Genomic DNA, 72089 nt, shown 5'->3' on the forward strand with positions numbered 1-72089 from the left:
AAGTGCAGATAGTGCAGAAATCCACTTCTGGAACCCACTTAGTGAGTGTTTGGGCTGAGATTTCAAGCTTTCACGTGCATATGCCTAAAGTTGGAGTTAAACGTCACCCTGGGTGCCAAAATGGGCGTTTAACGCCAAAAAATGTGCCAGTTCTGGCATTTTACGCCAGAAAGTTTTTTGGCTGTCTTTTAATGCCAGTTTGGGCCATCAAATCTCGAGCAAAGTATAAACTATTATATATTTCTAGAAAGCCCAAGATGTCTAATTTCCAACCCAATTAAGAGCGCATCAATTGGGCTTCTGTAACTCCAAAAAATCCACTTCAAGTGTAGGAGGGTTAGAATCCAACAGCATCTGCAGTCCTTTTTCAGCCTCTGAATCAGATTTTTGCTCAGGTCCCTCAATTTCAGCCAGAAAATACCTGAAATCACAGAAAAACACACAAACTCATAGTAAAGTCTAGAAATGTGATTTTTGCATAAAAACTAATAAAAATATAATAAAAAGTAACTAAATCATGCTAAAAACTATGTAAAAACAATGCCAAAAAGGGTATAAATTATCCGCTCATCACAACACCAAACTTAAATTGTTGCTTGTCCCCAAGCAAATAAAAACAAAATAGGATAAAAAGAAGAGAAAATACAACAAATTCCAAAAATATCAATGAAAATTAGTTTCAATTAGATGAGCGGGACTAGTAACTTTTTGCTTCTGAACAGTTTTGGCATCTCACTTTATCCTTTGAAGTTCAGAATGATTGGCATCCATAGAAACTTAGAATTCAGAAGTGTTATTGATTCTCCTAGTTCAGTATGTTGATTCTTGAACACAGCTACTTTATGAGTCTTGGCCGTGACCCTAAGCATTTTGTTTTTCAATATTACCACCGGATACATAAATGCCACAGACACATAACTGGGTGAACCTTTTTAGATTGTGATTCAGCTTTGCTAGAGTCCCCAGTTAGAGGTGCCCAGAGCTCTTAAGCACACTCTTTTTGCTTTGGACCACAACTTTAACCACTCAGTCTCAAGCTTTTCACTTGACACATTCACGCCACAAGCACATGGTTACGGACAGCTTGATTTAGCCACTTAGGCTAGGATTTTATTCCTTTGGGCCCTCCTATCCATTAATGCTCAAAGCCTTGGATCATTTTTACCCTTGTCTTTTGGTTTAAAGGGTTATTGGCTTTTTCTGCTTGCTTTTTCTTTTTCTTTCTTTTTTTATTATTATTATTTTTTTGCCCCTTTTCTTTTTTTTTCTTCGCAAGCTTTGTGTTTTTCACTGCTTTTTCTTGCTTCAAGAATCAATTTTATGATTTTTCAGATTATCAATAACATTTCTCCTTTTTCATTATTCTTTCAAGAGCCAACAATTTTAACATTCATAAACAACAATATAAAAAATATGCACTGTTCAAGCATTCATTCAGAAAACAAAAAGTATTGCCACCACATCAAAATAATTAAACTATTTTCAAGATAGAATTCGAAATTCATGTACTTCTTGTTCTTTTGCAATTAAAAACATTTTTCATTTAAGAAAGGTAAGAGATTCATTCATAGCTTTAAGACATAGACTCTAAACTTTATTGATCATGGAATAAAAATAAGACATAAAATAAACATAAAAGCAGACAAATAAAAAGAAAGGAAATTAAAGACATAAAAATAAATGACTCTAATACTAATGCTTATGTAACTCTTTAAAATAGGTTTCTAATAATAAAAGTTATCACAGAGTTAGGACTCAATAACCTTGATTTTGAGGGGTAGGTGCTCCTTCAATCTGTGGGACGTCCAACTCTTCAAGGGACAGCTTCTGACGCTTCAGCTCTTGTATTTCACGCCCTTGTTTCTCTTGTTCTATGAGCATTTTGCAGAGCATGCTGTTTTGATTCTGCTGCTCTTCTTTGAGTTGATTCATAGCTTCTTGCAGCTTGGTGACAGATGCTTCTAAGCGGGCCCAATAGTCAAATTGAGGAATTTCTGGGAGGAGCTCATGCACCCCCCCTCTTGATGAGGTTATCTTGAATTTGAGGTCCATCCATCACTTTTTTGGTGATTGGGCATTCAATTGTGATATATTCATCCACACCCATCTGTACCCCCGCATCTTTGCATAACAGACTAATCAAGCTTGGGTAGGCCAATTTGGCCTCAGTGGATTCCTTATTTGCAAACATGTAAATTTCAACAGGGATCAGCTGATGAATCTCTACCTCCTTCCCTAGCATAATATAGTGAATCATCACTGCTCTCTTGACAGTGACTTCAGATCGGTTGCTGGTTGGGAGTATAGAATACCCAATAAAATCTAGCCAACCTCTAGCAACTGGTTTGAGATCACCTCTCTTTAGTTGGTTTAGGACACCCTTTGAATTAGTAATCCACTTGGTTCCAGGGAGGCATATGTCCTCTAGAACTTGATCTAGCCTTTTATCCTTGACCATTCTCCTATTAAAGGACTCTGGATCATCTTGTAGTTGAGGAAGTTTGAGAACTTCTCTCACTTTGTCAAAATAAAAGTAAATAATCTTCCCTCTGACCATAGTCCGAAAGGTGTAGAAAGCAGTTCCCTCTAATCTTTGCTTTTCTGTCATCCATAGATTTGCATAGAATTCCTGGACCATGTTTCTTCCAACATGTATCTCAGGATTAGCTAGGACTTCCCAGCCCCTGTTTTGAATCTACTCTTGAATCTCTGGGTATTCATCTTCTTTCAGATTGAACCTAACTTCCGGGATCACTGATCTTCTGCACACAATTTTGAAATAATGGTCTGCATGTTCTTTGGTGCAAAAATTCTCATGCATCCAACGTGGTTTTGGATTGCCATTTTTCTTCTCTCTTGAAGCGGTTTGTCTTCCTTTGGGTGCCATGAGATTGGTTTGTTTTAACTCAGGGGTTACGGAAATCACACCAAACTTAGAGATTTGCTTGTCCTCAAGCAAAGTGAAAAGAAAGAAGATGAATAGATGGAGAGAAGGATTCGAATGATGGAGTAAAGGGGATGGCTGAATGTATAAATAAAGGGGAGGGAGGGAATGGGTTCGAAATTTTAGAAAAAGATATGATATGAAAGATATGATTGATAAAAGATAAACATGATATGAAAAAAAGAAGATTGTTTTAAAAATTTAAGAGATATGAAAAAGATATGAGGAAGTTAGATCTGAATTTTTGTTTATGCATCTAAGAAATAAAAGATAATATGAATGAGTAAAAAAGATTTGAAAAGAAATTGGAAAGAGGAATGAGTTTAGAAAAAGAATTGAGGAAATTTTGAAAAAGAATTATAAAAGAATTTTTAAGATTATGAATTTTTGTTAATGGAAATTAAAATATGAATGTTTGTAATGTTTGATTGCAGAAAATTTTGAATCAAAACATGAAAATTCGAAAAAAATTGAATTGGAAACGAAATTACCTCTCCCCTAGCTTTTCTGACGTTAAACGCCCAGAATGATACCCATTCTGGCGTTTAACGCCCATCTGGTGGCCATTTTGGGCGTTTAACGCCCAGCCAGACCTGGCTGGGCGTTAAATGCCAGAAATCCTTCTTTACTGGACGTTTTTCTGAACGTCCAGAATGCTGCCCATTCTGGTGTTTAACGCCCAGAATGATACCTTTTCTGGGCGTTAAACACCAAAAATCCTTCTTTACTGGGCGTTTTTTTGAACGCCCAGAATGATACCTTTTTTCTGGGCGTTAAACGCCAGAAATCCTTCTTTACTGGGTGTTTTTCTGAACGCCCAGAATGGTGCCATTTCTGGCGTTAAATGCCCAGAATACTGCCCATTCTGGCATTTAACACCCAGAATGATACCTTTACTGGCGTTTTAACGCCAGTGAGCTCTTTTTCTCTGTGATTCCTCTGCTTTATGTTCTGAACCTTCATTTCCTTGACTTGTTCACTGAAAAGCATTAACAAACATGAATAACAAAATTAAATGGACTTATATAATTGTTATAAATATCTAATTATTGATAATGCCTGGGTTGCCTCCCAGCAAGCGCTTTTTAACTATCTTTAGCTGGACTTTTACTGAGCTGTTAATTTAGTCTCAGTTTTGAGCACTCTTGCTTAACATTGCCTTCAAGATAATGTTTGACTCTCTGTCCATTAACAATGAATTTTTTGTCACAGTCAATATCCTGAAGCTCCACATATCCATATGGTGACACACTTGTAATCACATATGGCCCCTTCCACCGGAATTTCAATTACCCAGGGAACAATTGATGACATGTTGCCATGTCATGTTTTTCTATGCTTTTTCATACAAGAAATTGATGATTTGTGCTTGAATAATGAATGCTTTTGTACTGAAATGGTATATTTCTTTGATCTTTTGATTTTTTAAATTTTGTAGGAAATAAGAAGAAAAAGAAGCAAAAAGCACAAAATAAGCTAAAAAGGAGAAAAAAAGAGCTTTGGGGCACACTTTGAAGTTGGAGCACACTCTGGAGCCTTAGGCCACGCTTTTAAAAGCGTGAACCATGACCAAATTTAAGGAGATTGGCAATTAGCACACAAAGCTCCGCTCTTGCCAAGAGCAGAGCATTATCGTGATGCAAAAATGAGCTTGGAAGCAGAATTTTCGCTAAGTTAAAATTTGGGCGCTCACAGCATGACCATGCTTCCTTCAAAGGGCTATAACTTGAGCTACGAATGTCCGATTGATGTGCTTCTAGTTGCATTGGAAAGCTGACATTCAGAGCTTTCCAAAGATATATGGAAATCTATATTTGGAATGAAATTGAGGCACGAGTGAAATACATCTTTAAGGACCAAAAATAAGCAAAAAAAATCAGCCAATGCTTCCACCAAGGTTCGAAGCTGGAGCCTTATTCCAAAGCAAAATAGTGCTCTCAAGGAGAGCACAGTGCTCTCTTGGAGAGCATTGTCGTGCTCTCTCCCAAAGAAAAATCAAGGAAACTAAGCCAATATGGCTTCACTAGAATTTGAACCAGGGAGCTTGAGGAGCGCTACTCTTAGTTATTCTCCAAAATTTGAGCTGAAATGCCTCCACCAAGGCTTGAACCTGGAACCTCAATCTTGAAGCATCAATGCTACACTCTTGGGGAGAGCTAAACGCTATATTGACATAGCCAGGGAGCATTGTTGCGCGCACCAAAAGGGCCAAGGAAACAAGCACCAATGCTGCGCTCTTGGTGAGAGCCGAGCATTGCCCTGGGAGTGTCACCCATGGGCCAAAATTCAACCAAAATTCCATTTAAATTCAATTCCTCACCAAATTGAATCAAGGCCAACCAAACCCATCTCTCTTCAAATCCAAAGCAAGCAAAGCCCACATCATCACTCAAAGGCACAAGAACAAGCTAGAATTAGGATTTTCGTTTAATTTGTTTTTCATTTCAATTTCATTTTATTTTGTAAAAAGCCTATATAAAGGCATCATTCTCATTTTCAGGGGGGCAGCTCCATTAGAGAGCATTGGAGGCTGGCTTCACTAAGGAGCATTAGGAGTAGGAGTAGAGAGCTCTCTCTTTAATTTTTATTTTTGTTTTGAATCTTGGATTGAGATTGGAAGGAATTCTATTTTCATTCTCTATCTGCAACTCCTCTTGTTCTTCTTCTGCAAACTTTCAAGTGAATTGTGATTTGAATCAAAGTTCTCTTCATTGCTTTCATCTTTAATTTCCTGCATCTTGTTTGCTGTTGGATCAAGGAAGGAATTGAGATCTAGATTTGTTTTCTAGTCTCTTTGATTCCCTGATATCTTCAACTTTATTTTGCAATTGAGCTGAGCTCTTGGCTGCTTTTCTGTTTATACTGTTCCATTGAAATTGTTGATTCCTCTTCTGGATTTTTATGAATGATCTAAGTTCTTGCTGTTTTGATTCTTCAACACATCTATATTTCTATTTTGATATTGAATTGATCTATTTCTGAATTTCAAAATCTGAGAGCTCTTTAGTTTTATGCACTTTACATCTTTTAGTTCTGTTTTAATTTCCAGCACTCCAACTCCGTTATTCTTCCTGCTATTTAATTTTCTGCAATTGATTTGAGTTCTAAATTACTGCTTCTTTAATTTCCAGCACCCACTCCCCTTTACTTTTTATGCAATTTACTTTTCTTGCAATTTAAGTTTCATCTATTTTACTTTCTTGTTCTTTAAGTTACTTGCAATTTTACTTTCTGCAGCTTTTAAATTCCTTGTCATTTACTTTCTGTTGGATACCTTTCATCCAATTTCACTTCAATATTAGCTTGACTAAACTAATCACCCACTAAAGTTGCTTGATCCATCAATCCCTATGGGATCGACCTCACTCTAAGTGAGTTTTACTACTTGATGTGACTCGGTATACTTGCCGGTGAGTTTTAGGTGTTTGAAATTTGTTTTCCAAAATATCCATCAAGTTTTTGGTGTCGTTGCCGGGGATTGATTTAGATCAACAATGATTAAGTGGGTGAGAGGTCTAGATCAAGCATTTTCTTTATTTTTGCTTTCTGTTTTAAGTTGAAAACAAGGTGTTTGAGTTATTGCCTCACTAAGAAATCCTTCTCTGTGAGATGAATTTCAAATTTAATTGATGTTGCATTTTACAAAATACAAATGGAGTTCAACTCATCTTATAGTCAAACAAAATTTTATGGGATATCACCCACCATCATCAATCTCTAATGGTGGCTGGGAATATCACCAAGAGAATACACATTCTGAGCACTCCAATTCATGGAGGTTTGCTTCAGAGACACAAGATGAGCAAGAGAATCATATGGGATACTTCCCACCACCATAAAATAATTCAAGTCATTATTCTAATAGTGGCTGGGAGTATCACCAAGGAATGAAAGAGCATCCACCCTTACGTCCCAGTTTCTCATTTGAAAGTTCTTCATCACTTGATTATGCCTCAACACAAAGTTTCCTCCAAAATCTATACAACTCATCCCATCAATCACACAACTCATTCCATACCCCTCAACACAACTTCACCACAACACATCTATGTCACCAAAATTACTCTCAACCTTCATCTCTTGAACCAGCAGATGAGGATTACCTTCAATGGTCCAAAGAACCCTTAGAAAGCCGATGCCAAGCCATTGAAATACACAAAAAACTCGTGGAAAGATACACGTAATCCCAATCCTGGAAAGAAATCATCTTCAAGAAGATGAATAGGCCCTTAGAGCAAACAAGGAGGAACTTAGAACATCAAACAGTGAGGATGAAGACCAATTTGTGAGTGAGGAAGTGGAAAAACAAGAACAAAAGGCCCCTGTGTCAAGTGAAATTGCAATGAAGGATGAGAGACATGAGCCAAGGATTTTACATTCACAAAAGCTACTTGAGGTGACAATAAAACATAAAGATTCCCTTCCAAAGGAATTAATGAAAAATCATGAAGAAGAATTGGAGGAAGATACTCAAGAGAATTCACACTCAAGTGAAGTAAAGAAGTGCACAGAGGAAGAGCTCGTTGAACCACCATTGCAAGGAACTCTTGATGAAGACAAAACTCCAATAATCACACAGCAACCAAGTCTTGAATTCAAAGAAGTGAAGGCAATTAACAAAAGCACCGAGAAGAGGATTGTGACCAAGCTACAAAGGACAATATTCATGAAGAAGAGAAGGTCAACTACAAGCAATCCTCCCCCTGATCCAGCAAGCAAGCTCAATCAAGCCATTAACAAAAGAAAGCTTGCTGAGGAGAGGCCAAGACAGGGGACACTAGCTGAATCTTCACCCCCCTTGAGGTCATTCCTCTTAACAAACTGGAAGAAGAGGAAGAAAGTGAACAACATGTCAACCGTAGGTATAATTTCTCTTCTCTGCTTTGTTTTCTTTTCTTGCTTTGTTTAAATTCAATAAATTGGCATATGGTTACATTCTAAGTTTGGTGTTGCCCTGCAACAATTTGTTTTCAATCCCTTTGGATGATTGCATCAATTCTATATGAAAGTGTCACACTAAAATTCTAAGTTTGGTGTGCCACTTAATTCTCTATGCAATTCATCAAGCAACACTACTTGTATGCATAATCATAATGCTTCTACAGTTTTATTTTTCTCTTTTGATTTGACACTTTTTCATTCTACTTGCTTTAGTCATTTTTCTATCTTTAATTGCTTTCATTTAATTTGCTGTTTAACTGTTCTTGTTAATACTTTACCAAGACATCCTTATTAATGACAGATTCTTCACTTGGTTATTGTATTTAACATATAACAGTTTTTCTTTTTTCGTTTAGTTTTAATTCAAATAAATTGACATATGATTGCATTCTAAGTTTGGTGTTGCTATGCAACAAAAATTTGCTTCCAATCTTTACTAGATACTTGCATTAATTCCAAGTGAAAGTGTCACACTAAGTTTGGTGTGCCACTTATCTTTTATGCAATGTATTGTGCTCACCTTCTTAAGTTTGCAATCACAATGTCTCTGTCTCTTGTGCCTTGATTATTATCTTTAATTTTGCTTGCTTAGAACACATGTACTACTAACATTTCATTGTGTAAGACATTCATGATCCATCTTAGCCCCATAGCCATTGTTCTAATTATTGCTTGAGGATGAGCAAGCATTCTAAGTTTGGCAAGGAAAAGAGGAAGAATAGAGGAAAAAGGACAACAATAATGAAGATGAATTACAAGGTTGTAGAGTTCCTTTTCTTCTCATTTGTTTCCAGCACTTAAATTGCATGATTGTCTTTATCTTCTCTGTATGCATGTGTGATATGAATAAGCATAGCTTGAATTTTGATTTGTGACATCTTGCTGTGGCATTATGACTACCAACTTGAGTTTTGTGAGTTCAAAAGCAATAAAGCATCATGACCATAAACAAACAAGGAATTAAAGAAGATTTTAGCATGTGCATACAAGTATTGGAAAGCTAGTATGATTAATTGTTGCTCAATTGCATTGGATTTTATTTAATTGAAGTTTTCATTTAGTACATTTTGTGAAATTTTTTGAAAATCATGAAAACCTTGAAGAAGCAAATACAAATAAGGCAAGAAAGAAAAAGGGAAAGAATGAGAAAGCTGAAGGCTCTGAGTACCAATGACAATTCAATTGTTAAGTACTTGTGGTGTTTATGTATCAAGCAAAAAGCTTGAAAACAAAACACTTAGAAGTCAAGGTTAGGCTCAAAGTGCAAAAAGCACTCCCTCAAAGCTCAAGGATATGAGCATCAATGATTAGAGAGTCAAGAAAAGAAATAAATGAGCTTAATGAAGTCCTCTAATTAAATGCTTGTGGTACTTATGTATCAAGTGGTAATACTTGAAAACAAAGCATTTAGAAGTCGTAGCTTTGTTATCAACTCATGGGGCAAAGCACCCAAAGGAGAAGCTAATAAGAAAATCAAAAGCTTGTTTCAAGGAAGAATTATAAGAAAAAGATTTCATAAAATGAGCTAGATAGAAGCATCAACCATTTACATTTCTTTTGTGATTGTAGCATGCATAGAAAACTAGCTTACCATGAACATTGAGTTGCTATTCTTCTTACCTTGGATTGTCAATCTTTACTGCATGATTCTTTTCTTGCTTGGGGACAAGCAAGGTTTAAGTTTGGTGTTGTGATGACATATCACCATGTCATGTTTTTCTATGCTTTTTCATACAAGAAATTGATGATTTGTGCTTGAATAATGAATGCTTTTGTACTTAAATGGTATATTTCCTTGATCTTTTGATTTTATAAATTTTGTAGGAAATAAGAAGAAAAAGAAGCAAAAAGTACAAAATAAGCTAAAAAGGAGAAAAAAAGAACTTTGGGGCACACTTTGAAGTTGGAGCACACTTTGGAGCCTTAAGCCACGCTTTTAAAAGCGTGACCCATGACCAAATTTAAGGAGATTGGCAATCAGCACACAAAGCTCCGCTCTTGCCAAGAGAAGAGCATTATCGTGATGCAAAAATGAGCTTGGAAGCAGAATTTTCGCTAAGTTAAAACTTGGGCGCTCACAGCATGACCATGCTTCCTTCAAAGGGCTATAACTTGAGCTACGAATGTCCGATTGATGTGATTTCAGTTGCGTTAGAAAGCTGACATTTAGAGCTTTCCAACGATATATGGAAATCCATATTTGGCATGAAATTGAGGTACGAGTGAAATGCATCTTTAAGGGCCAAAAACAAGCAAAAAAATCAGCCAATGCTTCCACCAAGGTTCGAAGTTGGAGCCTTACTCCAAAGCAAAATAGCGCTCTCAAGGAGAGCACAGCGCTCTCTTGGAGAGCACTGCCGTGCTCTTTCCCAAAGAAAAAGCAAGGAAACTAAGCCAATATGGCTTCACTAGGATTTGAACCAGGGAGCTTGAGGAGCGCTACTCTTTAGTTATTCTCCAAAATTTGAGCTGAAATGCCTCCACCAAGGCTTGAACCTGGAACCTCAATCTTGAAGCATCAATGCTACGCTCTTGGGGAGAGCTAAACGCTATATTGACATAGCCAGGGAGCATTGTTGCGCGCACCAAAAGGGCTAAGAAAACAAGCACCAATGTTGCGCTCTTGGTGAGAGCCGAGCATTGCCCTGTGAGTGTCACCCATGGGCCAAAATTCAACCAAAATTCCATTTAAATTCAATTCCTCACCAAATTGAATCAAGGCCAACCAAACCCATCTCTCTTCAAATCCAAAGCAAGCAAAGCCCACATCATCACTCAAAGGCACAAGAACAAGCTAGAATTAGGATTTTTGTTTAATTTGTTTTTCATTTCAATTTCATTTTATTTTTGTAAAAAGCCTATATAAAGGCATCATTCTCATTTTCAGGGGGGCAGCTCCATTAGAGAACATTGGAGGCTGGCTTCACTAAGGAGCATTAGGAGTAGGAGTAGAGAGCTCTCTCTTTAATTTTTATTTCTGTTTTGAATCTTGGATTGAGATTTGAAGGAATTATGTTTTCATTCTCTATCTGCAACTCCTCTTGTTCTTCTTCTGCAAACTTTCAAGTGAATTGTGATTTGAATCAAAGTTCTCTTCATTGCTTTCATCTTTAATTTCCTGCATCTTGTTTGCTGTTGGATCAAGGAAGGAATTGAGATCTAGATTTGTTTTCTAGTCTCTTTGATTCCCTGATATCTTCAACTTTATTTTGCAATTGAACTGAGCTCTTGGCTGCTTTTCTGTTTATACTGTTCCATTGAAATTGTTGATTCCTCTTCTGGATTTTTATGAATGATCTAAGTTCTTGCTGTTTTGATTCTTCAACACATCTATATTTCTGTTTTGAATTGAATTGATCTATTTCTGAATTTCAAAATCTGAGAGCTCTTTAGTTTTATGCACTTTACATCTTTTAGTTCTGTTTTAATTTCCATCACTCCAACTCCGTTATTCTTCCTGCTATTTAATTTTCTGCAATTGATCTGAGTTCTAAATTACTGCTTCTTTAATTTCCAACACCCCCTCCCCTTTACTTTTTATGCAATTTACTTTTCTTGCAATTTAAGTTTCATTTATTTTACTTTCTTATTCTTTAAGTTACTTGCAATTTTACTTTCTGCAGCTTTTAAATTCCTTGTCATTTACTTTCTGTTGGATGCCTTTCATCCAATTTCACTTCAATGTTAGCTTGACTAAACTAATCATCCACTAAAGTTGCTTGATCCATCAATCCCTGTGGGATCGACCTTACTCTAAGTGAGTTTTACTACTTGATGCAACCCGGTATACTTGCCGGTGAGTTTTAGGTGTTTGGAATTTGTTTTCCAAAATATCCATCAACAATCTGAGCCTAGAGTTAAACAGCAGTATCTTCTGCCCTGGCTCAAAGACTCTAGATGACAACTTTTTATCATGCCATCTTTTTGCTTTCTCTTTATAAATTTTTGCATTTTCGAAAGCATTGAGTCTGAATTCCTCCAGCTCATTCAACTGGAGTAATCTTTTCTCTCCAGCTACCTTAGCATCAAGGTTGAGGAATCTGGTTGGCCAGTAGGCTTTGTGTTCCAATTTCACTGGTAGATGACAAGCTTTTCCATACATAAGCTGGAATGGAGAGGTCCCTATAGGGGGTCTTGAATGCTGTTCTGTATGCCCACAGAGCATCATCCAGACTTCTTGCCCAATCCCTTCTACGGGTACTTACTGTCCGTTCCAGGATTTGTTTTAGTTCTCTATTTGAGACTTCAGCCTGCCCATTTGTCTGTGGATGATATGGAGTCGCCACATTGTGGTTAATTCCATATCGGATCAGAGCAGAGTCAAGCTGTTTATTGCAGAAATGAGTGCCTCCATCACTGATCAGTATCCTAGGGACACCGAACCCGCTGAAGATATGCTTCTGGAGGAACTTCATCACTGTCTTAGTATCATTAGTGGGTGTTGCAATTGCTTCTACCCATTTAGATATATAGTCTACTGCCATCAGAATATAAGTGTTTGAGTATGATGGTGGGAAAGGCCCCATGAAGTCAATACCCCATACATTAAACAACTCAACCTCTAAGATCCCTTGCTGAGGCATGGCATAACCGTGAGGCAGATTACCAGCTCTCTAGAAACTGTCATAGTTACGTACAAACTCTTGGGAGTCTCTATAGAGAGTAGGCCAGTAGAAGCCACATTGGAGAACTTTTGTGGCTGTTCGCTCACCTCTGAAATATCCTCCATATTGTGATCCATGGCAATGCCAAAGGATCTTCTGTGCCTCTTTTCTAGGTGCACATCTACAGATTACTCTGTCTGCACACCTCTTAAAGAGATATGATTCATCCCACAAGTAGTACTTTGCATCAGAAATCAATTTTTTTGTTTGCACCTTACTGTACTCCTTGGATATGAATCTCACAGCTTTATAGTTTGCAATGTCTGCAAACCATGGTATTTCCTGAATGGCAAAGAGTTGCTCATCCGAAAAGGTTTCAGAGATCTCAGTAGGAGAGAGGGACACTCCTGCTATTGGTTCTATCCGGGACAAGTGATCAGCTACTTGGTTCTCTGTCCATTTTCTGTCTCTTATTTCTATATCAAACTCTTGCAGAAGTAGCACCCATCTTATGAGTCTGGGTTTTGAATCCTGCTTTGTAAGGAGATATTTTAGAGCAGCATGGTCAGTGTACACAATCACTTTTGATCCTACTAAATAAGATCTAAACTTGTCAATGGCATAAACCACTGCAAACAACTCCTTTTCTGTGGTTGTGTAGTTTTTCTGTGCGTCATTTAGAACACGGCTAGCATAATAAATGACATGCAGAAGCTTGTCATGCCTCTGTCCCAATACTACACTAATTGTATGGCACTAGCATCACACATTAGTTCAAATGATAATGACTAGTCTGGTGCAGAAATAACTGGTGCTGTGACCAGCTTAGCTTTTAGAGTCTCAAACGCCTGCAGACACTCTGTGTCAAAGATAAATGGCGTGTCAGCAGCTAACAGATTGCTCAGAGGTTTTACAATTTTTGAAAAATCCTTTATAAACCTCGTATAGAATCTTGCATGCCCCAGAAAGCTTCTGATTGCCTTAACACTGGCAGGTGGTGGTAATTTTTCAATTACCTCTACCTTAGCTTGATCCACCTCTATTCCCTTATTCGAAATTTTGTACCCAAGGACAATTCCTTCAGTCACCATAAAGTGACATTTCTCCCAGTTTAAAACCAGGTTAGTCTCTTGGCACCTTTTTAGAACAAGTGCTAGATGGTCAAGACAGGAGCTGAATGAGTCTCCAAATACTGAGAAGTCATCTATGAAGACTTTCAGAAAATTTTCTACTAGATAAGAGAAGATGGAGAGCATGCACCTCTGAAAGGTTGCAGGTGCATTGCACAGACCAAATGGCATCCTTCTATAGGCAAATACTCCAGATGGACATGTGAATGCTGTTTTCTCTTGGTCCTGAGGATCTACTGCAATTTGATTGTAACCTGAATAGCCATCCAAAAAGCAGTAGTATTCATGACCTGTTAGTCTCTCTAGCATCTGGTCTATGAATGGTAAAGGAAAATGATCATTCCTGGTGGCTGTATTGAGCCTTCTGTAGTCAATACACATACGCCACCCTGTAACTGTTCTTGTAGGAACCAGTTTATTCTTTTCATTATGAACCACTGTCATGCCTCCCTTCTTGGGGACAACTTGGACAGGGCTCACCCAGGGGCTATCAGAAATAGGATAAATAATCACAGCCTCTAGTAACTTAGTGACCTCTTTCTGCACCACCTCCTTCATGGCTGGATTCAGCCGCCTCTGTGGTTGAACCACTGGCTTAGCATTATCCTCCAATAGGATCTTGTGCATGCATCTGGTTGGACTAATGCCCTTAAGATCACTTATGGACCACTCAAGAGCTGTCTTGTGTGTCCTTAGCACCTGAATTAATGCTTTCTCTTCCTGTGGTTCTAAAGTAGAGCTTATGATCACATGAAAAGTGTCATCTTCTCCTAGAAATGCATATTTTAGGGATGGTGGTAGTGGTTTGAGCTCGGGTTTAGGAGGCTTGTCATCTTCCTGAGGAGTTTTCAGAGTTTCTTCTGTTTTCTCTGGTTCCTCCAGATCAGGCTGAACATCTTTAAAAATGTCCTCTAGCTCTAATTCGAGACTCTCAGTCATATTGACCTCTTCCACCAGGGAGTCAATAATATCAGCGCTCATGCAGTCTTTTGATGTGTCTGGATGCTGCATAGCTTTGACAGCATTCAACTTGAATTCATCCTCATTGACTCTCAGGGTTATCTCCCCTTTTAGGATGTCAATGATGGTTCGTCTAGTTGCTAGGAAAGGTCTCCCTAGAATCAGAGTTGCACTCTTGTGCTCCTCCATTTCTAGCACTATAAAGTCAGTAGAAAAGGCAAATGGCCCAACCTTGACAATCATGTCCTCAATTACGCCTGATGGAATCTTAATGGAGCCATCAGCAAGTTGGAGGCATATCCGGGTTGGTTTAACTTCATCAATCAAACCAAGCTTTTTGATAGTGGATGCAGGTATTAAGTTGATACTTGCCCCAAGATCACATAGAGCTGTCTTGGTACAAGCACCCTCTAATGTGCATGGTATCATAAAGCTTCCGGGATCTTTAAGCTTCTCTGGTAAGCTTTTCAGAATGACTGCACTGCATTCTTCAGTGAGGAAAACTTTTTTAGTTTCTCTCCAATCCTTCTTATGACTTAAGATCTCTTTCATGAACTTAGCATAAGAGGGTATTTGCTCTAGTGCCTCTGCAAACAGAATCTTTATTTCAAGAGTCCTGAGATAGTATGCAAAGCGGGAAAATTGTTTATCTTGTTCCGCTTGGCGGAGTTTCTGAGGATAAGGCATCTTGGCTCTATATTCTTCAACCTTAGTTGCCTTCCTACAGAAGGGGTTGGAGAAGCCTGCTTAAGGGGGTTGTTATCAGCACTTGCAGGTGTCTGATCCCTTATTGGCGTTTGAACGCCAGAATTGGGTGCTTTTTGGGCATTTAACGCCAGATTGCCACCCTTTTCTGGCATTTGAACGCCAGATTTGGCTACCCACCATTGGGTGTTTAATGCCAACTTTTCCCCTTTTTCTGGCGTTTGAACGCCAGAATCATTCCTCTCTGGGCTCTTACTGTCCTCAGAGGGAATTTGGGCAATGGCTTGGTCATCCTCTTTCAGTTGTTCCTTCCTTGACTTTCTGCTGCCTTGAGTTGAGACATTCAATGTCTTTCCACTCCTTAATTGAACAGCTTGGCATTCTTCTGTTATCTGTTTAGATAACTGCTTTCTTGTCTGATTTAATTATTTTTCCATATTCTGATTAGCATCTTTGGTTTCTTGCAGCATCTCTTTAAATTCTGCTAACTATTTTGTTATAGAAAATAATTGCTGATTGAGTTCAACAATTTGTTCTGGAGGACTAAGTTAAGTGGATATTGCCTCAGTCTCTTCTTTCATGGAGGACTCACTACTTAAGTACAGGTGCTGATTTCTAGCAACTGTATCAATGAGTTCTTGAGCCTCTGCAATTGTCTTTCTCATGTGTATAGATCCACCAGCTGAGCGGTCTAGAGATATTTGGGCCTTTTCTGTAAGCCCATAGTAGAAGGTGTCTAACTGCACCCATTCTGAAAATATTTCAGAGGGGCATTTCCTTAGCATCCCTCTGTACCTCTCCCAGGCGTTATATAGAGATTCATTATCCTCTTGTTTAAAGCCTTGGATGTCCAGTCTTAGCTGTGTCATCCTTTTTGGAGAGAAATATTGATTCATGAATTTTTCTGATAACTGTTTCCATGTTCTTATGCTTACTGTGGGTTGGTTATTTAACCACCTCTTAGCTTGATCTTTTACAGCAAATGGAAATAGTAATAATCTGTAGACATCCTGATCTACTTCTTTATCACGTACTGTGTCAGCAATTTGTAAGAACTGTGCTAGAAACTTAGTAGGTTCTTCCTGTGGAAGACCGAAATACTGACAATTTTGCTGCACCATGATAATGAGCTGTGGGTTTAGCTCAAAACTGCTGGCTCTTATGGGTGGTATACAGATACTACTCCTATATGCAGCAGTAGTGGGGTTAGCATATGACCCCAAAGTCCTTCTGGACTGTTCATCTCCACTTAGATCCATGATGGAGAAAGGGAGATGATATGGATTGCAAATAAGCTATATTTTTGTTTTTATTTATTTTAAGGATAAACCGAATAAAAGGAAATAAGATAAAATAAAATAATTTGAAAAATGGAATATAAGTTTTGAAAATTAAAAGAAAGAAAAATAAAATAAAATAAAATAAAATAAAATAAAAAATTCGAATACTAAAAAGGCTAATTAATTAAAAAAATTTGAAAAATTTTGGATATAATTCTCGAAAATTGAAGAAAGAGAAAGTGGTTAGGGAGTTTTGAAAAAGATATGTCTTAAAACTAAAGATACTTGTAAAATTAAATAAATAAAAGAAAAGATTTGAAAAAGATATGATTTTAAAATTTGAAGATTGAGACTTTCTCAACAAGGAAACACCAAACTTAAAATTTTTCAATCAAACTAATAAAATAGGACAAGTAATTCGAAAATTATAAATAAAAAGAAAAAGATTTTGAAAAATTTTATAAAAGATTTTCGAAAAATATAAAAGAGAAAATTGAAAAAAAATTTGTTTTGAAAAAGATTTAAAAAGATAGATTTTTAAAATTAAAATTTTAACTTGACTAACAAGAAACTACCAAATTTTTAAAAATTTTGACTAAGTCAACCTAAGGAATTCGAAAATGATGAGTAAATAAAGGAAAATATATTTTTTTGAATTTAATGAGGAAAGAGAAAAATAATAAAATGACACCAAACTTAGAATTTTTAGATCAAAACAAAGAAAACAGACAAGAAAACTTTGAATATCAAGATGAACACCAAGAACACTTTGAAGATCAAGATGAACACCAAGAACAAATTTTGGAAATCTTTAAGAAAATAAAAACACAAAGGACACCAAACTTAAAAATTTTTATACTTTGGACACTAATAATTCGAAAATGAACAAGAAAAATAAGGAAAGACACAAAACTAGAAAAACTAAAGATCAAACAAGGAAAATAAACAAGAACAGCTTAAAGATCAAGAAAGAACAAGAAACATAAAACTCGAAAATATGAAGAATAAAAAGAACATACAATTCGAAAAATTGAAGGAAAATAAAAACATACAATTGACACCAAATTTAAAACATGAAACTAAACTCAAACAGAAGACTCAATTATTAATTTATTGGTTTTTATCTATTTTTTTAAAATTTTTGAAAAAAAATCTAAAAAAAAAAAGAAAACAAGAATTTTAAAATTTTAACAAAAAACAATAATAGAAGACTCAATTTTAGTGACTCTAAACCAAAAAAATAAATTTTTCCTAATCTAAGTAACAAGATGAACCGTCAGTTGTCCAAACTTGAACAATCTCCGGCAACGGCGCCAAAAACTTGGTGCACGAAATTGTGATTACACTTTTCACAACTCCGCACAACTAACCAGCAAGTGCACTGAGTCGTCCAAGTAATACCTTACATGAGTAAGGATCGATCCCACGGAGATTGTCGGCTTGAAGCAAGCTATGGTTATCTTGTAAATCTTAGTCAGGAGATCAATGATAAAAATGATTTTGTTAAGAAAAGTAAATAACATGAAATATATGGTACTTGTGATTCAGTAATGAGGAACAGGTTGAGGTTTCAGAGATGCTCTGTCGCCTGAATCTCTGCTTTCCTACTGTCTTCTTCTCCAAACATGCATGGCTTCCTTTAATGGCAAGTTGTATGATCCTCTCGGATGAAAAATACCAGGTACGATCTCTGCACGGCTAATCAACTGTCGGATTTCTCGTCTCGGATGAAAAATACCAGGTACAGCTACCGCACGGCTAATCATCTGTCGGTTCCCGCTAGCGTCAGAATAGGACCCTTGTCCTTTTGCACACTGTCACTGCGCCCAACATTCGCAAGTTTGAAGCTCTTTATAGTCATCCCTTCCCAGATCCTACTCGGAATACCACAAACAAGGTTTAGACTTTCCGGATCCCAGGAATGCTGCCAATTGGTTCTAGCCTCTACCACGAAGGTTCTAATCTTACGGACTCGGTCCGTGGATCAGAGACCCAAGAGATACGCACTCAAGATGTCGCCCAATGACTACGTTGAGCTCAGATAGAACGGGAGTGGTTGTTAGGCACGCGTTCATAGAATTGAGAATAATGATGAGTGTCATGGATCATCATATTATCTAGATTGAAGTACGATTGAGTATCTTAGAATAAAATCAAGCGTGATTGAATAGAATTAGTAGTAATTGTATTAATCCATTGAAACACAGCAGAGTTCCTCACCCCCACCTATGGGGTTTAGAGACTCATGCCGTAGGAGATACAATATGAAATGTAAAAAATGTCATAAGTTGTAAACTAAATCTCTAAAAGTAGTTTTTATACTAGACTAGTAACTTAGGTTTATAGAAAATGAGTAACTAAGTACAGATAGTGCAGAAATCTACTTCCGGGACCCACTTGGTGAGTGTTTGGGCTGAGCTTTCAAGCTTTCACGGGCATATGCCTAAAGTTGGAGTTAAACGCCACCCTGGGTGCCAAAATGGGCGTTTAATGCCAAGAAATGTGCCAATTCTGGCGTTTTACGCCAGAAAGTTTTTGGCTGTCTTTTAACGCCAGTTTAGGCCATCAAATCTCGAGAAAAGTATGGACTATTATATATTTCTGGAAAGCCCAAGTTGTCTACTTTCCAACGCAATGGAGAGCGTGCCAATTTGGGTTTCTATAGCTCCAGAAAATCCACTTCGAATGCAAGAGGTCAGAATCCAACAGTATCTGCAGTCCTTTTTTAGCCTCTGAATCATACTTTTGCTCAGGTCCCTCAATTTCAGCCAGAAAATACTTGAAATCACAGAAAAATACACAAACTCATAGTAAAGTCCAGAATTGTGATTTTTTCATAAAAACTAATAAAAATATAATAAAAAGTAATTAAATCATGCTAAAAACTATGTAAAAATAATGCCAAAAAGGGTATAAATTATCCGCTCATCAATGTACAAGAGGAAGGAAGGCTAATTTAGGAACTTGGTGAAAGCGCACTATTAGTGACAAATGAGGGTGGTAAAAAGCAAGCTCATAAGAAAAAAAAAGGGTATTGCATCCCATCCTATGAAGAAAGAAGGTGCACGGTATTTTTTTTGTAAAAAGAAAGGACACATGAAGAATGAGTGCGCAAAATTTAAAGTTTGGCTTGAAAAGAAAGGTACTAACCTTTGTGATCTTATTCCTTCAGTGTGTTTTAAATATAATTTTGTTGAAATATGTTATGACAGGTGAATTAATTCCGGTGCTGAAATTCATATTTCAAATACCATGCAAGATTTCATAAGGAAAAGAAAACCGATAGGAAGTGAACTAAGCATCTATATGAACAATCGGATGCGTTCACGTGTGGAAGCTATTGGAACATTTAGGCTTGTATTAAGTATTGGTTGTTTTTTAAATTTAGAAAAAACTTTTTATATTCTAGATTTTTCTAAAAATTTGATTTCTTTATCTAAGCTTGTAAAACAAGGATTATGTATAAATTTTTATGAAGATTCTATTGACATTATTAAAAATTCTAATATTATTGGACGTGGTACTTTAATTGGTAATTTATTTAAAGTCTATTTAGCTAATAATGTTCCATCTGGTTTTATGGTTATGCATGGTAATGGTATGAATGAAAAATTCTCCATGTTGAGGCACCGAAGGTTGGGACACATCTCCATTGAGAGACTGAAGAAATTAGTAAGTGATGGGATTTTTGAACCTCTAGACTTTACTGATTTTAATACTTGTGTGGATTGCATTAAGGAAAAGCAAACCAAAAGGTCTCAAAAAGGTGCTAAGAAGAGTTCTGACATATTAGAAATAATTCACACTGACATATGTTGTCCTGATATGTTCTTAAGTGGTCAGAAATACCTCATCTCTTTTATTGATGATTATTCACGATATATGTATCTCTATATGCTTCATAATAAATATGAGGCATTGGACACTTTTAAAGTTTATAAAGTTGAAGTAGAGAAACAAAGTGAAATACAAATTAAGATCGTAAGATCAGATAGAGGCAGAGAATTCTACGAGAAATATACTGGAAGTAGACAAGCACCTAGTCCATTTGTAAAGTATCTTCAAGAGCATAGTATTGTGGCACAATACACCATGCCTGGTACACCAAATCAAAATGGTGTAGTTGAAAGAAGAAATAGGACTTTGCTAGATATGGTGAGGAGTATGCTTAGCAACTCCAATCTTCCTTTATCCTTGTGGAGTGAAGACCTTAAGACAGCCGCGCATATATTAAATAGAATTCCAACAAAAGCAGTTTCTAAAATGCCATTTGAGATATGGAAAGGTTGAAAACCTAGTTTGGATCATATACGCATTTGGGGTTGTCCCGCTGAAGTTCGGGTTTATAATCCACAAGAAAGGAAGTTGGACCCAAGAACGATAAGTGCCTATTTTATCGGCTATACAAAAAAATCTAAGGGTTACAGATTTTATTGTCCCTCACATTCAAGTAAAATAGTTGAATCTAGAAATGTAAGGTTTTTAGAGCATGATGTGAAAAGTGGGAGAAATCATTCTTTTAAAGTTGTTGAGAATGATAATGTTTGTCAAATCTCTCCATGTACAAGAGTGATTGTTCAATACAATACCTATACAAATAGGATCAATGTAGAACAACCTATTACTGACGTTTCACATCATGAAGATAATGTTCAAGTAGATCATATGGTGGAGGATCAAACTCTTCATAATGAAAATGTTGTTCAAGAATATATTGTTCAAGAGCAACATTAAGAAGAGGGAGAACCTGTTATGCCACTACCTTTACAAGAGGTTGATGAAGCAACATTAATAAGATCAACAAGAATAAGAAAGCCTGCAATTTTTAATGACTATGTAGTGTATCTTACTGAGTCTGACTATGATGTTTGTTATGAAAAGGACCCAACGACGTTTTCACAAGCAATAGAAAGTCATAATTCCAATTTATGGCTAGATGCTATGAAGGATGAAATGAATTCTATGGTGGATAATCAAGTTTGGAATATTGTAGAATTGTCTGATGGGGAAAAGGCCATTGGCTGTAAATGGGTCTTTAAGACCAAGAGGGATTCATCAGGCAATATTGAGCGCTACAAGGCTCGACTTGTTGCCAAAGAATTTACTCAAAGGGAAGGAGTTGACTATAGGAAACCTTTTCTCCTGTTTCAAAGAAAGACTCTTTCCGCATCATTATGGCATTGGTAGCACACTTTGACATGGAATTGCATCAAATGGATGTGAAACGGCCTTCTTTAATGGAGATTTGGAAGAAGAGGTCTATATGAGACAATTCGAAGGATTTATCTCAAGTGTTGGTAAGGAGTTAGATTGCAAGATTAAGAGAGTAATGTATGGTCTTAAGCAGGCTTCCCAAAAGTGGTATTTGAAGTTTCACAATGTGATTTCTTCATTTGGATTCATCGAGAATATTTCTAATCAATGTATATATCACAAGGTTAGTGGGAGTAAGATTATATTTCTCATCTTATATGTAGATGATATTTTGTTTGCAACAAATGATTTAGGATTGTTACATGAAGTGAAACAATTTCTCTCTAGACATTTTGATATGAAAGATATGGGTGATATATCTTATGTCATTGGCATAAAGATTCATAGAGATAAACATAAAGGAATTTTAGGTTTATCTTAAGAAGCCTATATTAATAAAGTTCTTGAGAGGTTTAAAATGAAAAATTGTTCACCAAGTGTTGCACCAATTGTGAAAGGTGACAAATTATACTTAAATCAATGTCCCAAAAATAAACTTGAAAAGAAATAGATGCAAAATATTCCTTATGCTCCAGCCATTGGAAGCCTAATGTATGCTCAGGTCTGTACAATATTTGACATTGCTTTTGCTGTTAGCATGTTAGAAAGATATCAAAGTAATCCAGGAATTATCTATTGGAGAGCTACAAAGAAGGTCTTAAAGTATCTTCAAGGGACCAAGGATTTCATGCTTACATATAGACGAACCGACAATTTGAAAATTGGATACTCAGATTCAGACTTGGCGAGATGTGTTGGTTCTAGGAAGTCAATGTTATGATACATCTTTATGCTTGCTGATGGAGTAGATGAGTAGTATCTTGGAAGAGTGCAAAACAATCACTTGTATTCACATCTACCATGGAAGTCGAGTTTATTTCTTATTTTGAGGCTACATCACAAGGTGTTTGGTTAAAGAATTTTATCTCTGAGCTTAAGATTATGGATTGTATCTCTAAGCCATTGAGAATATATTATGTCAATTCAACTGCTGTATTTAAGGCTAAGAATAATAGAATAGTAGTCAAAGTAAGCACATCGATATTAAGTACTTAGCCATTAAAGACCGAGTTAGGTCTAATGAGGTACAGATAGAGCATATTAATACTAAACAGATGATAGCTGATCCTTTGACAAAAGGCATGCAACCAGGATTGTTTAAGGATCATGTTACCAGTATGGGTTTATGTTCTGTAATGTCACTTATATAACTTATGTTATATTATATGACATACTTGAATATAAAATTTTTGTTATTGTTTGTTTCACATTTGGTTAGTATATATGCGCATACATGATTGAGAATGACAAATAAAATTCATTGAAGGACCTAGAATAAGCATTGGGCTTATTCTTACAGAAATACCGCATAAAGAGTTTATTCAATTAGGAGATGTTACATTGTAATACATAGAAGGTAATACTCGATTAATGAGAACCTACCGATATGATTCGTGTAATTTCTCTTAATTGTTTAAGCATAGTATGTAATTACAGACTATACGTAACAAATGTTGGACCAAATGGAAGAATGTTAGAATTTTTATTCTAATTGTGGTCCAATTTGTTAATATAGAAATTAGTTTGGGTGGTTTTGTAATTATTAATTAATTATATTAGCAGTTGGTTTGTTCTTTGATGAAAAGAATACGACTGTTCATAAACTGTATAAGGTTTGGATCCCCAATTCTGATTACACAACAAAACAAACACATTTTGATTCCATCTGGCTTTGTGATTCAAGAACTGGAAGTTCCAAATTAAATCAAAGAATTTATTGGCAATGGATGAAGGTACGTAAATTACTGGTTTTATAAAATATCTAACATAATTCTCATGAGACTTAGCCTCTGGATTAAGTGATTTTTCTGGCTTTAACTTTAGAAAGGGAGTTTAGGAGTATTTTTTTAATTACAATGTATGTCTCTCTCCTCTATTCTAAGTGGTTCTTGAAATCCTCCATCTATAGGTACTTTTAAGATTAATTATGATGCTAGTTATCCTGGTCCTAGTGATAGTGACAGTTTTGCTTGCGTTATCAAAGATCGTAATGGGTGTTGGCAAATGGGGGTGTTTGGGAATGATTAAGAGTAATAGTATTCTTCAAGGAAAATTGTTTGCTATTTGAGAGGTTATCTCTTAACTTGGGATATAAGTCAACGAGATGTTATTTGTGAGACGGATTGTGTGGAGACGTTTAATCTTGTTACTAATCATCAAGATGGTTTTGGGTTTACTGATTCTTTGGTACTCAAAATAAGTGATATCATGCATTGAAATTGACGTGTTGACTTTCGTTTAATTATAAAAGATGCAAACACAGTGGCGGACATCATGGCAAAAATGGCGACGAAATTATTTCTTCATCAAGTGGAGCTTCTCTCTCCTTGGAAGGAGTTTGAGAGTAGTCTCAAATGGGATTGGCCTCTATTTAAGCAATTCCTGAGCTTTGTTTTCTTTCTTATTTTTTTAGCTTTTTTAAATCACAAAAAAATAGTTAAAAATTTAAAATTTAAAAATCACTATTTAACAATTATTAAAAAGAATTAAAAATATATTTTCTTATCATAATTTATAATTTTAAAAACTGGATCAGACTGGACAGTCTAATCACTCTAATTGTAAACCGACAGTAATCATGGTCCGGTTAGTGTTCTAAAATTGCTGATAAAAAAATCGACGGTGAACTGCTGAATTGGCCGAAAATCGGCCAGTCGGACTAGACCGAGACCCGACCAGATTTCACTTTTCAACTGAAAAAATAAAAGAAGCCTCCCTCTCTATCTCTCACTCACCTAAACACCTACGCATCTACTTCCCTCTCTAAAAAAAAAACCTAGCCTCCAATGCTGCTTTCTTTTTCAAGCTGTGTCACTGCCGCCGCACTACCGCCACCGTCGGGATCTGCATTGCTGCCGTCCACATTGCACCCATGGTCATCATAACGCGCCTCCTCACCACGCTTTCCCGTCAGTTTTGAGCTTCTGCGTCTATTCTGAGCTTTTGCGGCCTTTGTATCGCTGTGCTTCCGCTGTGGTGCTCCCTCTTCGTCGCTTGGTCGAGCTTGCCTTAAGCCTTCATTTCTGCTCCAGCTCGCTATAATAAAAAAACGACGATGAAGATGAAACACGCGAAGAAAAAAGAAGAGAAATGTAAAGAAGAAGGAGAAGAAGAATGAAGATGAGGAGGATGAGAAGGAATGGACGCCCGTTATATAAGTTACTTGTATTACTTGTATGCCAAAAAGACTTGTATGTGTAGCAGTACTCTATTTTAATTTAGTATAGAGGTAATCATAAATCAGAGGGTTCGATTTGTGTTTTAAAAATTTTAAAAGATTAAAGTTCACAAATCAGAGGATTGATTTTGCGTAAGTTCACAAATCAGAGGGTCGGTTTTATATTTTAAAAATTAAAAAAAAATTAAAGTTCACAAATTGAAAAGATTATATTTGTGTAAGTTCACAAATTGGAAGGTCAATTTTGTGTTTTAAAAATTTAAAAAAAAAAGTTAAACTTCACAAATCGGAGAGTCAAATTTGTGATCTCTATATAAAAAAAAACATACCAAATTTCTCACATTGTTAAAAAATATTACTATAAATTCAATGTCAAAATTAAAAAATATTTATAAATTAGTTAAAAAAATTCTTTAGTCCATAAATTATTTATTTTTTTCAAATTAATTTATAATATTGTGATTTATAGTATGAATGATAATTTATTTAAATTATAAATATAACAACAAAATTAAATTTTAAAAGATGAAGGAAGAAAAAATTTAAAAAACAAAACTGTAGCGTGGAACATAAGTAAAATTATTTGGTGCATATGAATATTTTTTAAAATGTTCAATATTTAAAATTATTTGGTGCGTATGAATATTTCTTTATGTTTCAGTTTTACATATAAATTTTTTTCATTTTTTTAAATTTAACTTTGTTGTTATATTTGTAATTTTATATAAATTATCATTTATACTATAATTCTGTAAACTGGTTTGGATCGGTCGGTCGAATCAATCCAACCGCAAATCGGTAACATTAACTGCCCAATCAGATATAAAACTGTTGATAAAAAAACCGGTTCTATAAAAAACCCATTGAAAAATTGCTGAATCGGCCAAAAATCGGACGGTCGGACCGAATTGGGACTCGGCCGGTTTGCCCGAATACGAAGCTAGTCCTTCGTTTCCTTTCGCCCTTTCTTTCTTTCATTCAGAAAGAAATCACAGAATTCAGCCAAAAAACTCTAGCACTGCTAAGTTCGCCGTCTGTCCGTCCGTATATCTAGCTTCCCTCGTGCTCCAAGTCTTCAACCCCTGTTCGCTGTCACCGATCGCAGCTGCTTCCTCGAGCTCGGCGTCCATCGTCTTTGTCTGCTCAGCCGCGCTTCCGCCTCTGTTTGTTTGCCGTTCACGTTCGCCTCTTCGTTCAGCCGTAGTCTACCTTCGCGTTCTTTGCCGTTCACGTTCGCTTAGCGTTCACCATTCGCGTTCACTCGTTGTTCACCGTTCGAGTTCGCATTCGCGTTCATCTGGAAGCCACGCTGCTTTAAACTCTGCGACCAACCCGCGCGCTCCATCTAGCCGTCGAACTGCTCTCTTTTGTCACCACCGCGGGTTCCCTAAACCCACCACCAATACTCTGCTTCAAACTCTACAACTTCTGATTTCTATTACAATAAGTAACTATTTGCTTTGGTAGTGGTTTGGATTTTTTTTCATAGATTATACAATCGTTATGTTCTCTTCTGTTAAACTTTGAATTCTCTTATTTCGTTTTAATTTTACCGCACTCAACATGTTTGATGAAATGCTTTAACCATATTTCTGGTTGGTTTTATAATTTCTAGCTTTTAGAAACTTAGTAAGTTGATTGCATGTGAAATTAAGAATAATTGGATTTTAGTAATTAGGAAATTTTAGGTGCACAAATAGCATCTTTGCAGAAAACATATTAGCATGATTATTCCACTTGCATCTAGTAAATTTTAACTTTTATTGCGAACTTGTTAATTTGCTAATTGTTCTTGTGTTGTTGTTCTTCTGTTATTGGTTGATTGGTTTTGCTCACTGATTGTATTTGATGATAAATTTTAAATTGATAACTCTATTACTGCTTTATTGTCTGTTTCTGTAGTTAAATTTTATTAAAGTTTTTTGAATTTGCACTGCCTATGTTACTGATTCACTGTTCCTTCATTGCTTTTTTTTTGTTAATCGTTGTGATGAGCTTTGTTAAAATTGGGTTGAAAACTGTTAATCTTTCTTCATTTTTCACTGTTCTGACTTCTGAACTTATGAACAAATTTGCAATTGGTGATCTTTTGATTGTTCTTCATAAGAACAGAACAATTAGTGATTGTATGATTCATGTTCTGATTGTTCTTTTATATAAAAAAAATTCCGTTTTTATTATTTTGCTCATTGTTTGGTTGCACTGTCTCTGTTCTTGATCTCCACTGACTTGCTACCCCTCCTCCGTGTTGGATTCTTTTTATTCCAGCCTGTGTTGTGTTTTTGTTTCAGGCTCTGTTGTGTGTTTGCTGTGCAACACTATCATTTTTTATTTTACTTTTTGACTCAACTACATTAAGACAATAGACTCTATCTTTAACTTGTGCATTGTAATTCAATCCAGCTATTTTTAATGGAAGTATAATTATGTTAATTGTCAACAAATTTGCAGCAAGTTTTTGCATATTTTGATGATTAATTACATTTAGTTGGTATATTGGTGATATTTTATGTAGAGTTTTAAATTTGAAAGATATTTAAGATGTTTATTTATAATTTATTTATTATTTTATTATGAAACGATTTTTCTGGTTGAACTACGGTTAGACTGGTTGGACCAGTAAATTAGTGAACTATTGACTAGAACGGTTTGATGATCGGTTTGACTTTCAGAACCTTGGTAAATACACAATAATTTAGAGACTAAATTTTGAATGTTTATGTTTTTTAAACTTTATTTTTTGTAGTATTTAACATTATTTATCACATACTTAGAATATTTAATAAAAACTTTTTTTTAACCAAAGATAGGGAAACTTGAACGCGCGACCTCTTAAGGTGAATATGGGAGACTAGAGCTGGAAGTGAGTCAAGCTAGCTCATGAGCCAGCTCGAGCTCGACTCGTTAATAGCTCTATAAGCTAAAATCGTGAGTTGATGAGTCAAGCTTGAGTCTGGAATTGAGCTCATAAATTAAATGAGCCGAGCTTGAGTTTGGATAAGCTCAGCTCATTAGCTCGTGAGCTGTCTCGATTATATATATATATATACCAAACACTAAAAAATCACATAAAAACTCCAAATTACTCTTATCATCATCTGCATCATCTTTTTCCCTCCACCACCACCACCACTAACCCCATCCTCTCTCTCTCCTTCTATTTTCTGAGCTCGTCGCCGCCATCAGAGTCCGTCAACTCTGCCAACTCTTTCCTCTATCTTTTTCTCTCCTTTTCTTTCTGTATTTTACTTCTCTCTCTTCTACTTCTTCAAATGGTTGCGTGATGTAGGTTTAGTAGTCTCTGGGTTTGTAGACTGGGGAAGAGCAGAGTGGAACTGCGGACTGGACAGGGACTAGAGCTCTGTGTCAGCGAGAGATGGAGGGCTAGCTAGAATGGGTTGGGACAGCGGTAGCGATCAGGCAATGGCAGTGGCTCTAGGGTTGTAAAAGGCGGCAAAAATAGAAGGCGACGATGGTTCTGGGCTCGCGGAGGTAAGGCGAGGGGAAGAAGAAGAAAGAGAGAGGGAAAGGGTGACTGGATAGGGGCTGGAGCTCTGTGTCAGCGAGAGATGGAGGGCTAGCTAGAACGGGTTGGGGCAGCGGTAGCGATCAGGCAATGGCAGTGGCTCTAGAGTTGTAAAAGGCGACGAAAACAGAAGGTGACAGTGGTCCTGGGCTCGCGGAGGTAAGGCGAGGGGAAGAAGAAGAAAGAGAGAGGGAAAGGGTGGAGGAGGAAAGAAAGGGGGAAAGGACGCGGCGGCGGCAAGTGGAGGTTGGGTGGGACTTGACGGTGCCAGCGACTGTTGAGTGCCGTGGTGGTGGTTACGCAGAGGAGCTAAGAAGGGGCGAGAGAAAGGAAGAATAGTGGAAATCAGGTGAGGAGGGACAGCTTGGTGTTCGCCGGTGGTGGTGCGGTGGTCTCAGACAATTTGCTTTTTCTATTGTTGTTGTTGCTTTATGTAAAGAAGATGATAATGGAGGTATAATAGTGGTGGTGGTGATGGTAGTGATGAAGAAAATGAGGTGGTGGTGCCTTTGAATTGAGTGATGATGGTAATTAGGGTTTAGGGTGGTGGTGAGGAAGAATTTCAATGGTGGGTTTGGGATTGAAAAAGTGGTGGTGTGGAGTAAGTGGTAGTGGTGGGGTAATTTGGGAATTTCAAATAATTTTTTTGGATTTGGATAGTTTTGTTAGCAAAAGTTTATATTTCATGGGTACAAATGGTAATTTCCTTCTTCTATTGATGGATATGTCAGTGTTTTCAACTTTCATGGGTACAAATGGTAGTTTACTCTATATACATATAAAATAGTAATATATAATTATATATATATATATATTAATGATCTTATTTATTTAAGATTTTACATTTATTTTTTATATATAATTTTGATATAGTTTAAAATATATAAGTTATAATTTATTAATATAGAATTATAAATTATATTTTTATTATTTGAGCCAACTCGTAAGTTCGAGCCAGCTCATGAGTTTTTCGATGAGTCGAGCTTGAGCTTAAGAAACAGGCTCGATAGTTAATGAGACGAGCTTGAGCTTGGTCTACCTCAGCTCAGCTCGGCTCACTTCCAACCCTATGAGAGACTATGCCATTTAAATTATAATTCGTTGGCAAAAACTTATTAATTTTATTGATAAGGTAAATTCAATAAAATATGTTCCTTAAATAATAATTCATTATAGCCCAAAAGTTAGTTTTTCCTTGACTCAATACAACAAAAGCATATTTGTAATTAACGTTTTATTAGAATGAATGTGTTAAATTAAAAAGGACAAAATTTGAATTTTTATGCATTTGTCTTGACAGATTTGAACAAAGCAATAATAACAAGAGTAGGTGTCACTCCTAAATCCATGTCACGTTCGTTTTCTCGTGTAGAAAAAATTTTATTTCTACACCATAGAGTTCACCTAAGAATGCAAACCTGCTGGGACCATCAAAACCGGAGCACAGTGACAGAGGCACGCATCCCTGGGACCCTGCCTCAGTGGCGCCCCTGAATCGCGTCTTCACTTCTTATTCGTGCTTCATTCCTTCTTCACCGCACCAGTCACCCACCGGTTCTCTCTGGTGCTCTCGTCTCTGACTCTCGCCTTGCTCATCTCCCTGCCAACAGCTCATTGCCGTCTTCGTTGACAGTTGCTGCCGCCGCCCACCAGCCCCTTTCGTGCAGTGCTGCAGTTTCAGACTTTCAGGTAAACCACTAAACCTTGATTTTAACTGTTAAAATTATTTATTTTAACTGAATATCATGCTTGAGCTCTGAATTCTAATTATGAATATTGTTAGAAATATCAATTTGTATGTTATGGTATTATTATGCTTGATTGTTCTGTTATTTTTGTTTGGTTTTTCTTTGTTCTTGTTTTGTTTACATTTTTAATTTTTATGTTTAGATAAATACTAATGGGAGGAGGATAGCTTATTAAAATGGTTTATAAGAAGCACATTAATGGATAATTATTCCATCTCATGCTTCTATCTTGATGTAGATACATTTGTTAATAAATTTGATCTGAGACCATACCAAATTCTCTCGCCATAGTATTATGATTCTCCCTACAACATTCAGTTTCAGCCTCACAAACTCTCGTTATTACAACTCTGCCACTATTTCCCACCACTTCCTCCTCCGCCTCCTTCAGCTCTGCGTCGACCACTGCTCCCTCAAACGCACCCACCAATCCCACTCTCAAATCCTCACAAATGGCTTCTCCCAAGACCCCTTCCTCCTCACAAGGCTCATCTCTGCTTACGCCACCTGCGGATATTCAAACTTCTCCAGGCGCGTTTTTGAGACCCTTGACGCCAAGAACGTCTACCTTTGGAACTCAATGATCAATGCTTATGCCAAAAATCGCCACTTTTTTGGGGCACTCGAGTTGTTCCGCCAAATGTGTCCTAGTGTTTCGCCCGATGATTACACTCTAGCAACTGTTTCCAAGGTTTGTGGCGAGCTTGAGGACCTGATTTGTGGGAAGGTGGTTCATGGGAAGAGCATGAGGATTGGGTTTTTGTCTGATGTTGTTGTTGCAAATTCTGTAATGGCAATGTATAATAGGTGTGGGATGTTTAGTGATGCGATGAAGGTGTTTGACGAAATGCCTCACAGGACTGTGAGTTCGTTTAATGTTATAATTTCTGGGTTTGCCGCTTTGGAAAGATGTGGTTCTTATTCCAGTGAAGGTTTCTGGTTGAAGTTTTTTATGAGAATGCAATCTGAAGGGTTTGAGCCTGATGCTTTCACAGTTGCAAGTCTCTTGCCTATGTTTTGTGCTGGTAGTAGTGAGAAATGGGATTATGGGAGGGAAATCCACTGTTATCTTGTGAAGAATGGGTTGGATATGGATATGGGTTCTGATGTTCATGTAGGATCTTCTTTGATAGATATGTATTCGAGGAGTGGTAAGGTTGTTCTTGGTAGGGCAGTGTTTGATCAAATGAAGAGCAGAAATGTTTATGTGTGGACGGCGATGATCAATGGTTATGTAGAGAACAGAGAACCTGAGCATGCATTGGTTATGTTCCGTGAGATGCAAGCAAAGGATGAAGCACAACCCAATAAAGTGTCACTCGTTAGTGTGCTTCCAGCTTGTGGCTTGCTTGCTGGGTTAACTGGTGGGAAACAAGTCCATGCATTTGCTATAAAAATGGAGCTAAATGATGATGTTTCCCTATGTAATGCTTTAATAGATATGTATTCCAAATGTGGGAGTTTGGAATATGGTAGACGAGTGTTTGACAATATTTTGTACCCCAAAGATGGTATCTCTTGGGGTTCAATGATATCTGCATACGGATTACATGGAAGAGGAGAAGAAGCTGTTGCCACATATTATGAAATGCTCAAGCAAGGGATTAAACCAGACATGATAACAGTTGTTGGTGTTCTTTCTGCTTGTAGCAAGTCAGGATTGGTTGATGAAGGCATCGATATATATAACTCACTAATGACTAAGCATGAAATGCAACCAACAATTGAAATTTGTGCTTGTGTTGTTGACATGTTAGGTCGATCAGGCCGGCTTGATCAAGCCTTAAATTTCATAAAAGAAATGCCGCTGGATCCCAGTCCAAGTGTCTGGGGATCTCTTTTAAGTGCTTCTATAATACATGGAAATTCGACGACAAGAGACCTGGCGTATAGGTGTCTCTTAGAGCTAGAACCTGAAAATCCTTCGAATTACATCTCACTTTCGAATACATATGCTTCCGATAGAAGATGGGATGTGGTAACTGAGGTGAGAACAATGATGAAAGAAAGAGGCTTAAGAAAAGTTCCAGGTTGCAGTTGGATAACTATCAGTGGAAAGACTCATTCCTTTATGGTTGCTGACAAAGCTCATCCATCTTCTGATTTAATCTATGAAATGTTGGTTGACATGGTATCAGTAATGACAGGAGATGTTTATGATGATATTGATATTCTTCCATGAATTTCCTTGTAATGATTAATGAGCCTGTAAGTGAGAGCAAACATCAAAAATCAGTTTGCCAAAGAGGTCAGCCATCTCTGATATTATGCTTGATCTTCCCTGACTCAAAATTTGATGTGCTATTCATTGGTCAAGTGAGAGCAAGAACACAAAAACCCAGCTTATGATTCTTTAAAAAAGTCCTCTTAAGGTTCCATCATGCTTGGGGAAACATTTCGTAAAACGTGATGAAATGACCTTAATCAGTTAGAATTATGTATTACAATAGTGGATCTGACTCTCAAGAATCTTGTAAATTCCTTTACTCCCTCTTTCTCATGTCTTCTACTTTTTAAGTTCATTATCAATTTAGTGTGTCTGAATTAGGTTCAGATAAGACAAGTGGATATCCAGATTTATGTCTTAATAATTTTTTTTTTGTTTTCCACGGTAAAAAAATGGTGGATCAATTCAGGAGCTAAGGCCCAAAATGCCTTCTCTTGAAGAAAAACATGCTAAAGTCTAGCCCAAGCCAAAAGAATTTAAGCCCAATGATAGTTGCAAACTCCCCGTTCGATTGTTTTGCTAATTCACTTCATACGGTTGAGTTTTATGTTTGGATTCTGGGAAAGTGAAGAAATTTTGGTAAATTTTTCTGTTCTGCTTGTGTTCTGGGGAAGTGAATAAAATTGTAGAATTTATCTTCACTTGGAAGTAACGTAGAATCACTTCATTTTCCACACTCACTTGCACATTCATCACTAATAATATTGCTGCGATCATATTATCATAATGCTCACTAGCTGTTCGATAAAATGTTTCAGTTGAATCTTTAAGCATATCATAGGAGAATTCATGCAAGAACTGTTTTGCATTATGTTTGAATGAGATGGTAAATGAGATTAATGTATTCATGCTCTGCAGGAACTGGGCATCATAACCTTTTGCGTTGTTACTTTTTGAAATGGAGGATCATTCATTTTTAACTCGGATGATGAGTCACCTTCGTTCAACCTGCAAGTATGACTTGGCTATTACTTAGTTGTAAACAACTATCGTTCAATTTGCAAGTGTATGTTATTGCAACGTGTCGAGTTTCACTGAGGTTTTTTTGTTTTCTGGTAATAATGTTAGGTATTACACTGGTTACCCGAAGGATCTTGGACCATCACGGGTTATTCATTTTACCTCTGAGCGCGAATTTGTTGAACTCCTTCATGAAGGTTATCCTATGGTGGTTGCATTTACAATCAGGTGATCTGGAGTATGCCCTTGAATTATTGTTTGATTACCACTTATTTGAAGTTCACTTTAGAACTAAATGGAACGAGAAAAAAGAAACCACCACGAAGATTTAGGATTAACTGCTAATTATTGAATGATGCAGGGGAAATTACACGCGACATCTTGACAAAGTATTAGAGGAAGCCGCTGTGGAGTTCTATCCACACGTGAAGTTCATGCGTGTAAGTTATTGTTCATTGGTGCCTGGTTGTAAGTGTTGGCAGTCATATCAATAATGTTAAAAATTACTATTATGCATAACAGCATCCCCATTATGTTGTTACTTGTTAGACATGCACACATTACAATCCATCTCTTTGAAAGCTTTGGCATTTGGAAATTCTTAGTTGTATTATCTGCGTACTCTATTGTTATTGCTTATTGATGATGAATTGGTTATTTCTGGTACTTTTCAGGTTGAATGCCCAAAGTATCCTGGGTTTTGTATAACTCGGCAGAAAAACGAGTATCCATTCATTGAGATATTTCATAGCCCGGAACAAGTATAGTATTTCCTCTCTTTTTTAATAGTCTAATTACTTAAACTGCTTAACTTGCTCATGAGAAGAAATTGTAATGAATACTCTGATTTTTTAAGCATTTGAGTAATATTATAACTGTAATGAATTCTCTTTTAATGGTCTATTGTTATAGTATGATTTTTATTCATAGGTTAATCATTTGAGTGATTACATAACCATGTAAATCTTCATCGAAATTTAAGACTTGTGTTCCTCAATACAGGCAGCTAACCAGGGAAGGGTGGCTGATCCAAGTATTAAAAAATACAATGTGAAGGTCTTGCCTGTAAGTATAATAGTTTATTATTATTCTCCTTAACCGATTTTGAATTTATCAACTACACGTGTGAAATGAATGCATACCTAGGTAGGAAAGCAATGTAATATGCAATTTATGAGTAGAACAGTTTAATGTTTTATCTGATTTTCATGCATTGGTGCACTTGCAGTTCAACTATGACGTTAGTGCTTATGGATTTAGAGAATTCTTCAAGCGCCATGGTATAAGCGCATCAGATCCAAAATAGAACATTTTAGCTTTCATCCGTTGAATAAACTATGTAATGTAATATATAGTCGCATGTTCACATGAGGCCAACAGATGAATGATTATAGACACTACTATGTAGAGTGGGTTTCTCATCTAACTGAATTGTTGCATTTCTTGCGCAGCTTTGATTTTAGATTCAAGTAAACAGCAAAAATTTGGATATGGTGTAAATTTGTGCTTATGCTTAGTTTAGAAAGAAGTTATTGTCATCCAATACTGCCTCTAAAACAAAATATAAGATAATGAATTCAGAAACTTGTTTCATTGTCAAGTCAGAAACAAGAATAAACAAAGATAGATTGCACTTCCTAAAACTGCGAATGTCTTTTTATTTCTGTAATTTTTATCTCAGACAAAATCCAACAATTTTTTTCTCAAAAATTTACGAAGTATTGTAGACAGTCCCCTTTTCAGCCTTTATCGGCATGCATTCACCCATGAATTCCAGATCAGATATCTATAAAAGTGGCAAGCAAACAATGAAAATAAACGTGAAGATGAGATGCTTGGAGGTTCACAAGCAGCTGAACAATAATATATGTCCATAAAGGTTCCAAATTCCCTTTTAATTCTATTCTTTCGTTGTTTAGCTTGAATGTTCTCTTAGTTTGCCATTACTACCGGGGTGAATGACAGTCCTGTTCCCAAAAGAAAAATTAGGTTGTGTTTGGAAAAGAGTCAGTAATACTCATAACGCCATGAGAATACTTTTGCGTTTCTTCATCAAGGGAGTAGTACCTTTTTTTGCTCTCTTTTATACAACCGGGAGTAGCAACTTCCCAAACAAGAAAATAAGTACCAAGGTGATCAAGAATAGAACCTAATTACATCGTGCAACCTAAAATTTCCAGGGATATTTTGTTTTATAAACTTACAAAAGGTTAGGAATAAAAAACTACCCAATGACATATGCCACCTTGTCTAGATCTCTTAGCACCAACTAAAAAACAACTGGTCCTGCTGAGTTTCTTTGATCTTTCTCGTGGTTCATGGTGACAAGTCAAAATTTACCTCCAAAATTGAGTAAACTTCAGCAAGGGAAGTCACCTTGAAATCCGGTTTGTGTTCAACATCGGCGTACTTGGGAGAATCATATCTTCCCGTCTCATCAAGCAAGCATGTAAATGCTCCTGCTCGCTTCCCGCAAGCAACCTGTAACATGCTCAAGTAAGAAATAACAATCAATTACCATCCAATTTCCGATGCATTGGAATATCACAAAATTAGTAAAACACATGCATAGGATGGAAAAGGGACCCCTTTTCATCTTTGTTAGAAACAAGTATCACTATAAAACATCAACTATATGCACAACTTCACATCATTCATGCCTGATAAGAGACGATGAAATCTCACTAGTAGCAGTAATAAATCACATTCTGCTTTAAAAAGAATGATAGTAAAACTCTTTTGAGACCACATAGATTACTGCTCAGCAATGTTGAAATGACTCGACGTCGAATATTTGAAATATCTTCTAATTTTCATATCCTTTCTGAATTTTATTGTGCAAAACTGCAAATAACTACTGTTCTGCCTTTGATTTTGCAATTTATTTTCAATGAAGTACTGATGTTTGATCAACGTGAAATTAGACACTAAAAGATCCTGCAAGCATTAAGTAGTTAGTATAATGAAGCAAACCACTTACATCATCTTTAAGGCTATCTCCAACCATTATTACTTCATTTGGTAGAACATCCCAAACAGAACATATATGCAGAAGCGGAGCAGGATCCGGTTTATAGGGACGAAACTCCCTACTTAATGCTGGAGAAAATGTAATCTGCAGAAACAAAATGAAAGGTAGAATGGAAGTGCTTAGCACTTACATGGAAAACAGAATATGCACAACTGAATTTGCTGATAAACTCACCCCAAACCGTTCATGGAACAAATCAACGGCTGACTTTACATTGCGTGTGATCAATCCCCTCCTGGAAAAGGAATAAAGATAAATATAAATAACTATGTATGATAAGTAATTTAATCTTAAGCATAACTACTCAGATCATAACTTGAATATTCTTGAGACAAATTGAATGCCTTTATAAAATAATAGTCGATTGACAAATATTATGATGAAATTAAAACTTCATATTAAGAATGATTTCAGCATGATTCATAAACTATACACAGCCCAAAGAGAGACAAACAACTGATTGTACTAACTTAGTGTCTTGCATTTTATGAAAATAACATGATATTTGCAAAGAGATATATGAACATGGATTATAAAAATCAAAATATCAGCATATATGCTCCTTCCCCATATTAATAATCAAAATAGCATTTCAACCCATCTCAATTCAAGATATAGAACATATGTAGCTACAGAAGTACAGAACACAAGCCTCAAGTTTACAAACATACATTGAGCCTGCAGCAGAGCCCTGAGCACAAAACCAAGGGGGGATGCAATCTAAGCAAAAAACAGTACCCATTCCTTAGAAAGTTACTAACATGAATCCATGTTACGAAGATAGACCTAAGAATAAGAAGAAATTAATAAATTTGGAAAATATAAGATTGGTTTTGTACTATTGATGAGGCTATTTCACATAAACTTAAACAGCAAAGCTAGCAATATGGAAACACTCAACATTAACTCACATAGAAACCAAATTCTTTAAAATTTTAAGTTGTGACAACCTAGAAGCCAGGGATTAAACACAATAACTGGAACACCACGACATAAGAGGAAGATGTTGTGCTTAAATGGACCTTATATTCTTCGAATCGAGAAGACCACAAAGCTCAGCAGCACCTACACCACAAATATGTCAAGCAATGCAATTCAACAACCGTAACCAATGTAAGACCATTAACTGAACTACTTATGCTACCATTCTCTTTCCACTTCAAACAGAATAATCCACTTAGAAAAACCAAGTTCTCACACAAATAAATTCAAGTTATCAACTTTCACCAACCCCACTAAACCAACTCCCCCAAAAACACCAACTTCCCATTCAACATTGCAAAACAGAATAGAAGAACCACAAAAGACTACAAACAATTAAACCCAACATTTTGGGGGAAAACAAGCTCCAATGCGTACCGGGCATGATTTGAAGACGATCAAGACCCTGGCGCTCGTAATCAGCAATGGTTTCAAAGGCCTTGCGCTGTTTCTGAGGGGTCCAGTTCTCAATCTCGTGCAAGATATCAATCCCGGAAGGGTTCTGAGATTTGATTCTGTTGTACTCGTGTTCACCAAGGACGGCTCTGTACATGGCGGCAAAGTCGATGGCGGGAACGGTTAGGGTTCCGTCCATGTCGAAAACGACGCCCCTGAGGCGCGTTTTGGGGGAACGCGAAGACGACATTAAGAGAGACCTTGTTGTGGCGGTTTTGGAGAGGATGGATGAGAACAATGGCATGGATGATGATGGTAGTAAATTAGTGGCGGTAGTGAAGTGTGGTGTGTTCGTGGTGGAGAGTGACGGTGGCAATGATTGTGGCTGAAACTGCTTTGTAGGCAGACACCGCATTTTTCATCGTCCGTGTTTCCGTACAAACAAAATGTGCCATAAAATAATGTTAAAAAAAGGCGCCTTATTTGTATTAACGCCCGAAGAAGTAAGACCAGGGTCAACTTTAGGGAAGAAATTTTTGTTTTTTTTTTTCCTCGAGTAAATTTTTTAAGTGGTTTTCAGATTGGTATATTAATGTTGCTTCTCACTAAATATATCTTTTAATTTGAGTTTCGGACAATATACAGATCTTTCTACCTAATTTCGATATGAAATGGCCAGCTGATGTGGAATACGTTCCAAAATTTCTCAATTTAGTCTTTGGCACAAATTATAAATCCTAGACATAGTTTTTTCTTCTTTTTTTTTTTTCAATTTCTTCCTTATCATGCTATAGCTCTTGTCATCGCTATTGCGGTCATGAATGACAGTCATGTTTCAAGAAGGTCGATTCGCTCCTCTGCGACGGAAAAGTGGACAAGGAACAATGTGCGAAGTAGGCATGGACCAGTTCCGGAGTGGTGCGAATGTGGGTGTCGGCCAGTCCTTCAGTGGTCAGAGACATAGACGCATCCTAATAAGTCATTCTTCGAGTGTCTAAATTATAATATGAGTCCACTAACTTTCTGAAATTTTAAGTATTGTTGATTTGAGTTTAATGTTTGCTAAGCTTGATGTATATTTGCAGACTAGTGAAAAGAATTGGTGCGGATTATTTGTCTGGACAGATTCTGTACAAGATGAGATGCTAGTAAAATTTGATAAAGAAAATGAGAATGATGAGATGAAAATGAACATTGCATAGAGAGTGGGTAAACTGAAAGCAGATGTAAAAAATGTAAAAGTGATGATCCAAGTGCTTGGTTTAGGATTTTTCATATTATTTGTGTTTATATTAATGTTGGTGTTGAAGGTTTGAATAGAATCAGTCCTGCAGTACAGAACCATGATGTTAATGTAATCCATTTTATAAACATTGTAATTGATATAAGGTGGGTTTTGATGCATCACATGATTGTGCTCTTTGATAGGTTGTTTCTGTGGTTTTATTTTTGTAAACGTAATTGAACACACAATTATGAAATGAATAAGCAACAATAACGATAGCTAACATAAAGTATCATTCATAACTGATCCACAATAACATTAGTCCATATAAAGTTATGCAATAATACAGTGATGACAATAACAATAAAAAAGATACTTAGCATTGTTTTAGCTATTTTTTGGTAACCTAATTACCATAACATAGTTGCAGAGAAGTCTATGAATCACCATGAGCAAACCAAAAACAAATAAAATATTGTCATAATTGTTTCACAAAACAACATAAACTTTCAGATTGACATCCTAAACCTATAGACATTAATCACTTCTTTCTTGGGGCTTTGAATCTTGGGGCGGACACAAACTTGAGGAAGCCTGCCAACCGTGCTGCAGTGGCATCACTACCTCCCTGCATTGGATTCAATGGTGCAGACCCTGTTGGAGGAGGTGACCTTCTTCTAGGTGGCAGTTTTGCAGGTCTAGTTGGTGTCTTCTTCTTAAGTAGATGATTCTGCAGTGCAAACAAATGACACCATAAACAGTTATAGAAATTAAAATATTTCAAATATTAAAAAGACATAACATGAAACATTATGATACAATACCTTTTGGGAGTCTTCTGCTTCAGAGTATGACGGCTGAGATAGATCAATCTTAGCCTGCTGGATATCCACTTCCACAAGAGGGATAGGATCAGCAGTAGCAGCGGCAGCAGAAGCTGTTACAGTTCCAATTCCTATTGTAGTTACAGTGGCAGTTGCAGTGGTACTTGCAGTGTGAGTTGCACTAGTACTAGTTGTTGTAGCATTTGCAGATGCAGTTGCAGTGACATTTTGAGCAGCATTCTTAGGGTCTTTTGCAACAGCCTCCGCAGCTTTGATGGCAGCAGCAACAGCTTTTATAGCATCGGCAACCCTCTTTTTTTGACTTCCTCTTTTTGTATGACCTTTCTGCAGACAATACTTGCAAGTAAATGATCGTAGTTGCCTCTTCAATGTGGTAGTTGGCTTTGATTTCTTGTTAAATTAAACTGTCCTCCTTCATCCGCATCCTTTCTCCTCTTGGTTTGGAGTTGTTCCGATTTTCTCTTAACCAATGGTGCCAAAGGTCTATTGTTCTCAGATCTTTCCCATAATTGTTGGCTAGGTAAAGGGTTGATGTGGTGGCTGTAAGTGGCTTTGTATGACTCTATAGTTAATAGCTTGTGACAGAAATCCTCTGAATGCTTGTTCACTCTATCAATAGCAGCACAAGCATGAACACACAGGATTCCTGCAATAGTAGAAACAATAATCAAATTTCCACTAAGTAATTAGGCATTGAGTACTTAAGTTAATGGCTAACTGATTAACCAGCCAAGCATATTGGTGACTAAGTAATCATGAAACTCGTACCATAAAATTGGTGAATAAGTAATTGGGTAATTGGGTAGAGTGATTAACTTATAATAAACTTGTGATAGAGGTTTAAAGATATTACCAGTTAGCATCCAAAATTGGCAAGTACATAGCCTTTTTTCCAAGTCAACTACATGGTTTGTAGGGTGTCCATGCACCTCGAATTTCTCATAGCCGGTGTCTCCAGCCCAAATTGGTTGCCAGTGTTTAGATTCTTTCCTCACCTTCTCAAGTATGCTCTTGATTACTGGGGAAAGTATCCCACATGATTATCCAACTTCACCTTATTTTTGGCTATTATCTTCATTACAAACATCCTCACCTCTTCAAGCAATGTGACTATCGGCTTTCTCCTAGCTTCCTTTATCTTTGCATTGAATACTTCACACGCGTTGTTACAAATTGAATCTAACTTTGGCTTGTGACTGAACTGTGATCTTGTCCAAGAATGTGTCGGCCATTTTTCTAGGTATGTCTATGCATCCGCATCAACCCGCTTCATCTTTTCCCTGTGTTCCTTGAACTCTTCAAAAGTAGTGGCACGTGCACAATCCCATAATAAGACCCTTAGCTCTAGATCTTTTCACTGTTTATTAAAATTTCTCCAAAGATGCCATATGTAAAACCTGAGAAAATAGTAAATAATTAGTAAATAAATTAATTATTTTTCTAGAAAATTAGAAAATAGACTTTTATAGTTTAATGAGATAGAGAAAATTAAAATAAGAATTTTGACACTAATTTTAAAAATTTTGGCCTAAGATTAGATCGAACAGGCCAAAACCGGTCGAACCAGATCCAAACCGAACCCGTGGGCCCAACCCACTCACTTTATTAAAGTGAGTTCAGACCTCTCTTTCTCTATTTGGCATGCTGAACACGATGGAGCAGCCATGGGAGAGGAAGAACATGCAAAACCCTTGCTTTGATTTCAATTTGCCATAACTTTTGATTTGGAGCTCTGATTGACGAGCGGTCAGCGGTCACACATTCGTCTCGAAATCCTCTACAACACTCATTCAACTATTTGGTAAGAAAATCAATTTTTCTTAACCAAATCTTCTCATCTCAGTTTCGAAATTTGTTGAGATTAGGTGTTGAGAGTTTATTGAATTTTGGTGTTTAGAAGCAAATTAGCTTTGTGGATTTGCTGGGTTCTATCCCAATTTCGCATTGGTAAGGTGAAGAACATTTAATCCTTTTCAAGTTATCTAATTAGTGAACCCTATGGTAATTTTAGTGTTATTTTATGAAATTAGTTTCGATTGTGTACTTTGGAAACAAATTGGTGGTGTTAGAGACTTGGTATTGGACTCTGGGAAGCCGGAAACCCGTTTGGTGAGACTTTGGAACCTTGGGTGTCGTGGAACGGTGACAAATTGTGACATTCTGGGTTTTACAGGAAATTGGCCAAGGTATAGTTTTGGTTTCTCGTATATAATATATAATGTTTTATGAAAATATAGGCTAGATGACCATAGGATAGGTTGGAATGCATGATTTCTTAAAGGTTTAGTATTCTTGATGATGATTGTTGATTTAGGTTGATCATGAATTGGTGAATATTGTTATATGATGAAAATAGGATTCTATATGACGATTTTGATGCTAATGGATGAGGATTTTAAATGTGAACTTATGAATGTTAATAAATTGATAAATGTTAGGCCGAAGGCCGTGAATTGGAGCCGGAGGCAGTGAAATTGGGCCGGAGGCCGGAAGAAGGTGAGAAAGGTGAATGATGCTTGTATAAGCGATGATAATGATTATAAGAGTGATGCTTGTATGAATGATGATTTATGTGTGGCTTGAGTTGAAGAGGGTTAAGAGAGTTGACAATGAGAATTGATTAGGGATGTTTTGGGACATGAATTGGATATTGAAATGTGACTTGGTAAGGTTAAATATTGTGAAAAAGGCTTAGAGTCTTAGTATTGAGATATGAGATTGGTGAAAATAGAGGTTTGATAAGCTTTGTGAAAATCTGATTTTTGGCCAAACTTCTGGACCCCCAAATTATTTCAAACCTATTTCATATGAAAATTGGGGCCGTGAAGTTTAGTTGTTCGAAGAATGGATGAAAAATATTTTAAAATGAGAAAGTTATGCGCGTCGGAAGTTCAAAGTGCAAAACTGGAAATTTTGTAGCATAAGNCCTTCTAGGTTGGGCATCTAGCGTATGTGAGCATGGTAAAGTGAGTCCTTGCGTACGTGAGCAAGGTGCTGCGTACGCGACGGCCCTGTTTTCAGCAAAAATGAATTTTATGTTTTAAAACCTAATTTCGAACTTCTAAACCTCTATTTTTACTCTTTTAGCCCCTAGATCTTAATAGTATATCTAGTAATGAGATTAAGCTATGAGAAGGAAGGTTACTCGAAAGTGAAGGAAGGTCTAGAGTAACTGAATTGAGATATGAATGATGAGATTTGGGGATGACTATGTGTGGTCGGAATGGTTGAGGTGTGTGTATGGCCGAAATGGTCGAGAAGGCAAGGTCTGGGTGTGTTCCTGCTTGCGTGTTAACTTGAAAATCTATTCGGATGGCAAGTTGAGGAAAGATTATTCCCTCTCTTGTCGTGATGTGGATGTGGGAAAGGTGGAAAGGTGCTCTTCTTTGTATTGTTTCCCCACATTCTTCTCTAGTTACAAGGTGGAAAGGCACGCTCTTTCGATGTGGAAAGGCACTCTCCTTCGTATCTCTTCCAAGAGAAGGTGGAAAGGCACACTCCTTCAATGTGGAAAGGCACTCTCCTTCGTTTATGATCCTCTTAGAGATGCGCAACCTAGAGACAAATGTCTGAATTAGCTACCAGATGTGTCAGGTTCTGGCGATATAACTGACACGTGAGCTCACGACCAGTAGGATAGACATTCATCATATGCATATGTGTGCTTTGTTTGATTGTGCATTAATTGGGATTGCCTAAGTGGTTATAATATGCTATTTGTTGTATCTGCTATCTGTATTACTTGTATTCTACTTGTGTTTGTCACTGTCTGCTTGTTTGTCTTTGTAACTTCACTGGAGATGGAGGAACGGAGGAAAGGCGGAGAGATTTAGGGTTCTAGTTAAGTTTTAGTTAGATTTAAGGACTTGGTTAAGTTTAGAAAGTCTTAAAGAACCTCCCTGATTCATAGTTTCTGTTTTAGTTCTTTAAGTTTCACAATCTGAGTGTCGGCGTTCTAGGATTGCCTCTGGTATTCCCAGGACCTTATTTATTATATATGTGGGCACCTTAACCATACTAAGAACCCCCGGTTCTCATCCCATACAATATTGTTGTTTTTCAGATGCAAGTTGAGAAGCACCACTCTGTATTCTGGAGACTCTAATGAAGCGAAGAACTCTTGGGACTCAGGGGCGTATTTTGCTTATATTCATATATGTATATAACTTCTCCACCTTGTACTTTATGTTTGTCCCTCTTAGAGGTGCATGGAGAACTAGGGTTTCTTTGTATATCTTGGGTTATGGGTTTTATATATATTTTGTATGTAAATATTTCCCGGCCAGCGTTAGTTTTGCAGGCTGAGTTAGGAGCTTGTTATTTTGTATCCTTGACTCTCTGCTCTTACTTTCTATATATCTATGTTTATGAACCTTAGTTTTCTTCGTACACAAGTTTTCTATTTACGTGAGCGCTACAAATTTTGTTTTAGACTTTCTTTCGAAAGCTCCTTGTTATACAATTCCTTTCAACTATTATTATATATAATTTTATGTTTAGAGGTCATAACACCTTGCACCTCCGTTTTATGATTTAAGCATAAGACTTTGTGTGGTAGGGTGTTACATTATGGTATCAGAGCAGTTCGTTTCCATAGAGCCTGGAGAATTGACTAACTATGCTTCTAAGCATACTCTAGCTGTGTGTACATGTTATTTAGGATGTTTGCTTGACATATATAGCATAAATGTTCATGGGAATACTTTTGGATATTTGAAGCACTAGACTTTAAATATTAAGACTAATCACCTTAATATCAATTGTTCGGTGTAGACAAGACCCAAATGGCATCTCGTGGGTGCGAGTAAGGTAATTCGGTTGATTCTCTGGCTTCTGCTGTGCAAGCTACTGCCGAAGGAATGGAGCAGATAACCTAGAAATTGTGATGGAGGCGATAATTGATTAAATGGTAGAGACGACCAGGGATTAGGACTCGTGCAGCTGGGGTGAAGGCCAATAATGTTTAGTTAGAAAGATGGAGAGATTCAAGGAGTATTCGGGCCGAGTAAGTGAATGATTAAGAATCTTAGTGGCTTATAATCATAGTAACGCTCCGGAAGCACAGTGATTTTGGTGACTCTAGAGTGGTGATGATGAGGGGATGAAGTCGTGAGATATGAACATGATTCGAGGATTAACACAGGGTCGAGGAATGCAGAGTGAGAATGTATGGCTTAGGTTATAACAGATTAACTTAGAAGAAGATATTAACGAATTGTTTAGTGAGTGAGATAGCTGAGAAAGAATTGAGATTAATTTCATTTAGAAAGAACCCTTGAAGGGTAAGTAAGTTGTACTCGTTAAGAGAGTTAAACGAAGCTAAGAGTGAGATAAACGGGTTTAGCTTATGCTCGAATTGGGAATAGGATATTACATTGATGTCCGAGAATAGTAAAATGAATGGTAAGAAGTCGGTTGAATCTGAGGGGGCGCATATGATGATTTGATAGCGAATTTTCGAGGACAAAAATTTCTGTTAGGGGGTAGGATGTAAAACCTGAGAAATTAGTAAATAATTAGCACACAAATTAATTATTTTTCTAGCAAATTAGAAAATTGACTTTTATAATTTAAAGAGATATTGAAAATTAAAATAAGAATTTTGACACTAATTTAAAAAAATTTGGTCCAAGATTGGACCGAATAGGCTAAAACCGGTCGAACTGGGCCCAAACCGAACATGTGGGCTCAACTCACTCACTTTATTAAAGTGAGTTCAGACTTCTCTTTCTCTATTTGGCATGTTGAACATGATGGAGCAGCCATGGGAGAGGAAGAACATGCAAAACCCTTGCTTTGATTTCAATTTACCATAACTTTTGATCCGGAGCTCTGATTGACGAGCCGTCAGCGGCCACGTATTCGTCTCGGAATCCTCTACAAAATAGATTCAACTATTTGGTAAGAAACTCGATTTTTCTTACCCAAATCTTCTCATATCAGTTTCAAAATTTGTTGCGATTAGGTGTTGAGAGTTTATTGAATTTTGGTGTTTAGGAGCAAATTAGTTTTGTGGATTTGCTGGATTCGATCCAAATTTCACATTGGTAAGGTGAGGAACATTTAATCCTTTTCAAGTTATCTAATTAATGAATCATATGGTAATTTTAGTGTTATTTTGTGAAATTAGTTTGGATTGTGTACTTTGGAAACAAATTGGTGGTGTTAGAGACTTGGTATTGGACTCTGGGAAGCCGGAGACCCGTTTGGTGAGACTTTAGAACCTTGAGTGTCGTGGAACGGTGACAAATTATGACATTCCCGGTTTTATGGAAAATCGGCCAAGGTATTGTTTTGGTTTCTCGTATATAATATATAATGTTTTGTTAAAACTTAGGCTCGATGATCATAGGATAGGTTAGAATGCATGATTGTATTAAATATTTAGTATTCTTGACGATGATTTTTTATTTGGGTTGAGCATGAATTGGTGAATATTATTATATGATGAAAACAGGATTCTATATGACGACTTTGATGCTAATGGATGAGGATTTTGAACGTGAACTTATGAATGTTAATAAATTGATAAATGTTGGGCCGTAGGCCGTGAATTAGGGCTGGAGGCCGTGAAATTGGGCTGGAGGCCGGAATAAGGTAAGAAAGGTGAATGATTCTTGTATAATTGATGATAAGGATGATATTGAATTTATAAGAGTGATACTTGTATGAATGATGATTTATGTGTGGCTTGAGTTGAAGAGGGTTAAGAGAGTTGACAATAAGAATTGATTAGGGATATTTTGGGACATGAATTGGATATTGAAATGTGACTTGGTAAGGTTAGATATTGTCAAAAAAGCTTAGAGTCTTAGTATTGAGATATGAGATTGGTGAAAATAAAGGTTTGATAAGCTTTGTGAAAATCAGATTTTTGGCCAAACTTCGGCGAGCCATAACTTGGCTTCTGGACCCCCAAATTATTTCAAATCTGTTTTATATGAAAATTGGGTCCGTGAAGTTTATGCCGTTTGAAGAATGGATGAAAAATATTTTATAATGAGAAAGTTATGCGCGTCGGAAGTTCGGAGTGCAAAACTGGAAATTCTGTAGCATAAGGCTTGCGTACGTGACCAACCCTTCTGGGTTGGGCATCTAGCGTACGCGAGCAGTGTGCTTGTGTATGTGATCATGGTAAAGTGAGTCCTTGCGTACGCGAGCAAGGTGCTGCTTACGCGATGGCGCTGTTTTCAACAAAAATGAATTTTATGTTTTAAAACCTAATTTCGAACCTCTAAACCTCTATTTTTACTCTTTTACCCCCTAGATCTCAATAGTATGCCTAGTAATGAGAATAAGCTGTGAGAAGGAAGGTTACTTGGAAGTGAAGGAAGGTCTAGAGTAACTGAATTGAGATATTAATGATGAGATTTGGGGATGACTGTGTGTGGCCGAAATGCTCGACGTGTGTGTGTGGCCGAAATGGTCGAGAAGGCAAGGGCTGGGTGCAATTCCGCTTGCGTGTTAACATGAAAATCTAGTTGGATGGCATGTTGAGGAAAGAGGATTCCCTCTCTTGTCGTGATGTGGATGTGGGGAAGGTGGAAAGACACTCTCCTTTGTATTGTTTCCCCACATTCTTCTCTGGTTGCAAGGTGGAAAGGCACGCTCCTTCGATGTGGAAAGGCATTCTCCTTTGTATCTCCTCCAGGAGAAGGTGTAAAGGCACACTTCTTCGATGTGGAAAGGCACTGTCCTTCGTTTATGATCCTCCTGGAGATGCGCAACCTAGAGACAAATGTCTGGATTAGCTACCAGATGTGTCGGGTTCTGGCGATATAACCGACACGTGAGCTCATGGCCAGTAGGATAGACATTCATCATATGCATATGTGTGCTTTGTTTGCTTGTGCATTAATTGGGATTGCCTAAGTGGTTATAATATGCTATTTGTTGTATTTTCTATCTGTATTACTTGTATTCTACCTGTGTTTGTCATTGTCTGCTTGTTTGTCTTTGTAAGTTCACCAGAGATGGAGGAACAGAGAAAACGTGGAGAGATTTAGGGTTCTAGTTAAGTTTTAGTTAGATTTAAGGACTTGGTTAAGTTTAGAAAGTCTTAGAGAACCTCCCTGATTCATAGTTTCTGTTTTAGTTCTTTAAGTTTCACAATCTGAGTGTCGGCGTTCTAGGATTGCCTCTGGCATTCCCATGACCTTATTTATTATATATGTGGGCACATTAACCATACTAAGAACCCCCGGTTCTCATCCCATACAATATTATTATTTTTTAGATACAGGTTGAGAAGCACCACTCTGTATTCTGGAGACTCTGATGAAGTGAAGAACTCTTGAAACTCAAGCACGTATTTTGCTTATAATCATATATGTATATAACTTCTCCACCTTGTACTTTATGTTTGTCCCTCTTAGAGGTGCATAGAGAACTAGGGTTTCTCTGTATATCTCGGGTTATGGGTTTTATATATATTTTGTATGTAAATATTCCCCGGCCAGCCTTAGCATCGCAGGCTGAGTTAGGAGCTTGTTATTTTTTATCCTTGACTCTCTACTCTTACTTTCTATATCTATATGTTTATGAACCTTAGTTTTCTTCGTACGCAAGTTTTCTATTTACGTGAGCGCTACGACTTTTGTTTTAGAATTTCCTTCGAAAGCACCTCGTTATACAATTCCTTTCAACTATTATTATATATAATTTTACATTTAGAGGTCGTAATACCTTGCCACCTCCGTTTTATGACTTAAGCATAAGACTTTGTGTGGTAGGGTGTTACACCATACACAGAATCGGTGATGCATGGTGCACGAAATTGTGATCATCAATGGCACCATCAACATGGTACGCTCAATTGTAATCTCAACTTTTTATCACAACTTCGCACAACTAACCAGCAAGTGCACTGGGTCGTCCAAGTAATAAACCTTACGTGAGTAAGGGTCGATCCCACGGAGATTGTTGGTATGAAGCAAGCTATGGTCATCTTGTAAATCTCAGTCAGGCGGATATAAAATAGTTATGGAGTTTTCGAACATAAATAATAATAAATAGAAAGTAAATATAGAAATACTTATGTAAATCATTGGTGAGAATTTCAGATAAGCGTATAGAGATGCTTTCGTTCCTCTGAACCTCTGCTTTCCTGCTGTCTTCATCCAATCAGTCTTACTCCTTTCCATGGCAAGCTTTTTGTAAGGGCATCACCGTTGTCAATGGCTACATCCCATCCTCTTGTGAAAATGGTCCAAATGCTCTGTCACGGCACGGCTAATCATCTGAGGTTCTCGATCATACTGGAATAGGATTCACCCTCCTTTTGCGTCTGTTACTACGCCCAGCACTTGCGAGTTTGAAGATCGTCACAGCCATCCCTTCCCAGATCCTACTCGGAATACCACAGACAAGGTTTAGACTTTCCGGTTCTCAGGAATGGCCATCCATGGGTTCTAACTTATACCACGAAGACACTAATAACTCGGACTCGGTCCCCTGTATTAGATATCCAAGAGATAATCATCCAATCTAATGTGGAACGGAAGTGGTTGTCAGGCACGCGTTCGTGGGGGAATGATGATGATTGTCACGTTCATCACATTCATGTTGAAGTGCGAATGAATATCATAGAAGCAGAATAAGTTGAATTGAATAGAAAAACAGTAGTACTTTGCATTAATTTATGAGGAACAGCAGAGCTCCACACCTTAATCTATGGAGTGTAGAAACTCTACCGTTGAAAATACATAAGTGAAAGGTTCAGGCATGGCCGAATGGCCAGCCCTCATAATCTAAGAACCAGACGTCCAAAGATGATCCAAAGATCTCTAATACAATAGTAAACAGTCCTATTTATACTAAACTAGTTACTAGGGTTTACAGAAGTAAGTAATTGATGCATAAATCCACTTCCGGGGCCCACTTGGTGTGTACTTGGGCTGAGCTTGAGTGTTACACGTGCAGAGGCTCTTTCTGGAGTTGAACGCCAGGTTGTAACGTATTTCTGGCGTTCAACTTTGGTTTGTGACTTGTTTCTAGCGTTTAACTCCAGACAGCAGCATAGAACTGGCGTTCAACGCCCTTTTACGTCATCTAAACTCGTTAAAAGTATGGACTATTATATATTTTTGGAAAGCCCTGGATGTCTACTTTTCAACGCAGTTGGAAGCGCGCCATTTTGAGTTCTGTAGCTCCAGAAAATCCACTTTGAGTGCAGGGAGGTCAGAATCCAACAACATCAGCAGTCCTTCTTCAACCTCTGAATATGATTTTTGCTCAAGTCCCTCAATTTCAGCCAGAAAATACCTGAAGTCACAGAAAAATACACAAACTCATAGTAAAGTCTAGAAATATGAATTTAACATAAAAACTAATGAAAACATCTTTAAAAGTAACTAGATTCTACTAAAAACATACTAAAAACAATGCCAAAAAGCGTATAAATTATCCGCTCATCATAACACCAAACTTAACTTGTTGCTTGTCCCCAAGCAACTGAAAAATCAAATAGAATAAAAAGAAGAGAATATACTGTAAATTCCAAACTATCAATGAAACATAGCTCCAATCAGATGAGCAGGACTTGTAGCTTTTTGCCTCTTGAATAGTTTTGGCATCTCACTTTATCCATTGAAGTTCAGAACGATTGGCTTCTATAAGAACTCAGAGTTCAGATAGTGTTATTGATTCTCCTAGTTCAGTATGATGATTCTTGAACACAGCTATTTTATGAGTCTTGGCCGTGGCCCTAAGCACTTTGTTTTCCAGTATTACCACCGGATACATAAATGCCACAGAAACATAATTGGGTGAACCTTTTCAGATTGTGACTCAACTTTGCTAAAGTCCCCAATTAGAGGTATCCAGGGTTCTTAAGCACACTCTTCTTTTGCTTTGGACCTTGACTTTAACCGCTCAGTCTCAAGTTTTCACTTGACACCTACACGCCACAAGCACATGGTTAGGGACAGCTTGGTTTAGCCACTTAGGCCAGGATTTTATTCCTTTGGGCCCTCCTATCCACTAATGCTCAAAGCCTTAGGATCCTTTTTATTTACCCTTGACTTTTGGTTTTAAGGGTTATTGGATTTTTGCTCTTGCCTCTTGGTTTTAAGAGCTTTTGACTTTTTCTGCTTGCTTTTTCTTTTTATTTTTTTTCGCCTATATTTTTTTTCTTTTTTTTTTCTGCAAGCTTTGTTCTTTACTGCTTTTTCTTGCTTCAAGAATCATTTTTATGATTTTTCAGATTATCAAATAACATGTCTCCTTATCATCATTCTTTCAAGAGCCAACATATTTAACATTCTTAAACAACAACTTCAAAAGACATATGCACTGTTCAAGCATACATTCAGAAAACAAGAAGCATTGTCACCACATCAATATAATTAAACTAAGTTCAATGATAAGTTCTAAACTCATGTACTTCTTGTTCTTTTGAATTAAAACAGTTTTCATTTAAGAGAGGTGATGGATTCATAGGACATTCATAACTTTAAGACAAAGTTACTAAATACTAATGATCATGTAATGAAGACATAAACATAGATAAGCACTTAACATAGAGAAAACAAAAAACAGAGAAAGTAAGAACAAGGAATGAGTCCACCTTAGTGACGGTGGTGTTTCCTTCTTGAGGAACCAATGATGTCCTTGAGCGGATGATGGAGCGTTGTATGAACTCTAACCATCCTCTAGCTACAGGCTTGAGGTCCAGTCTTCTTAGTTGAACTGGCTTGCCTTTGGAGTCAATCTTCCATTGAGCTCCTTCCACACATATGTCCATGAGGACTTGGTCCAACCTTTGATTAAAGTTGACCCTTCTAGTGTAGGGGCATGCATCTCCTTGCATCATAGGCAAGTTAAACGCCAACCTCACATTTTCCGAACTAAAATCTAAGTATTTCCCCCGAACCATGGTGAGATAATTCTTTGGGTCCGGGTTCTTACTTTGATCATGGTTCCTAGTGATCCATGCATTGGCATAGAACTCTTGAACCATTAGGATGCCGACTTGTTGGATGGGTTTTGTTAGAACTTCCCAACCTCTTCTTTGGATTTCATGTCGGATCTCCTGATACTCATTCTTCTTGAGCTTGAAAGGGACCTCAGGGATCACCTTCTTCTTGGCCACAACATCATAGAAGTGGTCTTGATGAGCTTTGGAGATGAATCTTTCCATCTCCCATGACTTGGAGGTGGAAGCTTTTGTCCTCCCTTTCCCTTTTCTAGAGGATTCTCCGGTCTTAGGTGCCATCAATGGTAATGGAAAAACAAAAAGCTTATGCTTTTACCACACCAAACTTAGAATATTGCTCGCCCTCGAGCAAGAGAAGAAAGAAAAGATGAAGAAGAAGAAGAAAATATGGAGAGGAGGGGGAGAGGTGTATTCGGCCAAGAAGAGAAGAGAGGGTTGTGTTGTGTGAAAATGAGAAAGAATGGAGGGCTTTATATAGGGAAGAGAGGGGGGGTTAGGTTTGGCCATTTAGGGTGGGTTGGGTGGGAAATTGATTTTGAATTTTGAAGGTAGGTGGAGTTTATGAGGTAGGTTTATGGGGAAGAGTGGATGTATGTGAGTGGTGAAGTGGTGATAGGGAAGAGAGATTGAGGTGATTGGTGAAGAGTTTTGGGGAAGAGTGTTTATGGGATTGTGTGAAAGAAGGGTGAGAAGAAGTGAGTGGAGGTAGTGGAAATCCTGTGGGGTCCACAGATCCTGAGGTGTTCAAGGATTTACAACCTTGCACCAAATTAGGCATGTAAAATGCCTTTGCACACAACTCTGGGCGTTCAGTGCCAGATTGGTGCTTGTTCTGGGCGTTGAACGCCCATTTGTTGCCCATTTCTGGCGTTGAATGCCAGAACCATGCTTGTTCTGGGTGTTCAGCGCCAGCTCTTCTCCAGGGTGCAATTCTGGCGTTCAAACACCCAGATGCTGCCCATTTTGGGCGTTCAGCGCCAGAACCATGCTCTGTTCTGGCGTTGAACGCCAGCCAGGTGCTTTTTACTGGCGTTTAAACGCCAGTAAGGTCTTCCTCCAGGGTGTGATTTTTCTTCTGCTGTTTTTGATTCCGTTTTCAATTTTTATATTTATTTTGTGACTCCACATGATCATGAACCTAATAAAACATGAAAGAACAAAAAAAAAAATAAAATTAGATAAATAAAAATTGGGTTGCCTCCCAACAAGCGCTTCTTTAATGTCAATAGCTTGACAGTGGGCTCTCATGGAGCCTCACAGATGTTCAGAGCATTGTTGAGACTCCTCAACACCAAACTTAGAGTTTGACTGTGGGGGCTCTGGTTGACTCTGCAATGAGAGAAGCTTACTGTGCTTCCTCTCCATGGGTATAGAGAGAGATCCTTGAGTTTTAAATACAAGGTTGTCCTTATTTAATTGAAGGATCAATTCTCCTCTATCCACATCAATCACAGCTCTTGCTGTGGCTAGGAAGGGTCTTCCAAGGATGATGAATTCATCCTCATCCTTCCCAGTATCAAGGACTATGAAATCAGCAGGGATGTAAAGGCCTTCAACCTTTACTAACACGTCCTCTACTTGTCCATAAGCCTGTTTTCTTAAATTGTCTGACATCTCTAATGAGATTTTAGTGGCTTGCACCCCATAGATTCCCAATTTCTCTATTACAGAGAGGGGCATGAGGTTTATCCTTGAACCAAGGTCACACAGAGCCTTTTCAAAGATCATGTTGCCTATGGTACAAGGTATTACGAACTTTCCAGGATCCTGTTTCTTCTGAGGCAATGTCAGTTGATCCAGATCACTTAGTTCATTGGTGAACAAGGGAGGTTCATCTTCCCACGTCTCAATACCAAATAATTTGGCATTCAGCTTCATGATTGCACCAAGAAACTTGGCATCTTGCTCTTCAGTAACATCCTCATTCTCTTCAAAAGAGGAATACTCATCAGAGCTCATGAATGGCATAAGGAGGTTCAATGGAATCTCTATGGTCTCTAGATGAGTCTCATATTCCTTTGGTTCCTCAGAGAAAAACTCCTTATTGATCCTGGACGTCCCAGGAGGTCTTCCTCACTGGGATTTACGTCCTCAACCTCCCTTACAGGTTCGGCCATGGTGGTTATGTCAATGGCCTTGCACTCTCCTTTTGGATTTTCTTCTGTATTGCTTGGGAGAGTACTAGGAGGGATTTCAGTGATCCTTTTACTCAGCTGGCCCACTTGTGCTTCCAAATTTCTAATGGAGGATCTTGTTTCATTCATGAAACTCACAGTGGCCTTAGATAGATCAGAGACTAAATTTGCTAAGCTAGACGGATTCTGCTCAGAATTCTCTGTCTGTTGCTGAGTGGATGATGGAAAAAGTTTACTATTGTTAAACCTATTTCTTCCACCATTATTAAAGCCTTGTTGAGGCTTTTGTTGATCCTTCCATGAGAAATTTGGATGATTTCTCCATGATGGATTATAGGTGTTTCCATAAGGTTCACCCATATAATTTACCTCTGCTATTGCAGGGTTCTCAGGATCATAGGCCTCTTCTTAGAAGATGCCTCTTGAGTACTGTTGGATGCAGCTTGCATTCCATTCAGACTCTGAGAAATCATATTGACTTGCTAAGTCAATATTTTATTCTGAGCCAATATGGCATTCAGAGTATCGATTTCAAGAACTCCCTTCTTCATAGGCATCCCATTACTCACAGGATTCCTCTCAGAAGTGTACATGAACTGGTTATTAGCAACCATGCCAATGAGTTCTTGAGCTTCTGCAGGCATTTTCTTTAGGTGAATGGATCCACCTGCAGAAGTATCTAATGACATTTTAGCTAATTCAGACAAACTATCCTAGAATATATCCAGGATGGTCCATTCTGAAAGCATGTCAGAAGGACACTTTTTTTAAACAAATAGAAGAAGATGAGAGGGGGAAGTGAATTTTCGAAAATAATTTTTGAAAAAGAGTTAGTGGTTTTCGAAAATAGTTTTTGAAAAAGGTTAGTAATTTTCGAAATTTTTAAAATCAAAAATTAAAATAATTAGTTAATTAAAAAGAAATTTTGAAAAAGAGGGAAGATATTTTCGAAAATTAGAGAGAGAGGGAGTTAGTTAGGTAGTTTTGAAAAAGATAAGAAACAAACAAAAAGTTAGTTAGTTAGTTGAAACAAATTTGAAAATCAATTTTGAAAAGATAAGGAGATAAGAAGTTAGAAAGGATATTTTAAAATCAAATTTTGAAAAAGATATGATTTTGAAGAAGATAAGATAGAAAGATATTTTTGAAAAGATATGATTGAAATTAGTTTTGAAAAAGATTTGATTTTTAAAATCACAATTAATGACTTGATTCACAAGAAATCACAAAATATGATTCTAGAACTTAAAGTTTGAATCTTTCTTAACAAGCAAGTAACAAACTTGAAATTTTTGAATCAAAACATTAATTGATGGTGTTATTTTCGAAAATTAGGAGATAAAGATAAGAAAAAGATTTTTGAAAAATATTTTTAAAATTTTCAAAAATAACTAAGAAAAAATGAAAAAGATTTGATTTTTGAAAAAGATAAGATTTTTAAATTGAAAATTTGATTTGACTCATAAGAAACAACTAAATTTTAAAAATTTTTGAAAAAGTCAACTCAAATTTTCGAAATTTATGAGTGAAAAAGGGAAAGATATTTTTTTATTTTTGAATTTTTAATGATGAGAGGGAAAAACATGAAAAAGACTCAATGCATGAAAATTTTGGATCAAAACAATGAATGCATGCAAGAATGCTATGAACGTCAAGATGAACACCAAGAACACTTTGAATGTCAAGATGAACATCAAGAACTTATTTTTGAAAATTTTTTATATGCAAAGAAAACATGCAAGACACCAAACTTAGAAATCTTTCATGTTTAGACACTATGAATGCAAAAATGCACATGAAAAACAAGAAAAGATGCAAAACAAGAAAACATCAAGATCAAACAAGAAGACTTACCAAGAACAACTTGAAGATCATGAAGAACACCATGAATGCATGAATTTTTCGAAAAATGCAAGATGAACATGCAATTGACACCAAACTTTAAATCTGACTCAAGACTCAAACAAGAAATACAAAATATTTTTTTTATTTTTATGATTTTATGAATTTTTTTGTATTTTCTTTTAATTTTTTTTCGAAAATCATTTTGAAAGGGAAAAATAAGGATTCCAAAATTTTTAATATGAATTCCAGGAATCTTATGCTCTTTAGTCTAAAACTCCAATCAAAGGGTCAGGCATGGCTTAATAGCCAGCCAAGCTTTAGTATGTAACTCAGACATGACACGCCTAACATGCCCTATCCAGAAGAATTAGACATGGCTTTACAGCCAGCCAGGCTTCAACATGCTTCATGAAACACTAGAATTCATTCTTAAAAATTCTGAAGAAAAATATATTTTTGAAAACATTTTTATTTTAAAATTTTTTTCGAAAACAAAGGAGAAATTTTTGAAAGATTTTTGAAAAAAAAAATTTTTGAAAACTTTTTTTTTTAAAATAAAGAGAAAATTACCCAATTTGAGCAACATGATGAACCGTCAGTTGTCCAAACTCGAACAATCCCCGACAACGGCGCCAAAAACTTGGTGCACAAAATTGTGATCATCAATGGCACCATCAACATGGTACGCTCAATTGTAATCTCAACTTTTTATCACAACTTCGCACAACTAACCAGCAAGTGCACTGGGTCGTCCAAGTAGTAAACCTTACGTGAGTAAGGGTCGATCCCACGGAGATTGTTGGTATGAAGCAAGCTATGGTCATCTTGTAAATCTCAGTCAGGCGGATATAAAATAGTTATGGAGTTTTCGAACATAAATAATAATAAATAGAAAGTAAAGATAGAAATACTTATGTAAATCATTGGTGAGAATTTCAGATAAGCGTATAGAGATACTTTCGTTCCTCTGAACCTCTGCTTTCCTGCTGTCTTCATCCAATCAGTCTTACTCCTTTCCATGGCAAGCTTTTTGTAAGGGCATCACCGTTGTCAATGGCTACATCCCATCCTCTTGTGAAAATGGTCCAAATGCTCTGTCACGGCACGGCTAATCATCTGAGGTTCTCGATCATACTGGAATAGGATTCACCCTCCTTTTGCGTCTGTCACTACGCCCAGCACTCGCGAGTTTGAAGATCGTCACAGCCATCCCTTCCCAGATCCTACTCGGAATACCACAGACAAGGTTTAGACTTTCCGGATCTCAGAAATGGCCATCCATGGGTTCTAACTTATACCATGAAGACACTAATAACTCGGACTCGGTCTCCTGTATTAGATATCCAAGAGATAATCATCCAATCTAATGTGGAATGGAAGTGGTTGTCAGGCACGCGTTCGTGGGGGAATGATGATGATTGTCACGTTCATCACATTCATGTTGAAGTGCGAATGAATATCATAGAAGAGGAATAAGTTGAATTGAATAGAAAAACAGTAGTACTTTGCATTAATTCATGAGGAACAGCAGAGCTCCACACCTTAATCTATGGAGTGTAGAAACTCTACCGTTGAAAATACATAAGTGAAAGGTTCAGGCATGGCCGAATGGCCAGCCCTCATAATCTAAGAACCAGGCGTCCAAAGATGATCCAAAGATCTCTAATACAATAGTAAACAGTCCTATTTATACTAAACTAGTTACTAGGGTTTACAGAAGTAAGTAATTGATGCATAAATCCACTTCTGGGGCCCACTTGGTGTGTGCTTGGGCTGAGCTTGAGTGTTACACGTGCAGAGGCTCTTTCTGGAGTTGAACACCAGATTGTAACATATTTCTGGCGTTCAACTTTGGTTTGTGACTTGTTTCTGGCGTTTAACTCCAGACAGCAGCGTAGAACTGGCGTTCAATACCCTTTTACGTTGTCTAAACTCGTTAAAAGTATAGACTATTATATATTGCTGGAAAGCCCTGAATGTCTACTTTCCAACGCAATTGGAAGCGCGCCATTTTGAGTTTTGTAGCTCCAGAAAATCTAGTTTGAGTTTAGGGAGGTCAGAATCCAACAGCATCAGCATTCCTTCTTCAACCTCTGAATCTGATTTTTGCTCAAGTCCCTCAATTTCAGCCAGAAAATATCTGAAATCACAGAAAAACACACAAACTCATAGTAAAGTCCAGAAATGTGAATTTAACATAAAAACTAATGAAAACATCCCTAAAAGTAACTAGATTCTACTAAAAACAATGCCAAAAAGCGTATAAATTATCCGCTCATCAATGCACATTAGGCATCACCTATTGCACAGCATGAATCAGGCCCTGCAACCTAGAGTTTAACGCATAAAATTAGGCATTCATATCCATCAATTGTTACAAATTAGAGTCCATAAGTATTCAAAATCGTGACCCATAGCAATCCCTCACATTGGGTTTCACTCACCATAACAGTCCTCACATTGTTGTTTACTCACCATAAAAGTCCCTAACTTTTGTTATCATGCAACTAAACAAGTCCTTTAGATATAGCAGTAGCAACTAATATGATACAGTGCATCCATCATAGCAGTAGCAACTAATATGATAAATTATCATAGGCATAATAAGTTAAATACCTTTTGCATGTCAGAAATAAAGCACCAACCATGTGTCTTGTAATATCCCAAGTCTTGGTACAACAGTTCAAGGAACCACTTTGATGAGTGAATTTATGCTGGTCTAGAATTTTTCAATAGAAAATAAGTGTTTCGTTGTAAGTATAGTCCAAACCGGCAATGGATCCCTACATCAAAGTTTAATTCAAATAAAAATAACCGAGAGTAATTAAATCTCAGGTCTTTCCTAGGAACTAGTGACAAAGGGTGCACAATTTTGGTTGTGAAAATCAAGGGGGTTTTCAATGACGAAGCAAACAATTAAAGGAATTAAAGAACAATTAATAAACTAATAACGGAATAAAAGAACTATCTATGTAATATGGACAAGGAATGCTTTAAAATGATGGAAATGTGGTTCAAAACATAAATGGAACCTTGACTTGGGATGAGTTATGGAATTCATTCCTTGTCATAACCACAACTATGATAATTATAATGGATTAATCTCACCTAGTCAACCCTTAACATCGAAGAGTAAGTCAAGTGAGCATAGTTGTTCTTAATCTACAAATCCTAGCTAACTTACTAATCAACCCTTATCACTAAATATCGGACATTATGACTCTAGTATTCTATAAACTCATTTTCCCAAGTCAATGAGTGAAAATTTACTCCATAATCAAAATTGACATTTTATCAAACCCATGGTAGGCATATTCACAAAATATGACAAAATTGTAAAAATACTTGGAACTATGAACAACCAATAAACAAAATTAACAATGGCAACTCAATAAACATATAATAACCACTAAACATCAAATTCATTAACTAGAAATCAAAATTGCAAAAGCATATATGTATTGGTAAAGTGAATTAAAATATAAGAAAGTGTAGAACAAGTAGTGTAATAAAAGAGAAAATTAAGAAATACTTACAATGGAAATAAGCTAGAGACCAAGATCAAAATTGGAAAATACAAACTTGTAGATAAATCCTAATTACATCCTAAGGAAAATTGAGAGAAAACCTAACCTAAACCTACCTAAAACTATCTAAAAATATGCCTAAGTGTGTTGTCTATCCTATGGTGTTGTATGTTGTTGCTAGACCTTCCTTATATGCTTTAAACCCTTCAGAAATTGGACTGGAAACCTCCAAATTCGTGAGCCACGTAACTTTTTAATGAAGTTACGCACTGGGGCTTGTGCGTACGCACACTTGTTGATTTTCACTTGTGCGTATGCACAGGAAGTTATGCATATGCACACTCTGAAATGCTTTTCTCCTTTGTTTTCTTCATGTTTTCTCCTAATTGCATGCTTCTCTTTCACTCTTACCAAGCCATTCCTACCTATTGCACCTGAAATCACTCATAAAAAACATCAAGGCATCAAATAGAATGAAAGTGGAATAAAATTTATTAAAATAAGCACAAAATATCATGTTTTTACAATTGGACATAATTTAGAGAAAAAACACAAAAGCATGTTATTTAGGTGAATAAATGTGGGTTGATATGATGAAATCTACTCAAATCAATCAAAAATTTATCATCAAATATAGATTCATCAATTCTCCTACACTTAAACAATAGCATGTCCTCATGCAAATCATAATCAAAGGAGAAGGGAAAAGGGCAAGCAACTTATTCAATGCAACTACCTACACGCATGCAACTATTCTAAATATTACCTATTCATACCTATACTAAGGTTCCTATTGAGTTTGGCAAAAACAAGCAATAGTATTCCAATCAATCTAAAATAGATCATTAGGGCTAAGGCAAGAAATTAATGTAATATAATCAATATCCAAAGATTTGATTTGAAGTTTTCAAAAATTAATTTGGCAACTTGCAAGAAAACACGAGATAAGAGATGGAATCATAGAATTGAGCGATCGAATCCCTCATCAAATGTGTATACACTTTAGTCGCTCAGTGTTTAGGGCTTAATTACTCAATTCTCCTTCAATCATATTTTCTAGGATTTGCTAGTCATCTAACAATCAACAAATACTTGATGCATGAATGCAAATATCATGAGGTCTTTTGAGGGTTGTAATGGGGTTAAGGTAAGGGTAGGATTAATATGGTTAACTGGACTAGTAGATTGGATCTTTGATTAGCTCAAGTATCCCACTAATCCTATATCAACCTATGTACACAAAAGAGAACAACCTAACTTCCCATTCATTTTTTTTCATACTCGCTCATGCATCTTCTTTCTAATTCCCACACATATGCATTCTTCATTTAACATCATCATGATTATTATTATTATCATCATCATCATCATCATCATCATCATCTTTTATTTTCTTTTCTTTTTTTTCTCTTTTTTTTGTATATATAAACAAAGTATGTACACCAAAATTTTTCTTTTATCATAAAAAAGAGATGTACATATTTTAAGTAATGAATGCATGAGTGCTTACCCATTTTTCCAAAATTTCACCATGAATATCCAAAGTAAACTTTCTACCAATGTTTTTCCACAAATTTCCTCCACACTTGAGTAGCACACACTACTCAACCCAAGCTAATCAAAGATACAATTTATGGAAATTAATGGTTTTTCGCTTAGGGAGAATGATGTGCTTACAACTAGAACAAAAGGGGAATTAAAAGGTTCAAAAGTGGGTTACAAAGGTAAATGTAAGGGTTGGCCATATGGGTTAGTGAGTTTTAATTTCAAAAATGGCCTCAATCATACTAGATGCATTCAAAACATCAAATATAAGACATAACGACTCAAGCAAATCTAAGATCACAATAAAAAAAGGAGCATAGCACACAAGAACAAAATTTATGGTTGAAAATGTGCAACCACACAATTAAAGCTCAAATCTTACTTGGTGTTTTGTTCTTGCTCTTTTCTATGTTCCACAAAAAAATATTCCAAGCAAGTTGAAAAAATAAGTTTTCAAATCCAATCAATGGAACGCCCTAAGAGAGATTTCTTGAAAATTCCTTGTTGTTTTCGCCAAACTTATTTCCTATATTAGGCAACATGCAAATACAAATACTTACTACCATAAAACTATGAGCATGCTAAGATATATATATATAAGCAGACTAAGCAAAGTGCAATGCAATGAAATACTAAACAAATATTCACAAAAACATAACTATCAGAATATTGCAAAGTGTTCAGAAAGAGAAATTTACTCCCCAAAGTTGCGGATCCTCCCCCACGCTTAATCATTGCACGGTCCTCCATGCATGCACACAATCCGGAAGTGAAGAACTATGAGGCTCCACCTTCAGCTGGTGGGCATTGGGTTGCTGTAGAGAACAAATAAATAGGAATTGGGGAAGAGTTCATATGTGTGTGGTATGATAAAACACAATGTGTGTATTCTAAGTGTGCGCATGGTTTAGAACACACATTGGCCGGGTAAAAACGGTAACCACACAATTAAAAAAAATAGCATGCGGTCCTCAATTAAGTAGCCTAGGTCACAAGTAAAGATAAGCAAAGGTGAAGGCACAAACAAACCTAGGTAACCACAACTAAAGTGAATTGAATTTAGAGATATTGGATATTGAAATTGTGCAAGTGAATGCGCAAGATTAAGATAAGGTAGCACAACAAACAATAACCAAGTCAATGATGAAAAGGGAACTACTTATTCATCTTAAAACATAATGAAATAGTCACATGGTAAAGGTACTTGTTGCAAAAAGTGATAAGCTTGATAAAAATCAAGTCAAGTCACTCAAACAAATGCAGAGCATTAACAAGAAACAAGTACATGTTATGTGATTAGATTGACATGAAAATCATGATGAACAAGTAATTCAACTAAATTTACTTAATTCAATATGCACTTATAAATAATTTGTCCTAGGATGCAAACAAAACATTAATGTTCAAACCCACTAGGTACTAGTAAATTAAGGCAAAGTATAAGTGCATTGATAAAATTCAAATTCTCATAACATCAACGATCATTCAAGGTGCACAATTCATGATTAAGTTGTCAAAAATGGATATAGTTTAACGCATATGGTAGCTACAACATATGAATCAGACTCAAAATTCATTTAGGCAATTAAACAAAGACTTAATGCTTAGTGCACATATTCATAAAAAATTAAACCAAAATTCAAGCAAGAAGCAACTCAATGAACATCAAGCAAAAACTTGCAATTTATTTAATTAACAAATAACTAAACCAAAACTAATATAATTACTAAAATCAAAATTAAATGCAAATAAAACTAACTAGAATAAATAGAAATTAGGGCAAAAGTAAGAGAAGAAAGGGATAGAGGGGAGGGGAAGTGCGTAGGACTTAATCAAAGAACAATCAAAAGTATGCCTAAAACATCACTTGTGCGTGTGTGCGTATGCACACTAAGGTTTGCGCTCGCACACACGTGCAAACGCTTCGAGCAGAGAGGGAATTGCAAGGTGTGCGTATGCACAAAAGAAAAATTTTTCTTTTTGAAAAAGGATCATGTGTGCGTGCGCACACAGGTGTGCGAGCGCACAAAGAGGAAAAAATGGCTAAGGTGTGCACCCATGTGAGGTGCGAGCACTTCCAACAGAAGGGTTGCAATCGCGTGTGCGTACACACATAGTGCAGGATTTGAAGTGGTTGTGCGTATGCACAAGCTTGTGTGCACGCACACTGAGGAAAGGGGTTGGGATGCGCATGTACAAGCAGGTGCGAGAACTCCCAACAGAGGGTGCTCAACTGAGTTGGCGTACGCACATAAGGGTGCGTACGTACAAGACACAAAATTCAGTAATTGTGTGTGTGCGCACAATGGTGTGCGTACGCACACTGTTCTGTTTTTCAAAAAATTTTCTTCAAATTCTAAAGTACCAAACCTTAGCTCAACAATAGTTTCAATCCCAAAACATCCAGAAATTCACAAACTCATGATTCATAAAAAAATCAATCTATCTAAGCTCAAAATTAAACTAATCCTAAGTAGCTAAATGAAGCAAAATGCAATAAAACAAGACTATAAACAAGGAAAGGGTTAGAAAGATGTTACCATGGTGGGGTGTCTTCTACCTATCACTTTGGTTTATTGTCCTTAATTTGGACATTTTGAGGAGCTCACATCAAGGAGACTTGTGCTTCTATTCCTCCTTGAATCTCCAACCGTGCTTGGTCTTTAAAGCTCCTCTAGGATCCCATATTCTAGTTTTCCGTTCCCCTTCTTGTTGATGTATATGATTCAAGTCGGATGGAAAAACTCCCAAAATATCCTTAAAGCATCCCAACACTCTCCGAAATCCACTCAGTTGTGCTTTGTGTCCCACTTGAACTCCAATTCTTGAATTGGTTTTCTTGAAGAGCCTTGGATTCACTTGGCAACCAACACTCCTTTCTCCACCATGTATCAACCCAAGAAGGACCTTAAGTTGGTAATCCGTCTCCAAGATAGCATATTGATGTAGGCCAATGAAGTTCATCGATGAAATTGCCACCCACTCAATGTGCTCTTGGAACGAAATTGCTTCCTCACAAACTTCCTCTTTTCCATCACTCAAGTCATAACAAGGAGGTTGTGAGAAGTCCACATCAACCTCTATTCCAAATCCAACGGGGGAAGGTTCATCAAGATTATTGAGGGGATTGACCAATGTGGACAAAAAATCTTCAATGATAGAATCCACATTTTGATCAATCTCTCTCAATTCTCCCTTTATCTTTTTCGGCTCACTCATCTCACCTTCCTCCCCTTGTTGTGGTTCATACCTTAGCTCTTCTTCTTCCACTTGAGACTCCATGTTCTCCTTCTCACTACACCCTTTAGTTGATCATCCACATTCATCAAGGGTAGTGCTTTGATCACATGAGCATAGTAGAACCAAGTGGTTCACCGCTTCGGCTATGGTAGCCATGAATTGCCCTTGTGTTGTTTGAAATCCTTCTTGCTCTTAGAGAAAACTTTGAAGGTCTTGTTGTTCTTAGGACAAGGGTTGGAGAACTTCACATTTAGAAGAGAAGGAAGGTTCATTAGTTAGAAGAAAGGTTGTATAATCGGAGGGTGGCTTGTGTTGGTGAGTATATTGAGGTGGTATGTAAGAAGGTGGATGGTGGTATTGGTGTGGTGATTGAGGATTATGTTGGGGGGTATGGGTCATAGATATATGGTGGTGGAAGTATGTAATCATTGTGAAATTCACCATATCCTTGGTTTGGGTATGCATATTGGGGAGAGTTTAGCTTATTGTAATAAGGAGAGGCCTCTCAAGAGACACGCCGAATAGTGGCGGTTTTTTATGTATTTGCGGCAGCTTTTAACCGCCGCCAAACAGTATAGCAGCGGTTCCACAAACGTTGCAAGTTAGGGGGTGGAGATTTGATTTTGCGATAAGTGGATTTTTAAAAAATTTGCGGCGGTTTTAAAACCGCTGCAAATCTATGTAGGGTTTTGAAAAAAAATGCGTCGGTTTTAAACCGCCACAATTTCATACATGGGCTAAAAAAAGCTGATTCATAATTATTTTGCTCATTGCTTCTTTTTTTAACCACTTAAGTACTTGTCTGCATAATAGTTATAATTTAAACATATCCACAAAAGACTGTGATTAATAAACATGTTGAACAACAAAGGGCAGAGTACGATGACTATATTACTATAACACCAAGTGGTAATAATGGATGAAAAATTACAAATTATTCACAACACTAGCAACCTTTCATTCTGTTATGAATATAGCAACCTTTCAGATTGTTGCAACTTATAACTGTTATATTTCCTAGACTTCCAGTTTCTAAAACCTTTTCAGCTTGCTTTGGTACAACACAAATTCTGTAACCTAGCTTTGCCATCGTGTTTACCCTTTTTTCTATTCTTGGAACATGCATCATCAAATAATTAGACCGATAGATTACCAAGCTAACCTGATATATAAATAAATAAACCAGACAACTAATTTGTTAAAATTTGACTTAATATATAAAAGCAACCTGCAGTTCTTGGAAGCTTAAAAAAAGGCATTGTTTCAAACATCTTTAAAGGAAATGAAAATTATGAAAGCTAAAGATCTGATGGAACAAATAGATATGATGTCCTCAATTTTACTGTAGGATGCAAGGTTCTAGTTAAATTCAATGAAGCTCTAGTGAATAGTTTAGCGATGAAGGAGTAAAAATTATTTAGCTATGGATCATGTATTGTTTGTCAAAAGCATACCAATCAAATGATTAGGTCTAAAACATGGTCAAATAATATAATTTTTGTATCATTTTTAGAAGATGCCAACAGAAAATCATACAAAAGATCCAATAAGAACTGGTGAGAAAATATTAAAAAGAAATCTTTAATAACTGGAAATAGGATGCAACATTAGTATATCATTAAGCTCTTCAGTAGAATGGCCAGCACAACACGGCTATTGAAGACTCTAAGTTAATGGCCAGCACAAAACTGATATTGAAGACTCTAAGTTAGGCTTTCAAATATTTAAGTAGCAAAATTTTAATGAAAAGAACTTGCTCACCATGCGCAACTCTCCACCGAGGCCAACTTCGCCTATGAATGCAACACCTTTTGGGATATGGAAATCCATGAAACTGGAGGGGGAAAAAAGGAAAAAAAAGAGTTGGAGATGGATAATGAGTAGTGAGTGGGAAAGAAAGAACAGCTAAAATAGTCTAGTTCACTTATTCAACATGAGCTGTAAGAATTATTTATCCAAACAAGAGCATGAAATAGTTCATAGCAACATCTTTGAACCTCATTTTTCATAAGCATTGTTAGTCCAACAAATTTAACATCATTTCAAAATAATATAGAAAATAAACCTGCTACAAATTGCAGCTATTATTGGAAGATTCCCAACAGTCTCTGCAAGTGTTCATCCACCAACAACGTTAAAAAACATAGCCTGTTGTACTAAGGCAAGATAAGAAAATAAAATATTAGAATTAATATAAATATCAAAAACAAGAATTAATTTATTCAATTTTCATTGGCCCTATAATTTAATTTCCCCTTAAAACTTTTTTATTGCATTTTTTGTGAATTTTTCTTCTAGTTGGCAACAGACTAATTATTAAAGAGTGTGATTCTTAATCATTGATGTTTGAGTTAGGGAGGGTGGGCAAGGTGAAATGGATTATCTAATTTAAGTTGATAATACCATAATTAGCATTGTTACTACTTAATTACTAAACAATATATAGTGTACCCTTATCTTGTTGTGCTGGGAATATGCTTGCTTGTTTAGATAATGGTCACATAGACATTGTCTCCTCAAAGAAGAATTGGCCACGCATGCTCATTGCATGACAACTATTAAATAATAAAATGGTAATAAATTTTAGTGTTGGAATTGAATGTGAGATCTCACAATTATGCTACCTCATGGATGGCACTACATGCTCTCGATTACCTTCATAATTATATATATCGTCTATGTATATATTAGGAGCTGTTAGCCTATGATTTTTACTATTGATTCCCTTTTTATTATGATGTTATTGTTAGGGATAATAAGATCGTCAGGTGCATTTTTTTATTAAATATAACGAGTGTGAATGAAAATATACCAATATATCTGAAAGGCATTTAACTTTAGCTCCTGTAGGCAATAGAGCTCAGAAGCAATCACAATGTAATATCGAAGTCAATCCTCCAGCTGAACATCCATATATGATACTCTACAGTTATAGTGATAAGTTTCAGTGACTAAGTAATAAAATTAATAGAGGAAGAAGAAAAATAGTCATAAATCATCGATGTCTCTTACATTTCGAGCATCTTTCATTCCTTTTGTAAGTAAATCCTTCATGACAACAGCAAAAACCTTTGCCCCTTTAAAGTGCAATTGAGTTCTCTGATTTATACACCATGATATTTTATAGTCTCATCAAAACCAAAAATAGGAAATACAATTTGCAAATGTTTAATGCTTCTCTTGATAATTCAACTAAGAGATTCCTATTGACTATTGCAGGAAAGTTACAATAAATATTATTCATGCTAATTTCAGCAGGGTTTCGCTTTATATCCATTACAATACCTCATCACTTTTCAACATTAACAGGGTTAGGAAAAAATATCGCATTAAGCATAATAGTGGATGAACCAAGCATAATCAATCTTTTGATAAACTCATAACCACACCATCAATGGTACCATTCAACATATACTAATATCAAAATAAAACAGAACAATCAAACTAAAACTTTAAAAGAGAAAGAATCACACAACTGCTTATTAAATCATGAAACTCTCACTGAGGAAAATTAGCAAACAGTTTGTGTGCATATTCCATAAAAACACCAAAATGCACAAGACAATAAGTTAATACTATATCTAAGATTTTGGGAACGGAAAACAGAGTCAAGGATCATACTGTGAGTGGGTGGGAACTGCACGGAGGATGATGGCAGCTGCAAACTGCGTGGAAGGCGATTGCAATTATGACTGCGCGGAAGACCATGACTACGTGAAGTGAGATCTGCAGCACATAAGACGACAATGGATCAATGTCTGCAAGAAAGCGCAAGAGAGAGGAAAGGAGGGCAGAGGGTGCAGGGGGCTGAAGAGCTCACAGCGCACAATAGGGTAGAGGGAAGGAGGCACTGATTCCAAGAGAATGGAGAGGCATAGATGAAGTAGGGCACGATGGCAGGGGTGTGGGTGGGAGGAATGATGGGTGATAGAGGATCAAGAAGGGCGCAATGAGGCTGCGGCGGATGAGCTTGCAGTGCAATAGGGATTCAGAGAAGAGAGCCGCGCCAATAGATTTTCAATTCAGAGAAAACACTTGGAGAAAAACCTAGGGGAGGGTTTCAATTGATAAAAGTGTTTTGTTTAACCGTAAATTCTAGTAATTTCGCTGCACACCACCATCCATATGGGCAACCGCCGCAACTTTGCCACTTAGCGGCTGTCTTTTTTAACCGCTGATATTTTACTGCCGCAAACCCCCGCATCTGGCGTAATGAGGGTTGCTCCTTCCTTATTTGATTTTCCCATCCCATGATGCAATCCAAAACTAAAGTTATCACTCCCTACAAAATGATCACAACCATACTCCAAGCAAAGAGGGTGATAACTCATAGAGAAAAATAGAAAATAAAAACAAAAGACATCAATTAACAAAAGAAATAAAATCCTAATTACTAACAAAAGCAAACAAACAACAAAAAAAAAGTATCTATTCACACTATTCACATATTTACAACAACCAAAATTATAGCACTCATTGCACTAAGTTTTCCGGCAACGGCGCCAAAAACTTGATGAGTGAATTTATGTCGGTCTAAAATTTCTCAATAGAAAATAAGTGTTTCGTTGTAAGCATAGTCCAAACCGGCAATAGATCTCCACATCAAAGTTTAATTCAAATAAAAATAACCGAGAGTAATTAAACCTCGGGTCGTCTTTCCTAGGAACTAGTGACCAAGAGCGCACAATTTTGGTTGTGAAAATCAAGGGGGTTTTCAATGACGAAGCAAACAATCAAAATTGTAATTAATAAAATAATAAAGGAATAAAAGAACTATCTTTGTAATATGGACAAGTAATGCTTTAAAATGATGGAAATGTGGTTCAAAATATAAATGGAACCTTGACTTGGGATGAGTTATGGAATTCCTTCCTTGTCATAACCACAACTATGATAATTATAATGGATTAATCTCAACTAGTCAACCCTTAATATAGAAGAGTAACTCAAGTGAGCATAGTTGTTCTTAGCTAACTTACTAATTACCTTAGTAAAAAGCTAGCGTTAGTGGAAACAAGGACAACTAACAACCCATTGATTATCACTAAATGTCGGACATTATGACTTTAGTATTCTATAAACTCATTTTCCCAAGTCAATGGGTGAAAATTTACTCCATAATCAAAATTGACATTTTATCAAACCCATGGTAGGCATATTCACAAAATAAGGCAAAATTGTAAAAATACTTGGAACTATGAACAACCAATAAACAAAATCAACAATGGTAACTCAACAAACATATAATAACCACTAAACATCAAATTCATTAACTAAAAATCAAAATTGCAAAAGCATATATGTATTGGTAAAGTGAATTAAAATATAAGAAAGTGTAAAATAATAGTGTAATAAAATAGAAAATTAAGAAATACTTACAATGGAAATAAGCTAGAGACCAAGATCAAAATTGGAAAATGCATACTTGTAGATAAACCCTAATTACATCCTAAGGAAAATTGAGACAAAACCTAACCTAAAACTACCTAAAACTATCTAAAAATATGCCTAAGTGTGCTGTCTATCCTATGGTGTTGTATGTGGTTGCTAGCCCTTCCTTATATACTTCAAACCCTTCAGAAATGGGCCTGGAAACCTCCAAATTCGCGAGCCACGTAACTTTTTAATAAAGTCACGTGCTGGGACTTATGCGTATGCACAGGTGTGTGCGTACGCACACTTGCTAATTTTCACTTGTGCGTACGCACAGGAAGTTATGCATACGCACACTCTGAAATGCTTTTCTCCTTTGTTTTCTTCATGTTTTCTCCCAATTGCATGCTTCTCTTCTACTCTTACCAAGCCATTCCTATCTATTACACTTGAAATCACTCATAAAAACATCAAGGCATCGAATGGAATGAAAGTGAAATAAAATTGATTAAAATAATCACAAAATAGCACGTTTTCACAATTGGACATAATTTAGGGAGAAAACACAAAAGCATGCTATTTATGTAACACCCTCACTATCAGAATGTCACGCTTCTGGCTGTGCCACTCTGATAGCTTGGGTATTACAATGACTCTAAACATATTTAATACTAAAATAGGAGCATGTTTAAAACTTAAAACCGCGTAACCTTTCAAAAACACTTTTTCGTTGAAAACATATACATATAGTCCCGATACAATACATTAAAATTATATATACATAACAATAACTTACAAACATACATATAATTAATTCTTATCCCTCTTACAAAATTGATAAAGATAAAGGCGAGAAAAAAATAATAACTAAGATAATACAAAAATATCGAATAAACAAAAAATGAAATAAAATCCTCTGAAACTTTGTCGTCCATATCCTGAAAAGGAAAAATCTGTAGGGGAGTGAGAACATCGTCCTCGCTGGTTCTCACTATAGGGTTACAGAATTGCTATAATAAGATATGTAAATAATACTATTTTTAAAGTACAGTGATCATTGCTCGTCTTATGAGTCTTTCCAAAAACCATGGGTTCACATTCGAAATCCAAAAATCCTTTTTAAAGACTTGTTAAATTTCTCAAAATCAAAAACCTTTTTCCTTTCTTGTAAAATCTTAAAAGTTTTTCCTAAACAGTATGAATGACCAACAAGTCCCAAGCATAGGTTCAATTAAGTCTATGCTGTAAGAGTTTGATTTTTTATACTTTTCTAGACCACAAACATGAAAGCAGTTACCTACACGGTATAAATGATCATCCTGTTCCAAGCATAGGTTCATTAAGTCTATGCTGAACCAGTCAAATACTTTATACAGGACTAGACCTTAAACATACCAACCACGGCCTCAGGCCCATCCAATCCAATACGGCCCCCGGCCCAAACAACTCAATCATCAACCAATTCATCACAAGCCAACCAATCAAACACAATCACAATTAATGTAGTTCAAGCACAATTAAGAGCTATTACAACAAGTATAACAGTTAGCAGTTAACATAAGTATTCACATAGGAAAACCAATTACAATATGCACACCCAACAATGCCACATAGATGCAAATGATGATGAATGTCTGCTGACGAACGGATTTTTGCTAGTAAAGAATTTTACAAATAAATTCTCCTTGCTAGTATAGTTTCTAAACCAACAAAGAATTCTTTCGTACAAAAATTTTGGTTGTCACTAAAGCAAACCCAATAAAAATAAACCGAAGTATTCAAACCTCGGGTCGTCTCTCAAGGAATTTCAAGGAGGTATTCTTGTTATTGGTTATGAATTTTCTGAGAAATTTTTGAATGAGGAATGGAAAAATAAATGATTATAAATTAAAGCAATGAAAATTAACAAGAGGTTTTATGCAATTAAAATAAAAAGCCTTGACTGGGTGAAGATTAATTGGAAGTTCTATCCTTGTTGGATTTCCCAAGATTAATAGTAATAGGTTGTTGTTTCTACTTAGTTATCCCTTACTAAATAAAGGAAAGTTAGGTAGGGAGCCAACTTCTATTCACAAGTCCTAATCCTCTCCCTTGGGAAGGATTAGCGTTAGTGGCCAGAGAGCCAATCACAAATTAACTCTTGAGTCTTCCAACTCAAAGGTCTCCAAATATTAATCAACTCCAAAGTCAAGTTGGAAGCCTACTCCATTGACATGGATGCCAATTTTGCATACATGTAAAGGGAGTAGAAAGAAAACATGAAAATTAGACTCAATTGAAAATAATCAAGAAATAATAAAATTAAATGAAAAAATACTCTTTGCATTAATTTATTAATAAGAGAAGAAGATAAACTAAAGTAATAGAATAAATAGAAAGTAGAAGAAAACTAAATTAAAGGAATATTGAACCTGAACCAAAGGGGAGATTGAAAGAAGAAATCCTAAATCCTAAAACCTAGAGAGAGGAGAGAGCCTCTCTCTCTAGAATCTACA

The 72089-nt window shown here is 36.5% G+C and overlaps 2 protein-coding genes across 5 annotated transcripts; one reads left to right on the top strand and one right to left on the bottom strand.

Annotated features, from left to right (window-relative positions):
• LOC107619155 (pentatricopeptide repeat-containing protein At3g12770) lies at positions 29896–35138 on the top strand. 4 transcript variants are annotated; one of them, XM_016321395.2, is made up of 7 exons: positions 29948–30270; positions 33415–33510; positions 33625–33744; positions 33878–33956; positions 34191–34277; positions 34519–34581; positions 34745–35138. In XM_016321395.2, the coding sequence occupies exons 2-7, from the start codon at positions 33455–33457 to the stop codon at positions 34820–34822; spliced, it is 483 nt and encodes a 160-aa protein (XP_016176881.1). In that variant the 5' UTR covers positions 29948–30270; positions 33415–33454; the 3' UTR covers positions 34823–35138. The 4 variants fall into 4 exon arrangements, with proteins under 4 accessions (XP_020968332.1, XP_016176880.1, XP_016176881.1 ...); XM_016321396.2 differs by lacking the exon at positions 29948–30270 and adding an exon at positions 32520–33135; XM_021112673.1 differs by lacking the exons at positions 33415–33510; positions 33625–33744; positions 33878–33956; ... (1 more) ...; positions 34519–34581; positions 34745–35138 and adding an exon at positions 30472–33131 and having other exon boundaries at positions 29896–30270.
• LOC107619262 (haloacid dehalogenase-like hydrolase domain-containing protein At2g33255) lies at positions 35507–38391 on the bottom strand. The gene is made up of 5 exons (XM_016321519.2): positions 37907–38391; positions 37570–37612; positions 36722–36782; positions 36497–36631; positions 35507–35997 (listed from the first exon to the last, which is right to left on the bottom strand). Exons 1-5 carry the CDS (start codon positions 38337–38339, stop codon positions 35833–35835), a joined length of 837 nt encoding a protein of 278 aa, XP_016177005.1. The 5' UTR covers positions 38340–38391; the 3' UTR covers positions 35507–35832.

The sequence above is a fragment of the Arachis ipaensis genome, chromosome B09 (genome assembly GCF_000816755.2).
Source record: "Arachis ipaensis cultivar K30076 chromosome B09, Araip1.1, whole genome shotgun sequence".
Taxonomy (NCBI): domain Eukaryota; kingdom Viridiplantae; phylum Streptophyta; class Magnoliopsida; order Fabales; family Fabaceae; genus Arachis; species Arachis ipaensis.

Coding starts and splice junctions, on each gene's coding strand:
- LOC107619155 (XM_021112673.1), top strand. CDS start 30,625: ATGATTCTCCCTACAACATTCAGTTTCAGCCTCACAAACTCTCGTTAT.
- LOC107619262 (XM_016321519.2), bottom strand. CDS start 38,339: ATGCGGTGTCTGCCTACAAAGCAGTTTCAGCCACAATCATTGCCACCG. Junction 37,613..37,906: donor TCGTCTTCAAATCATGCCCG/GTACGCATTGGA, acceptor TTTGTGGTGTAG/GTGCTGCTGAGCTTTGTGGT. Junction 36,783..37,569: donor CTCGATTCGAAGAATATAAG/GTCCATTTAAGC, acceptor TTCCTTTTCCAG/GAGGGGATTGATCACACGCA.